General features: G+C 40.8%; 1 protein-coding gene across 1 annotated transcript; it reads right to left on the bottom strand.

Annotated features, from left to right (window-relative positions):
* Positions 1 to 38,487: 38,487 nt before the first annotated feature.
* On the bottom strand, positions 38,488 to 63,744 carry Bpnt2 (3'(2'), 5'-bisphosphate nucleotidase 2). Its single transcript, XM_028894311.2, has 5 exons — positions 63,251 to 63,744; positions 51,996 to 52,158; positions 50,762 to 50,857; positions 45,434 to 45,595; positions 38,488 to 44,128 (listed from the first exon to the last, which is right to left on the bottom strand). The coding sequence occupies exons 1-5, from the start codon at positions 63,629 to 63,631 to the stop codon at positions 43,857 to 43,859; spliced, it is 1,074 nt and encodes a 357-aa protein (XP_028750144.1). The 5' UTR covers positions 63,632 to 63,744; the 3' UTR covers positions 38,488 to 43,856.
* Between the last annotated feature and the right edge of the window lie 8,345 nt (positions 63,745 to 72,089).

Genomic DNA, 72,089 nt, shown 5'->3' with positions numbered 1-72,089 from the left:
TTATTTTAATGAAACTTTGAAGCTCTTTAGAAGTGAATAACATCTATATACTGTATTTAATGGGCTGAAGATGGCCCCCCTTTAACATTTCTTTATCTTTGGAACTACTAATGTGCACCATTTGTCACTATGAAGAAACAAATTAACACGATTAAGTACCTCTGAGATAGATGATGGAGAGCTTCCTCAGTTTTCAGGAATAAGTCTTATCTACATCACTACTTTTTCAGTAATAGTTTACAGATAGGAACAATTTACTCTGAAATGTTCATTTAGTTTGAGACACAATTCATTTCTCATTAAGAAAAGAGTAGGAGAGAAGGTCCATACTTGACACTGCCTGGATGGCCAGGAACCAGATGCTTGACAGCCCAGAGACCTAGAATAGAACCAAACATGACTGGCCAAAAATAAATACATCAGTGAAATGATTCCTAATGAAATTCTGTTGTGCTTATAAACTAGAGCCTACCTCAATTCTCATCAGAGAGCTTTCATCGAGAAACTCATGGGAGCAGATACAGAGACCCACCACCAAACATTAACAGGTGCTCAGGGAACCCCACAGAAGATGGAGCAGAAGGACTGTAGGAGCCAGAGGGGTAGAGAACTCCAAGAGAACACAGCCTGCAGAATCAACACAGGAGGGCTCACAGAGACTGAAAAGACAAACACTGACCCTGTATGGGTCTGAGCTAGGTCCTCTTCATATATATTGTGGTTGTACAGCTTGGTTGGGTTCTTGTGGGACTCCTAACAGTGAGAGTGAGGTTGTCTATAACTGGAAGTTTTCCTGTGTCCCACCCAGTCCATAGCCACTCAGACCCAAATAAACACACAGAGATTTATATTAATTATGAACTATATGGCCCAATGGCTCAGGGGCTAGCTAGCTCTTACATCTTAAATTAATCCTTTTCTATAAATCTATGCTTTGCCACATGGCTTGTGGCTTACTGGTACTTTACATCTTGCTTCTTCTGGTGGCAGCTAGCAGTGCCTCCTCTGCTCTGTCCTTTCTCCTTCCTCTCTAGTTAGAATGTCCCGCCTAACCTTATTCTGCCTCACCATTGGCCAAACAGCTTTATTTATCAACCAATCAGAGCAACACATATTCACAGCATACAGAATGACATCACTCATCAGTTGTCTGACTTTTGCTTGCTCTTGGAACCCTTTTCCTCCTATCAGGTTGACTTGTTCAACCTTGTTGTGAGGGTATGTGCCTAGTCTCATTGTAACTTGTTATGGTGTATTCAGTGGATATGCCTGGGAGGCCTGCCATTTTCTGAAGGGAAAGGGAGGAGGAGTGGATCTGGGGAAGAGGGGAGGAGCAGGGCAGGGCTGGGGTGAGGAATTAAGGAATATAGGGTGCGGAAACTGGAATCAGGAATGTAATATACAAGAAAAGAATAAATTTTTAAAAAAGAAAAGAGCAGGCATCTCATTTGAAATACCAGAATATAAAATAGTTATAACATGGCAAAAAGTTTAACCCTACTCTTGAAAAAGAGAAGGGGGAGCTGGCCAGTGGTGGTGCACACCTTTAATCTCAGCACTAGGGAGGCAGAGGCAGGTGGATCTCTATGAGTTTGAGACCAGCCTGGCCTACAGAGTGAGTTCCAGGACAGTCATGATTACACAAAGAAACCCTGTCTTGAAAAACTGACAAAGGGAGAAAGAAAGAAAGAAAAAGAGGGGGAGGGAGAAAGGAAAGGAGGAGGGGAGGAAGGAAGGAAAAGAGAGAGAGAGAGAGAGAGACAGAGAGAGAGAGAGACAGAGAGAGAGAGAGAGAGAGAGAGAGAGAGAGAGAGAAAGAGAGAGGAAGGAAGGAAGGAAGGAAGGAAGGAAGGAAGGAAGGAAGGAAGAAGGAAAGAAAAAGAAGGGGGGAGAATAAAGTCATCTTACCATCCTAGACATCAATTTAAATGGAAACTAGGCACTTATAGGAAACCAACTACTGCCATGAATCATGCTTCCCTTCCAGGCCCTTACAAGCAGTATTAGCTCTTTGTCCAAAACTAGAAAGAATGGAAAGTGACGCACAGAAACTACTTGTAAAGGTAAAGCCTGAGCTCAAGCCAGGGTCTGAGCTCACACAAGGAGCCCAGAAACTTGCCTTATGGGATATTAGTGTTCATACAGACATGCAAGGCCAGAAATTCCAGTCTAGGTCACTTCCAACAATATGGCCATCTATAGCTTCTTTCTGAGAGTTTTGTGAGGGGAGCTGAGGTGAAGGAGGAGGAGGATAAAAGGGAAGCCAAGGTCCTTCCCACCACCTTGGGCCTGCTGGCTCTTCTCACATGTAGAGAGATTCTACTGCTGGAGAATTAGCTTGAGATATTACCCTGAGATCCTGAAGCTGTGGCCTCAGAGAGAGCAGAGCTGAGTAAACTAGCACACACTGCAAGTAGAGAGGAAGCCTGTTATGATACAGCGCACGGGAGGCTTTGGAGGGTAGAGCCAAGGTGCCTCACAGCAGGTGAGACAGATGCCATGCAGACAGTGCTCAGTGAAGAGTTTTCCTTGGTGGGGGAAAGAGAGAGGGAAGAGAGATAGAAGGGAAGAGAGAAAAAGAGGGAAAGAGAGAGATAGGAAGAGTGAGAGACAGAGCACACTTCATGGGAATAGAGAGAAAGAGGGGGGGGAGGAGGAGTTTTCTCTTAAGGTCAACTTTATGTCAGGGCATGCAGGGTGGGTCCCCGAGGGGCAGGCCAGAATACTAACAAAGCCAAATTCTGAAAATCCTCAAGATTGTGCCCATGCAGACAGAAGCAGCTAGTTCCACTCTCTGGAGAGCCTAGGCTAGTTCCTACAGCACAGATAGGGAGAAGAGGCAGGGAAGAAACTTCTTATTTAATTCAGTGTTACACCCAAAGACTGAGCTTGCATTTACCATGACTGAATAATTGTAAAGGGGTAAAAGTCAAAGTTTGCCATCAGAAGACATGGGAGTATCTGAGCTCAGTTAAGTTCTGTTACAAACAAGAAAACTGGGGTCTTTTCCATGATGAGTGTTTTGGCTGTGAAAACACTGGAGGTGTGACAAGGGAGTGTTCACTACAAGAAACACAGCATATGCTTGTCCTAGTTTACTGAAACCACATTGTCACCCTCAGAAGTCTCCTCCACTCTCTTCTGAAACACGTTTGTGGAGAGACCACTGGATTTAAGTTTATAATCTAGAGAATTAGTAAAATGAGATTAGCAAAATAAATAGTAGGTGGTGGTAATTCCTACAGAAGCAGATAGGTCAGAGCACAGGGGTCTTGTTAGGTGGGGGTGCCACTCCGAGAAGCCCCTCCTCTCACTGAGTACCATTTGAATTCTTCAGTGTGGTGGGCTTACCTTGGTTTGGTACACAGGATGTTTTTAGGTTACTTTGTGAATAGCCTTGACAGGGACTGGGAAACTCCCTGTCTCCGGCTTTCCTCTTTGGTGATGTGAGTTCTCTATCTCTGGAAAGTCTCTGGTGTCCTCCCTGAGACTTTCACCAGGTAGAGCTGATAGTGCCTGATGCTTGAATCTCCAGAGTGATAAGTTATGTGAGCCTCTTTTTTTCTTTTTAAGAAAGCTAGTCTGACTCAGTTATTTTGTTATAGCAAACAAAAATGTAATGATAGAGCATCTAACAAGATGTGCTATTGTAGGACAAGAAAGAAAGAGAAAGGGAAGAAGACAGCCATGGCCAGAGTTAGCTGACAGTCTGGTCAGGAGACACAGGAAACAGGAAGGCTGGACATGAATGCATTGGGCATGAGGGTGTTGATAATAAAGACTTGGAACAGAGACTAAAACAACACAGTGACGCCTCAGAGAGATGGGACTATGGAAATAAGAAGACAGGGGAGAAAAGCTATAAGAGATAGGGTGAGTAAGCAGAGCCTAGATCATCCTTACAAGTCAGACTGAGGATTTTGGACCTTAACTAGGGATATGCAGTGATACCTTGCAGTGACCAGTATGAGGTTGGTGAGTTCTGCAAAGAAACATAAAGGTTAAAGATGGCAAGGAAGAAATCCACTTTCCCGTGTACTCTAATTCCCTTTGCCAACTTTTCCTGTTTGTTTCAGCCTATTCCATTTTGTTTAATCTTGTTTTTGTCTTATTTTATTGTATTATTACTTTTAGATGTCTATTTGTATTCTAACAAGAGAGAGAGGAAGAAAGGGTGAGGATTTGGGTGGGTGGTTCATTGAGGAAGGGGAACTGTAATTAGACACTTTTGTGTGTGGGGAACACTGTTCAAAACAAACAAACAAACAAAAAAAAAAAGATGGCAGGGAAGACTACCCAAGAGAGGCTGCTGCAGGAGAGAGTTCCCAGTAGTGAGGAAAGACAAGGCTCAACTCCAAACACAAGCAAGTGGGCATTTACAGCCAGAGCAGAGAGGATATACATCACTAAAGTGGCAGCTCAGTGGGAACTGGCTGAGCAGAAATCTTGTTGAAGGAAGGCCAGGGGAACTTCAGACACCACCTGGAAGACGATCTCAGATAAGGAATTGGAACAGAGATGGTAGCCATCAGATACGAAGGTAGAAGATTCTGGTTAAGCTGACTAAGTATGTTTTTGCCAGAAGAGAACCCTGTGAATACAGATGCAAGAACCCAAAATCAGGTTTAGCCAATGGTTCTCAAAGCTTGCTGGGAGTTTGGAAGAGGAGACTGCAGTTCAGCAAACTCACGGCCAATTGTGTTCTTGCTGTGGAGAAGGAAAGCACCTTGGAGACCTTAGTTCACTCCTTTGGCCTAGGTTGGCAGAAGTCCTTTGTAGATAGACCTGGCTATTTTTCTCTAGATGTGGTGACTTTTAAAGACCCTTTAGTCAATTTCCATTTATATTGATGATATTATGAAAGGCTTCTGTCTTGTTTTGTTTTGAGTTTTAGTGTCCTACTCTATTAAGAGTTGTAGCCTATTTCTTAGCCTTGGGAGACTTTTCTGATGCGTAACTTTGGCCTTCTTGTTTCCCACAGGGAAGAGATCCCAAACATTGGGATCACGATGATCAAAAGCGTCTAAAACAGAGAGCAGGCGGAACATTGCCAGCAACGCTGGTGGAGAGTCTGTGCTGTTCCCACATGTCATAAACAAACCCCTATGAACTGTGGCGAGCCTCAAGGTGCCTGCAGATGCTTGCTTAGGCTGTTGGGGCTCTTTTGTCCTTTGTATCTCTTGTCCTTGAAAATCTCAGCCAAGAGGAAAGCAGAGGAGATCCGAAAAGAAAAGTGCTTTCCCTACACACTCAAAGGAAGAATTGGCAGATGGAAGAAGAGGTATTTTCTAGCTTGCTTGACACAAAAATTCAAATAAGACTTCTTTATTTCTTTTCAATGTGACAGAGTTCTCACTAGTTTTGAACACTATTGTAAATCAGAATTTGAAATAACAGAGTAGCAGAGTCAAAGTGGACCTTTGCACTTCCTGTCAAAGGAACAGCTCAGAAAGCAATCTCAAAACACAAGCAAAGGAAAGGCCTAAGGCTCCTGCCGTCATAGGGAAATCTAGAACACCACTTTATATGCAAATTTTGTTCCTAAGCACTGAATATGCTCATAAATTAGCCATTTATTAAAGCATTTACTTGACATAGGAGTTCCCTTTCCTCTCTGTCAACAGCTGTCAGGGTGTACTTAAGTACCTTAAAATAATTAAATCAAATACTTCAACACCTACAACCAAAGCTTTTTTCTCTTATCACAGTGATGTCCAAATTTTGCTTCTTAGAGAAATTGTCAAAATTGAGAAATGGACTATAAGAAAATCAGCAAAGCCCTGTGTGTAAAGGAGAGCATAGGCTTTGCTACATGGGCCCACTTGTGATTCACAGCCTGTGACAGAGTACATGGGCTGCAGTGAAGTGTGGATCAGTAGAAAACCTAGATGGAACACAGGTGCAAGCTGCTGTTATGATTGAAACAAAGACTCATTGAACATGTGCTAAACAATCAAGGGTCTCATCCTATTGATCTGTTGGTAAATCACAAAATGTCAGGCCAAAATGGACTATGGATGAAGATTACCTGGTCTGAGTATCTACCAACCATTGAGAGCAGGTAGAATAGTAGAATACAAGGAAAAATTTCAATAATCTTTGTCCTAAAACCTGTATATGATAAAAGAGTAAACATTATCTTCTATGAAAAAAATATTATGGATTAAAGATTGTTGGAAGATTTTTAACCTGGGTTATCAGATTGGGCCCTAAATCCAAGCATGAGGATCCTTATAGGAGAGAGAGACGTAGGAAGATTGCCAAAGGAGAGAGCAGCAGGCGAGGGGACCAGAGAGGCTAAGCGGAGAGACTGAAAGATGTGCCAGCAGCCGGGCGGTGGTGGTGCACACCTTTAATCCCAGCACTCGGGAGGCAGAGGCAGGCAGATCTCTATGAATTTGAGGCCAGCCTGGGCTACCAAGTGAGTTCCAGGACAGGCGCAAAGCCTCACAGAGAAACCCTGTCTCGGAAAAACCAAAAAAAAAAAAAAAAAAAGAAAAAAGAAAGATGTGCCAGCTGCAAGGGCTAGATGATGCAGCAGACATTGGAGCATCCCGGAGAGCCTCCAGGGACACACTCCTGCAAACACCTTCATTGCTGACTTCTACAAGTTTGTCTTGATTTAAACTACCTAGTTTCTGATCATCTGTTATGGCAGTTGAAGAAAACATGTTTTTCTGGTCATATAGGAAAAAAGCCAGTGTTTCAAGTCAAACAAAATTGCTGGTGATGGAAAGTGACACATCAGCTTTCTTCTTCCCTAGAGTCCTAGCTCATCACCACAAGCCACCCTAGAACCTTCTCCTGTGGCCGTTAGTTTTTGCCACTGTAATAATACAAAGGAACAGTTTTAAGGAGGAAAATTTCCTCTTGGCTCATGGTTTTGGAGGCTTTCGCCCCCAGGCTGACTCATGCCCACCATGTGGGTCCACAGTGAGAAAGAACACCATGGTGATGGGCTCCTGCTGTGCAGCAAGCTTGTTTACCTTATAGAGGCCACGAAGCAGAGAGACAGGAAGAGACAAAGATGGCCCTGGTGACTTCCCTCTCCAGCAGAGTCTCATTCTCCAAATCAGTCACCTCCTGAAACAGTACCATCAGCTTAGGACCAAGCATTCAGTTTAGGAGTCTGGAGTGGGAAGGGTATTTCACATTCAAACAATTAACTGGCCTCAACTTATCTTGCCTTTTTGGCACATTCTACATTATTCGTCCTTCCTGCCTCTCTTAGCTACAATGACATGGAGCTCCTCAGATTTTCCTTCATCTCTGACCTCTTTTTGCCTCTCTTTATTTCTGTTTGCTTCTCTTTTTGTTTCCATGGTGATCTAATATTGTTTGCCCCCAAGCCTGCACTCAGCTTCATTTTCCTGTTCTTAGCATTTCCCTGAGGAACCTCATTCCTCATCTGATATCAAAAGCCTCAAAGATTGCCTGTAACTCAGTTTATGTTGCTACAGAAATGACCTGCCGCTTTCCCTCCCTGCTTCCATCACCTGCACCTGGTCCAGGGACTCCACAGTCCTTGCCCCTTTGCATCTGCAGACTATTTCCAGTACCTTTTGCCTCTCCTTCCATAAGCCACTGCTCCAACATAAAATCTCATTAATTTTGACCCAGAAAAACTGCAATAGCCCGTACCTTCTTCTTCTCTCCCCTTTTCACTGCATGTTTATTTACATTACTACTGTAGCACATCACTACAGACTTGTTTGCTTCAAACATGCATATTTGAGTATGAAGAGACAGATTGGTGATGAAGAGTGCTTGCTGCTCTTGCAGAGGACTGGAGTTTTGTCCCTAGACCCTACATCAAGCAGCTTACTTCTTGTAACTTCAGTTCCAGCAATCTGACACCATTTTCTGGCCTCTGTGGGCACTTTTCATATACCCCCCCTCCACACTCACACACTTAAAAAATAAATCTTCTTAAAAATCTGAAGCATGTTTGTTATGTTATATCTCCATGGTTTAAAAATGTGAAAGCCTTTCTGTTCTGACAAGTTCCACAGGGCTAGACTCAAGATATACCATGGGACCATTGTTGCTTTCTGAAGTTCTAGGGAATGATCCATTCCCTGGCCTCTCCCGGCTCCCAGAGGTGACCAGGTGGGTGGTCCTTTACTCATGGTCCCTTCTCCATCTCAAAGCCAGCAAGATGCAGCCATGTCCACATGCTGCCCGCCCCAGGGTCTCTCTTTTGTTTACATTTTTCCTTTTCTTTCTTTTTTCTTTTCTTTTCTTTTCTTTTCTTTTCTCTTCTCTTCCCTTCTCTTCTCTTCTCTTCTCTTTTCTTCTTCTTCTTCTCCTCCTCCTCCTCCTCCTTCTTCTTCTTCTTTTGCCTTCTCTTGTGTCTTAATGCTTTGTTGGGGCTGTGTTGCATCTACTCTGATAGAAACTTCTAGTTCCACATGTAATCTTAATTCTCTCTTCTCATATGACAAAAGAGTCTTTAGATTAAGGCTTCACAAAGTGATGTTTGGGGGAATCATTCTGTCTGCCATATCCTCCTCTATACTTGCTGTCTGGGTTGGCATGTGTGGACTTGTCAGAGGTCTCTGTGCAAGAAGCTTTGTTCTTAGTGCTACAGTGTTAAGGTGGTGGCCTCTCAAGAAGCAGGGCCTGGTAGGAGGTGATTGGAAGTATCCCCATTTTAGGGACTGGCACTCATCTCATTGAATGAGTCTGGGGTAGTAAAAGTGGGTTATTATGACATGAGGCTACACAGTGTATTTTGCCTTTCCATGGGTTTGTTTCTCTTCTTGTTTCTTTTTCTACCATGTCTTGTTGTATATGAGACCACATCAGGCAATACCCATGTACTTGCTAGATTTTGAACATTCATCCCCCGAAACTTAAGCTAAGTAAATGTTTTTCATTTTTATTTAAATTTATTTATTTGATTTTTTTGTGTATAAGTTTTTTTGGCTGCATGTATGTCTGTGCACCAAGTGTGTGCTTGATGCTTATAGAGATTAGAAAAGGACATCAGATCACCTGGAATTGAAGTTATGGATAATTGTGAGCTGTGTTGTGGGTGCTAAGAATTGCACCTGAGTTCTCTGCAATAACAAGTGCTCTTAGCCACTGAGCCATCTCTCCAGTCCTTAATAAATGTTTGTCCATTTCTCACACATGGTATTTCACTCTGACTTCTGTGCTATTTTTCTCGCTGGTTATGTTATATTTCCTGTCCTCTCATTTGCTTCACAAAAATACATTCTTCTTAAAATTCATAAAAATATTTTCTTCTCTCTTTGTTGCTGTTTTTGAATACCATTTATTTATTCTTTGACAATGTAATGCCTGTTTGTAATGTATCTCGATCGTATCCATCCCCAACTCCTTCCTTCTACTCCACGCAGACACCCTCCAACAAGTCCTTCTCCTCCCTTCGCGTCTTTTCTTTTTTGAGTTAGGATCCCACTTGGTCTGATTATTGCTGCCTGCTGGGATGCGACAGACACTGTTAGCTCGATCTTGTTTGGGTCTTATTCTGAAAACCATAGTTGCAGTGTTTGTGAGTATATCAGCCATGCCATGTTCAGAGAGAGCATTTCACAGCTCTCCTCCCCATCCTGTGGCTCTTGCATTCTTTCTATCTCCTCCTTTGCAATGTTCCCTGAGTCTTAGAGGAGGGAGGGGAGTTGATACAAGGTTCTTTTTAATGATGAGTCTCAACAATTAGACCAATCATTAGTCTCTGGATGACTGCCGACTGAAGACAGAGGCTTATCTGCCTGAATATGATAGCAGATATAAAATCTATAGGTGTAAATATAAATATTTTAAGGTAGTTTGGCAACATATCCATTTAGAAAAGCAATGATAGTAGCTTGCCCCCTAAAGCCTGTGACCAGCTTTAAAGCATCAGGCATGAATTCTCTTCTATATAGTGGGCCTCACATCCCTTCAGAAAGCTGTTGGCTACTAGCCTGTCAGTTTGTTTCCTGTTGCCATGATAAAACACTTTGACCAAAAGCAACTTAGGGAGGAAAGGACTCATTTGGCTTAAACTTACAAGTCGGAGTGCATCATTGGAGGAAGTTAAGGCAGGAATTCAAGCAGGAACTAGAAGTAGAAACCATGAAGGAATGCTGCTTTGTGGCTTACTGGTGGGCATATGCTCAACCAGCTTTCTCATACAGCTACTTAGAGATGGCAAAACTCACAGTGGGCTAGGATCTCAAACATAAATTTATAATTGCAATAGTCCTCCAACAGCATGTCCATAGGCAACATGAGCTGGGTGATTCTTCAATCAAGACTTTCCTCTCAGGTGACCCTAAGCTATGTCAGGCTGTCAATTAAAAGCAACCAAGACACCCTCATAATCTTCACGCTAGTTTTGAACTACTGGGTCCATCCTGCCTGACAGGTGAGTACTGTAGTATTAAACAACCCCAGTCCTCACCGTGGCTTACCTCCTGTGAGTTCTTAGTCAGTGAGGTTCCAGAGGCCTTTAAATGCAGGCTTTTCCCCTTGTGCTTGGCTGCCCACAGTAAGTAGATGGTAAGTCCCCAGTGCTGAAGACACAACACACTTTCGTTGCAGGACATAAGAAATCAAGCTGGAATTTACTTGAAAACTTCCTCCCTGTTGGCTACTTTCAAAATGGCAGAAGGTTCTCTACAGGCTGTTGGGGGAGATGAAGTATCAGTGGTCTTACTCAGCTCTGGATCTTGAATTCTGTCTCTTGCTGAGTTTTCCAAAACATGCACTCACACTAAATAATTAATTATTTTCTTATATATTGTGCATTCCATCATATTAGGTTCTCCATTTATTCATTCTCTGTTTATGCCAGATGGCAAATACATTGATCATTCCTGCAATCATCCACTCACCCATCCATTGCTTGTTGAGTACATACTCCTAGCTACATTTAAGCACAATGAAAATGCAGAAGATTGGGTCTTTTGTACTCAAAAATATAATTTCTTGGATGAACTAAGCCAATAATGATATATAGTTCACATTCCTATTTAAAACATAAAAAGACAATAATGGCCAAGAGAAATTTAAAGGCTGGATATGGCATACCTGCAATCTTAATACTCTAAAGGTTAAAACAGAAAGATCAAGAGTTAGCAATCAGCCAGGGTACACTGTCAAACTAGGTAGGGGAGTGTGGGGAGAGAGAGAGAAGAAATAAAAGAGAATTTGAAAATTCTGATGATTTCTGTTTGTAAAACCTCACTGAAAATGGAATTAATCAAACATAACAAGGAAGGAAAAGGGAAGGGGAGGAGGAAAGGACTAGAGAGGGAGGACAAAGAACATACAGTTGGTAGCAAAGAACACAGAATCATTCCGCAAAGGTATTTAAAGAAGGTTTCATAAAATTGTGGCATTTAAGCTAGTTCTGAGAAAATAAGCAGAAAATGTTAGATGTAATTGAGGTAAAAAGACATGTCTTTAATTTTTGCATTCCCATATCTAGGAGAAGTTTTCAGAAGGTTGAGTGAGAAGTTGGAGAACCAGGTGATATGCAAGGGTGACTAATTATTGAGTGGCAATGAACCCCCACATGGAATAGGCAGTACAAAGGGTGATGATGGCTTTTAAGGGTCAGGACTCAGCCCATCTCAAATGTATTCTACACACATCACCTCTGTGGTTTGTTAGAGGAGGGTGTTAGGGGCAAACTGGTCTCCTGCCCTCTGAAGCTCACATGTCAGACTCACAGAATCTGCCAAGTGACTACAGTGTTAGAGTCACTGAGTTGAAGCTGAGAATGTGTGATCTAATAGGCAAGTCCAGTGGTTTAACTGAAACTAATGGGAAGACATCTGAGTTCCCTGTGTTAGTCAGATTCACTCTATAAATATTCACTGAACAACACAATTCACACACATTGTTCTGGGCACACTTTAAATCAATGATCCTAAGCCTTCCTGATGCTGTGACCCTTTAAATATCAGATATGCAATATATCTGATAAGCGACCCTCAAAGGTGTCTCAACCCACAGGTCGAGAACTGATGGTTTAAATAAAAAAAGAAAAAAGTCAGGTCACATGAGTTGTGCTTTCTGAAGGAGAAAATTATAAATGCAGTGGTTTACATAGATAACAAGATCAGGGTGAGAGCCAAGGCTCTTTCCCAGCATGTACCAGGCCCTGGGTTCCATCTTGAGCTCAGAAAAAGAAGAACATACATGAAAGGTCCAGCTTGTTTGGTAGGAAGGTCAGAGCTTCATGGTGAAGTGCACCAAAATATGCCCCAACAAGTTTCACATGTGACAAAGGACACTAACATGTGAAGTTCTGGGGAGCAGAAATCATGGGAAGGAAAAGTTAATGGCAAAGATCTGAGCCTACCTACAGGATACAGTAGCAAAGGTCTGCTGAGTTCTAGGAAGTGAAGATCCAAAAGAAACAGAATGAAGTTTGGAAAATATGTCTGGTCAGGGGGTTGGGTGAGCTACTGTCCTGGACTGCTGTAGTGCAGGGATTTCTGGGACAGAAGGAGACTTTCAGTACTAAAGCCAGGAAAAACTTGAGTCAGTGGGATAAGTTGGCCACCTTAGGCCACAATGAAGAAAAGGGAAATGACATTTAAAGTATATTGAGAACGCCCCAAATATGACATAATTTCAGTTCTTCAGTATTGCCTGTATTTTGGGGAGAAAGATTGATGGGGTTGGAGACAGACAGAGAGGACACTCACAGGAAGGTGCTACTGTCTTATAGGCAAAGATGATGTTTTGTTGATCCAGGTGATAACAAAAAGCTGGAGTGAGGTAAAGAAGGTAAAGAGAGGTAAAGAGATGGAAGACTTTCATTAAAAATAGAGCCAAAAAGGTTTTGACAGTTAGCTGCAGTTACTGGGTCCCCGGGAATGAAGAAAGGGTAGAATCCTGGCTGGCTATGATGCTGCCCTTCCTTGGGTGAGTGACAGTCAGGGATCCATGGTGCTGAGGGAAAAGAAACACTTTAGTGAGGGCCTCAGATAGGCAGCTGTATAGATAGATCTGGAGCTCTGAAGCAAGGCAAGGGTAGACTAAAAGCACTAAAATGGAACTAAGAAATTCCCTGAATTGACTGCAGAACCACCAGGTCCTCTGCTGAGTTTACCCTGTTTCACATCACCTCAATGATCTGTCCCATAATTGTGGTAGATCACCTCTGTACTGGGCTGAATCTGAGGAAGGACCTTACCCAGCACCATTGTGTCTCTGTCTGGGCAGCCACCATGATACATTTCCCTGAGTTGATATGTAGATCCGCAGAGGGAAAACATCAATACAGGGATTTGGGAACCAGTATTTTCTCTGCTGAATCCATCCTTCTACATGTACATCCTTCCAGGTGTCAAGAAAAGAGGGATGGTTTGCAGCAAGGACTTAACCTCTCCTTTCACACTTCAGCCTTAATGATGAATGCTACAACATGTAGACGCTCTGGTGGCATATGTGTTTGATGGAACCTCAAGTCATCCTTATTGTGCCTAGTTTTCATTTGGAAAACACAAATAAGTGAGGTGGCTTTTCTTTTTTTCTATTGGCATAGAGACAAAATAAAAGTACATTCAAAATTGTATACCTGCTTAGGTTAACTTCATAGCATGGAGCCAAATATAAATTCTGTCACCGTCTACAGCAGCTGGTATTTTAGGTATGAATTCAAATAATCTTCCAGGTGATTATTTAACTTCCTCCTCCTTCTCTATCTCTCCCTCCTCCTCCTCTTCCTTCTCCTTCATCATCATTCAAGGCTGCATTCCACTTCATCTGTGGACATAGCTTTCTTTTCTCAAGGTCTCTTCAGATTATTCTCCCTGTTGTTTTTTCCTGTCCCCACCTTACCAGAATCGGGGACCCTTATGGTACCTTGAGCAGGAATCTATCCCCTCCCACAGGTGCTGCAGGTGAGCATCCCAATCTGCTCAGATGTATGGACGGAGTCTCATAGAGTAGAGGAAAGCTACCTCTCCTGAGGCTTCACTGATGACCCAACTCTCCAAACAAATTTTTAAACTGAAGTTTACACTGGTGGAATTTCAACCAACAGACCTTTCTTACTAGTGAGATCAGGTTCTGAAATTCTACCTAAATTTCAAAATATGGCTTTTCTAGTTCAATCTAGACAGAGCGATGCTTCCCCTGTGTGGTGGAGTTTGATATTTCACTCTGTAGAAATGAATTTACAAGCAGGATCAAGGGGAGAACTGGTGATGTTGAGACATTTGTATTTTTTTGTTTAATAACACAGGTGACAATCTCCATTGTTAGATAAAGAGAGAAGCAGAAACCAAAACAGATGAGCTAACTGATAATATCCTTGGCAAAAAAAAAAAAAAAAGAGTTGCTGTGAAATGTCAAAAGTTAGTATGTATCTTACTCAGTGAAAATAACTGCAGTATGTAAAGTTTTTGTTTTTAAGTAACACAATGCTCATATTGCTCAAGAGGAAGGCAATGATAAACTCATGTCTCTCAATATTGTGTACAAAAATAATAATAATAATTAAAATAACACCTATGTAAAAAGAGTGGTTTCCACTCACCAGAAAATGATGCACAGGTGCTCCTCAACTTCCAATATATCGCATCTCAATAAACTTATCACAAATACAAAATATCAGAGGATAAAGTATTGTATTGACCCCCTCCCCATCTACCAAGCATACTGGGTTAGTAGCACGCTGCAGAGCTGTGACTGTTGCCCCTCACAGATGACTAAAAGCTGAAGCTCATTGTCACTGCTGTGAACATGAGAGAATCAGACTGCATAATGCCTGCCTGGGAGCAATCTGGATTCCACCCCAAAAAGTACTGTCTCTATTAAGTATGTATCACATCCATACCATCATGAACTTGAAGTAGCATAAGTGGAACCATTTCATGTTGAAGTCTTCTGCATATGACATGCAGAAAACTGAAGCTAAGCAGTCCTGGCTGAGGACAGCATTGCCCATCTAGGAAGTTTTTCTTAGAGTCAGTCAAAAATGACAGCAACCTGGAGGATATCTCTTAGGTCCTAGTTCTAACCTAAGACATGTAGCAGGAACAAAGCATTGTGGGGGTTCCGAGAAACCACAAAGGCACATGATTGCCTCAAGTCTTGCTTCTCAGAACCCACTTTCTGGATAGGCAGCATATGAGTTGCCCCTGGAAGCTCCTCACAAGTGCAGTATCTGACCCCACAAACCCAGAATCCACAAGCAACAAGATAACTCATGCAACTCACATACTTCAATGTTGAGGAATTCCTGGGTAGGAAATTGAAACACCCAGGAAAGGATATGGTCAGATAAAACCACTGGAGTTGAAATGTAAGTCCCAGACTAAAAGGGGCAAAGACAGGCAGGTGATAGTCACATAGTTAGCTTCCCAGGGACAATGAGTAACATCCAAGCCTGTAACAACAACCACAATAGAGACACTAATGTGGGTAAACATCTAGTGGTCACTTGATTGTGGCACTCTAAACTCAGTTCACTGTGCATTATTTAATGGGACTTTTGAAACAATATTCCCATTTTACTCGGGAGGAAGAACTACCAGGAGGAGGAATTTTATTTATTTATTTGTTTATTTATTTGTGCATTTATTTTATTAGTTTTTGTGGCTCTGGAGAGTGAACACGTGGCCTCATGTCTGCCGGTAGATATTCTCCCACAAAACTGCCTTCCCAGCCCTTCTGATTTTGATACAGATACCCAGTCTTGTGAAGTTGTCTACACTGGCTTCACATTCACCTGTGTTCCTGGGTTGCTGTAATTATAGGCTGCTGCCACCTCTGTGCCTGACAAGAGCACAAAACCTGAAACTGGAAACTGGTTTAATTGGCTAAGGCAAATTGTAGCACGCATTTATTCAATCGACAAAGCAATTCTCAGACGTCAGAGGACATGCAACATATACTGGGGAATTTGTTAAAATGAGGAATCCAGCACCTGTGTCACCAGTGCTAAATATCCAAAGTGGAGGCTTTAATGACAGCCCGTGTGTTCTTAAATTATTTTATCCATGCTGTTTTGAGGCAAGGGACTTAAGGATAATTCAAAGAAATACTGCCTCAGTTTCAGTGGTCAGAAACTTCTCCCACAGAGCCCTCTGCCCACACCTTGTCTTTGAACCTGTGGCCTCCAGAACTATGATTCAAAACTTTCTCTATTATTTGCACCTCCTGGACTGTGGTACTTATGTGAGAGAACTAATTCAACTGACTTTAACCCAGAAAGGCCTGGGTTAAGTCCAACCAACTAGGCCATTAGGTAGTGATAGATAATTGATAATTGAGTCCATAGAACTAAATGAAACATTCACTATAAGAAACAGAGCATACAGAATTCTTGCCTGGAAGTTTGAATTATGGTTGTGAAACTCAATTAGAAACTGAATTTGAAAAAAGTTAGTCTTAAGATCAACGGATGCAGAAGCCAAACAAACTTGCAGCCATATATAAGTAGTTTTTAGTCCCTTAGAGAAATCTTAGCACATGGACAGTGTTAAGTGACTTGTTTAAATGACAAATTTACCAGTTTGAAAGCACCAAAACCTCCTTCTGTGTCTTTACTCCTTAATAACTCCAAGGAGTGTTCACCTTGTCCCTTTCAGTTTGTGGGTGGCTTCTGTCATGAGCATCATTTTGACATTCCCAAGAAGCCTTACCTGAATTCTAGCTCCCTGAAGAGGAGCTGTCTGAATTACTGGACTTTGTTACACATTCTTACCAATTTTTCCATGGTCTTATTTTTTTTAATTAAAATTCTCAAAATTTATTATGTCTGACAAATTAACAATTTTTTATTATAACCCCAATTTTCTAAAATAGTTCCACTTATTTTGAGTGGTATATCCTCCTTCGACAGTCAGACATAGCCCATAGGTTTACTCCTTGAGAGGCCAAGTCAGAGCCAGCTCAACCCAAATCATTGGTTTATTGGATTTATTGAAATAACATCATTTCCTCTCATCATGGATTAAGTCCACAATACTAACCAGTATGGAAGGGAACTTGTGGTCTCATATTCTGCTTTTTTCAGGGTGGAGCTAACACAAGGGATAAATGACAAAAACCTTGAACCTGGGCCTCTGGGCACCAGTAACCATTACATACAGACCCACGTGCTCTTGTTAAATTCGGGCAGTCAGCTAGGCACTACACAGCACTCAGAACTGTAAGCTATTGCTGTAGTTAATAGAGTTCCTTAGAAGGATCCAGAACCTCTTTGGTTCTATAGCCTGCAGTCTACTCTTGGGGGAAGGATTTCTTTGCCTACCCTAGCCCAAAGGGCCACAGAGCAGCAAGCTGCATGTAAGGAGCCTTTGTGGTCAAGGTAAAGGAGGACGAAATTGTGACAGGTTGGGAATGTGGCAGAGTCCCAGGATAAAAGCCTGGAGCAGGTAGTGGTCAGAAGTTTCTCACAGGTTGTCCCTGACCAGTGGTGAATTGGGTCCCTTTGTCGTCATGGATGGGCGATGGATTATTCAGCTTTCTATCTCTGTAAGGAATACCTGAGGTAGTCAGTTTTGCTTTGTCTCAAAGCTTCAGCCCACAGTAAATTGGCCAGGCTGTTTGGAGTCTCCAGTGGAGCACTGCACCATGGCAGGGGGCATATGCTGCAGCAAAGTGCATGCTGGACCAGAACTAAGAGGGAGGAAGGAAGGAATTCCACAATTCCTTCTGAAGCATGCCCTCAGAGATCAAACATTATCCCACTGTGCACCACACCCTGAAGGTTCCACTAAAGTCTGGAAGCCAAGCCTTTACCATGAGGTTTGGGTAACACGTTAGTTTTAAACCACAGCAGGCCCTGACTAGTGATGGATGGTGTCCTTCCAGTCATGCTTGGGTAAATCAGAGTATTGGCAGCTTTTCATCCCTCCAGCCAATGATTCCTGTTTTTCATCAACAGACCTTGCCTGCCCCCCTTTGGCAGTTTTGAGCAAGTGGCCTAAACAGACTGGAGTACTTTCTAGGACTTTTTCTTCATGCATGTGAAGTCATGAAAAGAATGTGGATCTGGATGCACTAAGAGATACGTTTGTCATAGAGTGAAGGGAAAACAAATTCTATAGAAAGTGTGAGGGTGATGGGGGAGATGGGTCAGTTGGTAAAGTGTTTACCAAACAAGCAAGACGACCTGAGCTTGGACTCCTAGCACCCATATAAAAAGCCAGCTGTGGTGGCACAAGCCTATAATCATAGCGTGGGGGAGGCAGAAGCAGATGGAGTCCTGCAGCTTGCTGGCCACGAGTCTAGCCAATCGATGAGCTCAGCTTCAGTGAAAGATCTTGTCTCAGAAGAACAGTGTGGGGAGAAGTTGAGGAAGGCAGTCATCGTCAAGCTCTGGCAGTCACACACATGGGCATACATCTGCACTCACCCCCCCAACACACACATTAACGAATCTGTAGGAAGAGAGAGTGAAAACGAAACAGCATTCAACTGAGAGAACCAAAAGACAGAGACAGGAGGAAAGGGTAACAAGGCCATTCTGAAGAAGTCATTCACTTTTTGCTGAAGCATTCACTTAAGTTCACTTCTGCCCTTACATATATGGGGGAACTACCTGACAGAGGAACATGTTGGCTAAGATGAGCATAAGCAAGGGGTCAGCAGGAAGCAAACACACATTTTTATGTCTGTGTGACTGTTTTAAGGTGGATGGACATTTAATTTCATGTTACCTTCACTGTAGGCCAAGGACCAGCGCTGCCTTCTCCCGTTTACAGCCGAGGAGCTTGCCTACTTAGACCCTCTAATAAGAGCAGACAGTGTGCTTGCGCCTGCCGCGCCTGCCACCCCTGCGTAGACCCCATTGCAGGTGGCTGCCTGTAACTTTTGCACTCAGAGACCTCTCATTGCTGGAGGCTTCTAACTCTTTTTTTTTTTTTTTTTTTTTTTTTTTTTTTGGTTTTTTGAGACAGGGTTTCTCTGTGTAGCTTTGCGCCTTTCCTGAAACTCACTTGGTAGTCCAGGCTGACCTCGAATTCACAGAGTTCCATGTGCCTCTGCCTCCCGAGTGCTGGGATTAAGGGCGTGCGCCACCACCGTCTAACTCTTAGAAACTTTCTTTGAAGGGTGGAACTCAGATCTTCAAGGGCCACAGCTTTCACAGCCGTTCCCATCGCTTGCGGGGTCCCAGGGCTGACCTTGCCCATCACTACTTTCTGTCATCGGCAGTACCGTTCTGTTGTCTGACAGAACTCAGTACTTTAAATATTTCCTTTTCTTGAGATACGTAATCCGCTGAGGTTTCCAGAATGTATTTGGCTCGAGGTCCCAAACAACTGTTTGACACACTGCAGAATGTTTTATCGCCCCTCCAGAGAATAAAAAGTGTATTCAGTAAAAACGATTTCCCTCCTGCTCTGTACCACCCCAACAGCTGCTTTAGGCAAAATTGCAGCCCCCTTTAAAAATATTTTCCATGACAATGTTCTCTTTGAAAAATTACATCTGGTCCTCTGCCAGCTGGAGATTTGATGTAACCAAAGATCTTAATCCAGCTAGAGAACTCAATTCACTGAAAACAGAGGGCGAAGCAGGGCCAAGAGTGCTGTTTGTATTCCTACTGTGAAATAAAGGCTGACCCCGCGTGGATGTGGACCTGCTCCCACCACAGCTGGAGAATTCTTGCTGCATGATAGGAAATCTGGTTTGAGAAAGAAAGTACTCTGCCTTTTGGCCTGACGATATGGAATCCTTCATTTCCGGGTGTGCTCGTGTTTAGCCCCAGAGCGGGATTGGCTGGCAGAGAATGCTGCTGGAGGAAGAGGCTGCAAACTCTGGGAGGAAATGGAGACCATGTGAGTTGCTGGCCTCATCAGTGAGTTCACTGTGAGTCATGCTTTGTCTCCACTGGCTCCAAACTCCAAACTGCTCCAACAAAACAAATTAAAGTTGGGGAAATTGCAAAAGATAGAGAGTCAGATACCATCTCCAAAATACCAGGTTCTATTAGGAGGACTTCTTTCAGTAAAGCTCGAATCCGTGTTGAAAATATGAAAGAGCCAATCTGCAGGCACTGTGCTTTCAAAGTACTAATCTTTGAGAAGTAATAGTGAAACCAACGGTCTGTGCCCTAATGCCTTATTAAAATGTAAAATTACCTATTATTTATTTATTTATTTGAAAAATTAGAACAATTTTTAAAATATGGTAATTTTTAAATATCCTTGACTTCTGCATCTGTGGTTCCTACTCACATGTCAGTCACATGTAGCTCTCCACACATGAGCACCCAGAGTCGAGTCAACAGGACCCTAATGGCCACAATAAAGAATTCCTCAAACAAGCACCAGATTAAATACTATATGTTCCATTTGTCTATTTTGGTGGCATTACTATTAGCATTCAAATTGGCCTACAAATCCTAAATCTTGTAGGGGACAATAGTCATCTAATTGGAAGCTTCATGCTATTCCTTTTGGTCTTGGAAAATAACTCAGGTCACAAACAACTAACACGATGGATACTTCATACAAAAAAAAAGAATATTAACTCTATAGAATTTAATTTAAAACCAAATGAGTAAATACATGTATATCAACCAACGCATGTTCTATAACCACAGAATGAAATCTTGTTTGTGCAGAAAGATATTTATGGTAGAATGCGGATAGATCATGAAACATCTTACTAGGAAGAAAAGTCTAGTCACAAAGGGTCACATATATAATGCCATTTATATGAAATACTCAGAGTAGGGAAACATACAAATAAAGTAGACAGATTAGGAATTGTCCAGAACTGGGGGAGGGGGTACAGTCTGGGAAGAAATGGAGTGATTGTTATTGGGTATAGAGCCTCTAAAATACTGACCATGTTTTAGAGGCAGGTGTGGAAATAGTTGTACAATTTTGTAATATTTTAACATCTATGGAACTGTTCACTTTAATACAGTATTTTCTCTGGCATGTGAATTGCAGCTCAATAAAGCTTCTATGTTGGAACAAATAAGCAGACACCTGGGAATTTATAATTAACTTTGGCTTAAAGCAGTGGTCCTCAAAGCAGAGTGAGTCTCTGAACCACCTGGACATGTGCAAATGAAGCTTGCTGGACCTCCTCTTCTCGTTTCTTTGTTTCCCAGCCAGGCATTCTAGGGTGGGGCTGAGGATTTATATACTGAATGCAGCCACACTTTCTAACTACTACTATAAAGGAATCTCTCTCTCTCCCTCTCATCCCATACCCACCACGTGTGTGTGTGTGTGTGTGTGTGTGTGTGTGTGTGTGTGTGTGTGTGTGCGTGCGCGCATATGTGTAAGCATGGATGGAGGGATCTTGATTCCTCAGCAACCATCTAACTTGTGTTTTAAGACAAGGACTCTGTTTGGATGGGGTTCATCAAAACGGTGAGGCAGACTGGTCAATGACCTCCAGGGATAAGCGTGTCTCCCCTACTCCACCACTGGGATTATAAGTATGCATTGTAAGCAATGCCAGGCCTTTTACAATAGTGTTAGGGATTGAACTCGGGTCTTCATGCTTGTGCAGCAGGCATTTTACCAGCTGAGCAATCTCCCCAGCCCCTAAAAAGCAAACTTTTAAACAAGAATGTCACTTGTCATAAACCAAGCCCTGACTCCTCTTTCATACACTATGTGTGAAGTAAGCTAACACTTGCTGGGCTCTATGAACTTGACCAGCAACAGGACTCAAGCCCCTCTCTAGGTCACATACACTTATCCATCACTCAGTGTAAGTTTTGCTGCACAACACCGGGGGTAAGGTGTGGCTGTTTATGATGAACAGTTGTGGACAGAACTTTGTAATCACCAGTTTGAAGAACAAACTAAGTTTAGTGGAAGACTAAATCCTCCTGTGGCTGTGACTCAGCTTGATTTATTATGTTTTTTCAGGTTCATGACAGAGCATATTGGCCTTGCAGTCCTATGAGAACAGGTTTAATTAGCATGTTACTCCTACTAGAAAGGGATATTCTTAGCTAAAATGGTGAGGATACGGTTCTACTTCTGAGGATTGTTGAGAAGATTGGATAAGTCAGGGTATGTCTTGAGCTTAAAATGGCACCAGCCATACAGCAAGCACTCATGGGCTTTCCTCCAGGTATACCACAACCCCGAATGCATGTCAAAATGTCCAGTACATAGTTCTGAGCATCGGAAGAGGTCACATGTGCTCTCCAAGTCTTTTCTGGTGGTCATGCACTATTGCTGCTCCAGCCCCAAAACTGCTTCAGTCAACTGCCAGTATCTCTGGATTAAGGAGCCAGTCTCCTTAGGGAGCTAGAGGATTATTCCTCCATGCTGTGGCCTGTTTATTGGAGTCACAGGATCCCTCAATGACAGATGAGCACTGAGAATGTATTTTTTAATAGGGCTTTTATTTACAACAATTGAAGCCACCTTGACTTGAATCAACTTGAAATCATTTACTCATAAAGGGGACTGCAGGGATCTTAGGAAGGTCAGAGAATGAAAGCTAGGAATGAAACTCTAACTATAGTGTGGTTTAAAAACCCAAAGCCACTTGTGCTGGGTTTGGGTCATGAAATGCATAGTACCACAGATGCTGTCTTTCAAAGTCTCAGCCAGACTTGCTCTGCTGATGGATTACTGATTATCTCACTGTTACCCTTGTGTTCAGTTTTCCTCACCCTCAATTAACCCTGACATTGCTTTCCAGGATGAAGTCACATGTGAGGCTGAGGCATCTGAGCCACAAGCTGCTGGGGAGGAGGCAGAAACAGACTAAGAGTTTCAGCTTCTTCTTCATGAAGATGAAGCCGTAAACAAAGAAGGTATGGCCCAAAGTTCTGGGTGTCTGGGAAGAGAACAGTATCTGTTCTTCATGACAGCCTCTCATTACAGAGAAACAAGGTTAGGAAGAACCATGTGGATACAGAAGGACACCAATCCCTGATGGATCCAAAGGTCTAGTCAAAGCCAGCGAAGACAGAGACCAGACCCTGGCAACCAAATTCCACAGTGGGTGATCAGGATGCTTCAGGCATGGCCAAAGGGAGAACAAAGACCATGAGCTGCCTCAACAGAAGGGGGCAGAGAATGGAATGGGCATCTGGCACTGTCATAGTATTCTATTTTTGTGAAGAGGCACCATGACCATGGCAACTCTTATAAAGGAAAGCATTTAATTGGGGGTTGCTTATAGTTTTAGAGGTTTAGTCCATTTTCATCATGGTGGGAAGTATGGTAGCACATTGATGCTGGAGGAGGAGCTGAGAGGCAGCTGGAAGAGAAAGAGACACTGGGCCTGGCTTGAGCATTTGAGATCTCAAAGCCCTCTCCCAATGACGAATTTCCTCAAACAAGGCCACATCTTCTAATAATGCCACTCATATGGGGGCCATTCTTATTCAAACCACCACAGGCACCAAACCAGATTTCTTTCTCCAATAGCAAGATGGTCACAGATGTCTCTAGGAATTTGAATCACCCCAAGGTAACAAGGAAAGCAGGTGGAAAGGGTGTGCTGAGTGTGAAAGCATGTAGACCCCACCAAGCCTGGGTCCTTTATCCTAAATCATAGTTTTATTACCTTGAATTGACAAATGTGGAAATAAATATTAACTAAATGAGAATAGCAAAGTCTGTTCTTCCTCAGCTGTCACAGTGAGGCAGTCAGCTACCGTGCCCTCAGATGTGGCAAAGATTCAAAGGCAAAAGAGAAGTGGGAACAACTTTTAGTGGGGAAAAAACGGAAGGCTATAGATGTGCTGAGTGGAGGCTCTTGGCCTGGGGGAACTAAAAAGAATCAGGGAATCCTTATATGATAGCTAAGAATGAATGATTTGGCTTGCTCTGGCTTGTATTGAGTTGGAAGAGAAAACAAAAATGGAGAAATTTGCCACTTATTGACCAAATGGTAGCCACTTTGGGCTGATGGTTAGCAGAAATTACTATACAGCACCAGAGATTTTCACAGGAGAAAGCCTGTCAATTTGACTTAGAAGAGACCTCCTTGTTTGTTATAGATAAAGGCTCGGTTTTTTTTTGGGCAAAGGACTACAGCTTGAGATACAAGTTGTTTTCATTTTTGGTCTGACCATTGCCTATAATTCAGTCCCTCACAAGTTTAACTTTGTTTTTATTAACTAGAAAGTAATGTGCTAAGTTGAACTCAGATATAAGTAAATCTGCATTTTTATATATCAGACTTATGGTTACAAATTCTGTTGCTGTAAAGCTTCTCTCCAGGTTCTACCAAGCTCCGCAGTCCCACAATCCACATATAACCACTCAGACGCTTATATTACTTATAAACTGTATGGCCATGGCAGGCTTTTTGCTAACTGTTCTTATATCTTAAATTAATCCATTTCTATAAATCTATACCTTGCCACATGGCTGGTGGCTTACCGACGTCTTTACATGCTGCTTGTCCTGGCCGTGGCTGCAGTGTCTCTCCCTCTTTCTTCCTGTTTCCCCAATTCTCTCTCTTTGTCCCGCCTATACTTGCTGCCTGGTCACTGGCCATCAGTGTTTTATTTATACAGAGTGATATCCACAGCAAATTCTGTGTCTACTGGTTGATATTATTGATAATCTCTGTCATTTCCCAGTATGTGAAGTGTCTTCCAGGTCTAAAGAGCTCAGAGCTCCTTATATTGGATAATCAATTAGAACTGCCTAATTGGTTATCTAATTCAGTAGATTAGCCCTGAAACCATAGACACACAAACAAAAAAACAGTCAGTTATTTGTATTTATATATTTGTGAATATATATGCATATAATAATTAAAGAAAGAAAAGGTATCAATTTGAGAGTGTAAGGACATGGGAGAGGGGGGAAAAGGGAGGGGGGAGTGATATGATTATATGTTTGTTTAAAATGAGTTTTTTTTTTTTAAAAAGAGCTCAGAGCTCTTTGTAGGATGGGATCTACACAGAAAAGAAGACAACTGAAAGGCTTCCTAACTTAAACTGCATCAGTTCCTGCTGGTATCTGTGGTCCCCCCTTAAAGACTCCAGCTTTTAAAATAACATTGTTACAATATCCCTAAAGTGTGTACTCTACTCGACTCTTAATTCCCAAGAAATAAAAATGAAAAGTCTGTTGAATAACCTCCATTTAAGGTTTCTTTATTCTTTAAATAGTTTTGTTGTTGTTACACAGTTATCTCTGTCCTTGTCTCTGGAGGGAGGGAGTTTTCTTTCCTTGAATCAACAACCACTTCATCTTGCTCCTGGCAGCAACTTCTGCCTCCTCCATCTTAATTCTACCACTGTTTCTTATTTTCTGTGCACATTGCTCTTCTCTCATAATGTTGTTTTAGGTCAGACACCAGTGGTCACTGGTGTTTTCTGTGTCAGACACCAGTGGTCACTGGGAATACACAGAACAGCTATGAGCATTCTTGTTCTTGGTGACCAGGTGGCCTTTGCAAGAAAGGATGGTGTACTGGGTGGTTTTGTGTGTCAACTTGACACAAGCTAGAGCCATCAGAGGAAGGAGCCTCAGTTGAGGAAATACCTCCATGAGATCCAGCTATCAGGCACTTTCTCATTTAGTAATCAATGGGGAGGGCCCAGCCCATTGTGGGTGGTGCCATCAGTGGGCTGTTTGTCCTGGGATCTATAAGAAAGTGGGCTGAGTAAGCCATGGGAAGCAAACCAGTAAGAATCATCCCTCCATGGTCTCTGCTTCAGCTCCTGCCTCTGGAATCCTGCCCTGCTTAAATTCCTGTCCCTACTTCCTTCAGTGATAAACATCAATGTGAAAGTGTAGGACAAATGAATCCTTTCCTCCCTAACTTGCTTTTTGGTTATGGTGTTTTGTCGCAGCAATAGAAACCCTAACTAAGATAAATGGAAAAGCTTCAAATATGCAGGAGAGAGTGTTAGGTTCTGCAGAACACCCCACAAAACAAAGACCATCGCTCACATATGCAATCAAGAGCATTGTTTATTCCTGCATGCTGGACTCTGCCAGTCAACTAACAAAATGGTTGCAACCTCTAGAGAAGCTTGCAGGCTTCTTTTATAGAGTCAGGAGGGGATTAGGTCATCTTAAACATGACTGGCCAAGCAAGCAGCAGCCATATTAATATGCTTCTGATTGGCTAGGGCTGTAAGTGCTGAATCACACCTGGAATTAAATATCTCTTCCACCTGTCTTATTAGAAACTGAAACAGGCTGGGCAGTGGCGGTGCACGCCTTTAATCCCAGTACTCAGGAGGCAGAGCCAGGCGGATCTCTGTGAGTTTGAGGCCAGTCTGGTCTACAGAGTGAGTTCTAGGACAGCTAGTGCTATGCAGAGAAACCCTGTCTCAAAAGCAAACAAAGAAACAGAAACAGAAACTGAGACCTAAACAGGCACTGAAACTTAACTAAAACTCAGGCTAGTGGAGGCTAGGGCCAGGAGACGCCTAACCATGGAGCTGCTGTGGCCCCTTGAGTGACTTTTTCATTGTGGCCCCTGCATGCTCTTGTCGCCATAGTAGTCAGTCATATCCAGATTGGCCAAGCAATGGCTACACATTCAGAAAAACAGTGCTTCCCTATCACAGAACCCTCTCTGACAACCATTTTCCAAATTCCCTCTACTCCCTGGAGCCTTCCTGTTTTGATCCTGTAAAATAGTCCTCCATCTTAACCCACCCACTATACACTCAGTGCCTTCTCCTCTGTGAGATTTTTGGATAAAGCACTATGCTAATTTTTTTCAGGGTTTGGCAAAATGACTTTGATAGGGAAATCCCATCACTCAACATCAAGATAAAAACAATCACTTAACAAAAATTGTTTGATCAACATCCAGATATGAATGGTCAAGTTCCTTTGGAAGTACTTTCTAGAAACATTGCATACATGTTCATTCATGGCTGAAGTTAGGTTTGTTCAGAATGTGATACCAAGAGTAGTTTCAGAGGGACAGCATCTTGAGGATGAATCAGTGGATAGGTTTTAAATTGTATGGAATTGGTGTTCCAATTTTACTGAATTTAAAAGCACTAATAGACCCACCCCCAGTGATAACAGAGCCAATTGGAAGAACATGGCAAAACATTATGAAAGTTACACAAATTGCCACCATAATGTACCTTTGGAAGGGAAGTCTCTGAATGATAAAGTATTTGTTTCTCTAGAATATTTTAATAAAAGTAAATAAAACAAGGTAGACTGGATACTTCTAAGTATACTACAAGACTTACATGATTAAATTAAAGTTTCTCCAGCTTAAAATTTCCAGGTTAGAGTCTTCATAATAGGCCTGAAAAACATCATGACTACCTTAGAAAACACAAGGCAATATGGAACACAGATTTCTATTTCCTGTGACTTATAACTGAGCTTCTGAACCATGAATGCCAAGTTCAGTCTTGCTGATAGCCAACTACTGCAAGGCAAGCTTTACTCTCTGTGGTACTCACCCAGGGGTGTCCTTGGAGCTGGTGCAGGGACTGGCCTATCTGGAGGGTCCCCTGTGGGTTGGCCTTGGCACGAGGAGAGGAGTGGACCTGTGCAAGAACCTGCAGGTGTCTGTAAAACAAGTAGAACAGATTTACATCTTGGTATCATAGCAAAACGCTATGGCTTTGGGTTAAAAGGTATGAACATTTTTTCCTAGGGCCAGGTTTCAGCCCAATGAAACCCACCTTTAAGTCTATGCTTTGAGGACAACCACAGGAAATTTATTGAACAGAAGAGGTTGAGTGAAAGACAAGGAGGGAGGGAAGGAGGCTGAGGAACTAGGGAGGAACAGAGTTGAGCATACCTACAGGTTTCTATACTCTCTCTAATGCTAACCTGGTCACTAAAAGCTGGGGCTAGTAAAATCCACAGAAATTTAAGAATTTCTGAAAACTGTTTGTAGTCAGTGCTACCACAAAGCCTGCAAATGAATAAGGCACATCTGTCTTTACTTTTAACAGGAAACTTAACAAATGAACTAATGAGCTACCAAGCTGGTTGGAGCCTTGGGTGGGGGTGGTAGTGGTGGGGGAGAGCTGTTAAACTGGCGAAGCTACCAGTATCCTGGTCGTCAAACCCCATCAGATCTGAGGATAAGTAAATGAGCAGAAGCAAGACCTTATCCCAGGTTTCTCCATGGGCACTGGGGGACAGATGTCCCACAAGCAGTAACTGTCTTCAGCTGCCAAGCCTAGATCTGTCAGACTTTCCCGTGGGGTGGGAATTTGGGAAGAGTAACCTACCGAGACTTGGCAAAACTAGGCAATCAATCCCCTAGTGTCCTGTTGTTCAGTCCAGGCAAGGTCTAGGCAGTGGTTTGAAGTGCAAAGCAGTTTCTTGCTGTGTGGCTGGCTTTGCCACATTTAAAGCAACCTTCCAGGTGGAAATTCTTCCATGTTCCTTAGAGGAGGCACAGAATACTGCTAAGAGCTGGTATGTCTCTATTTTTATTAAAATGTCATATTCTCAGGTCCCTGAAGTGTTTGAAGATTAGGGTATAATTATCTGTTAGGTATATCTGACTCAGACAAATGTTGTTTAGGCTTAACTTTGAGAGCATATGTAAGTTAAATCTGGACATACAGTTTACAGTTACAGCTTACCAATGTTAGTAAAAAGCAAGAAGGTTAGAAGCAATATTTCAGTCTCTAGCTTTCAGCTGTAGTCATTAGATATAATCATAAGGCAAAAGAGAGTTTTAGAATTGCAGACAGTTTAGTGTTTTGTTTTTGTTTTTGTTTTGTTTTTTTTTTAAATCAGTATCAAGAGGTTTATTCTTAAGTTACAAAATCTGGCTGCCAGCAAGATATATCCCTGTACATGAATGCATGGAGGTTCAGCTTTAATACCTCAGCAAAACAGCATTACTTTAAATCTTCTTTCATAAACCTTGTTTTTAGGATGGGACAGGAATTATCATACAGAAATCTATCCTAATCCAAAATAATTTGGAGACCTAATGTCTCCTGGTGGACCCATTTTGGTGGCTGCCCACATGGCTGGCTATACTTAGTTAGGGTAGTGGCAGACTACGTGTTGTTTTCCAGAGCAGTTTTAATATGGAGTTACAAGTTTTACAGATTTTAAACCATACCCAATTTCTTAGCTGTTTTCTTTATAACAAGGTAGAACAGCATAAAATAACTTTCTCTGTCATCATATCAGAGTCAGCAAAACCCAGAGCAAATCCTGATTCCGGACAGCAAGTTGTGAGCATAGATGAGCTGTTACCAAGACAAACGGTACAGGTAAGCTCAAGCCTTCAAAACCAATCAGAAACAAATATACTGTGGCTACATTTCCATCCAGACACACAAAGTAGATGGGACTCTTTAACAGAGACAAACAATTTTTTTTTTTTTTTTGTGGGGATAGACGCTCCCAGGTTGGGAGAAGATCCAGCTGCGAGACATGATAAGCCATAGCTATGGTGAGAGGTGGCGGGAGACCAAAGTGGCGGTGTCCGCAGTGGTGGTGGGGAGGGGGAAAGGGAGTGAACAGAAACAAAGCGGCAGGTTGGAGAAACTGGGGGATCTGTTGATCATAAGTATGAGATGCAGGCAGGCAGAGAAGCAGAAACAAGATAGGGGTGGGAATGTAATGCTCACAAACCTGGATGAGGGAGCTAATTTGGATTATTTTGTAGCAATTGGGAATCAGACATAACCTGCAAGGAACCATTCACAAGCCTTTTTCAAGACACGAAGTCTAGAGTGCTAAGTCCATTGCAATAGACTTTGGGGTGATGTAGAGGAAAATCCAAGGCCTAGATGTCCCAGCATCCCAGGCATTCAGGGAGAATTGGATTGAGTAGGAACAGGTTGGAGTGCCCTAGGCACAGCCGCATCTTGGCAAGTCTACCTCAAAATCGGGGTGTGGAGGGGTGTAACGGTCCTGGACCCATAACAGCAGTGACGTGGAAGGGGCAACTCACTGGGCCCAGAACTGATCTAGTCTAGTGGAGACTGAGTAAGTAGTGGAGTGGTTTTCCCATGTGACCAGGGGCGAACAGGAAAAAGCTGAGCTCCACCTGGCAAATGATACTGAGTTTCTCCACTGATACAGTAAATCATATCAGGCCAAATTAATAAATCCAGGTTTAATCTGGCCAAACGTTCTCAGTTGGTCCCAGGAAAGAGGAGAAGCCATGAAGGGAACCACGAGGGGAAGTCTATGGGCTGGACTTTAAATATTCTCCGGGGCGGAGCCCCTGCTTGGTGGGCGTTCTCACAGGCGGGAGCAGGGAGAGAGAGAGAGAGATAGGGCTGAGGTGGATCTTCCATCTAAACAGGAAAACTGCAGCCAAACTAACAACAAGAGAGAGAGAGAGAGAGAGAGAGAGAGAGAAGAGAGAGAGAGAGAGAGAGAGAGAGAGAGAGAGAGAGAGAGAGAGAGAGAGAGAGAGAGAGAGAGAGAGAGAGAGATCCAAATTTAATATAACAAGAATTGAAAGAGGAGCTAGTCTACCAGTGAAATCCAGAGCATCATTAAGGAATACTTTGAAAACATCCCTTTAAACTGGATAAACTAGAAGAAATTGATTGATAAAGACTCCCAAAATAGTATTTAGTATTTTCTAAAACTTGCTTTGTTACACTGAATGTGGCCTATTTTAGAAATGGTTCCATAGGCCAACAAAAAGAATGTCTGTCGGATGGAATTATTCTGTAGATACATGTTAAGTCCATTTGAACTACAGGATAGTTTAACCCTGTGGGTTACTTGATTTTTAGTTTGATTGTCTTTGAATAGATTAATGGAGTATTGAAACTTCCCACTGTAGTATCTGGGTCTATCTGACCTACTAGTGTTTATTTTGTAAAATTGAGAAAGCATTGTTTTCCTGAATTGTTTCTTTTATTAATACATGGAGGCATTTGCTATTGCTTCTATTTTTGGTTTGAAATCTACTTTATTCAATGTCCATACAGCTGTACCAGCTTGTAACTGGCTTCTGTTTGCTTAATAAATTGACTCTATCCTTTTGCTTGGGCTGGATCATTGCCAATGAGGTATTTCTTGGAGACAACATATAGTTGAGTCTTGTTTTTCACTCCAGTCAGCTATTCTGAATTTTTTAATTGAAGTGTTGAAGTCATTTATGTTTAAGGATATTACTGACATCTAAGGATAATTTTGTTAAGTTCTGTAGTTTTGTTGGTTGTGTTTTTAGTAGGATTATTGTTCTTTTTTTCTCTCTTTCATTGGTATTAAGGTTTTGCTGGTCTGTGTGTTGTAAGTGGAGGATCCTTTCCTACTTCTCCTTTGTTAATCTAGTCCTTTCATGAAATTTTATCCTGTGTGTGCTCTTATAGATAAGACTGTCTTCCTTCCTCCTCCGTGTTTGAGATTCCAGTATCTTCTGAGGACCTGGCTGGGTGCTCATGAATGGTATCGAACTGTGCGTATTTTAAAATCCCTTTGTTTCTGTTGATTTGAAAAGATTGCTTTGCCAGATATAGAATTTCTATTGGTAGAAATAAACTTTCCTATGTTGAAACAAATCATTCTTCTTCCTAGTTTTTAGTTTCTGATAAGAGGTATGCAGTTATTCCTGTGTTTGCCCTAATAGACAAATTGGCGTTTTTCTCTTCTAGCTTTTAATATTCTTTGATTTGCAGTTTTGAAGCCTTTACTATATCATAGAAGAGTTATTCTCTATGCACACCTACTTAGGATTCCAAACACCTCTTACGTTTGCTCTCTCTTTCTCTAAAAGTGAGGCTTTTACCTGGCTCTAATTTCATTGAGAGGCTAGCCCTTGCTTTTAGTTGTTAATGAGCCTGTCTTCAGGTTTGGTCTCTTGTCATATCCCACAGTTCTTGATATTGTGGTAAGACTCTCTATTTTTCCCTCACTGATGTCTGTAGGTAGCACTGCTCTAATGCTGTCCTCCATCCCCAGGAGTCTTTCTTCTCCTTGATCTTCTTTATTGATGATGTTTTTTACAGTTGTTGAGGAGTTGTGAACATGTGGAGGTGCCTTGTACTCTCAGCACTTCCAGGGGCCTAGACAGGATGATTGTGAGTTCCTGGCCAGTTTAAACTAAAAGAGATGTCTTGCTCCAAAACAAAACAAACAAATAAAAAATAGAAATAGTGATTATCTTTGAAAGGTAGGGTTAGGGTAGATTTTAATTTTTATATTTTACTTTCCTTGATTTTATTTGCTGATAATTAGGAAGAACACTTTATTAAAGCAAAAAACTATTCTCAGTTATGCTTATTAACTAAAATCCAAATCTCTTTAATTAATGACAGAGTCTAGAACTGTTCAGTCAAATGGAAAGAGAGTTTTAATATCCATTTGACAAATACTAGAAGTTCCAGGTTAGAAAGTAAAAACAGGCAGGCAACTAAAGAAAATTGATTTTAAAGGGTTTGTGGGCTTGGGAAGATGGCTTGGTGGACAAGACCCTTGTCACACACCTGAGCACCAGAATTGCGTCAGCAGAGCCTGATGTACTTAGTGGGCATGAGTGGGTCACTCATATTCCAGCACTTAGAAGGTAGAGACAAGAAATCCCCAGAGCAAACTTGCAAGCCAGACTATTAGTATCAGAGTTCTCTGGGTTCAATTGAGACCCCCCTTGCCTCCATATATAAGATGGAGGCTAACTGAGACATCAGTTAATGTTAGATCTCCCCATGTACTCACACACATATAGCCATGCACACCATACACACATACACATGCAAAAAGAAAAACAACTTTTTTAGTTTGAGAGTATTATAAACAGACTTCTTTAGCTGAGGAGACTATAGAGGTTGTGTTTGAAATGAAATTACTTTAGGTCTGAGCAAGCTTAAGTTGAGAGGCATTATAGTATAGTCAATTAAATATACCTGTTTTGAAATATGGGTTTAATGCATAGGAAAAATTTACAGTGTCTGGGAGTAATACAAATGTGGGATCATTGACATGGAGGTGATAGCTGAAAATAGTCCTGAGAGAATAAAATTGAAATGATGACTAGAAGCCTATAAACAGACCTCTAAAAGTAAATTGAAAGAATGGTGTGTTAATTTAAATGAGATTGGTCCCCACATGCTTATCTATTTGAATGATTAGTCCTAAGCTGATGCAACTATTTGGGAAGAATAAAGAGACATGGCCTTATTAGAGGAGATATCACTTGGGGTAGGCTTTGAAGTTTCAAAAGCCCATGCCATCACCAGTTGTCAGAGGCTGGAGCTGCAGTTGGCAATGGAGATTATGGAGTACAGATCGCAGGTTAGCACAGTTATGATGAGTGTATCCCAGAGAGGCAAAGCCTCCTACACCCCCAGGGGAGTTGTTTCAAGAATGCCTCTTGCTTCTGTTATCATGTTCTTACTGTATTTGGCCTGGTGTGACTGTTGAATCCCACAGAATCTATGATAGTGTGATTGTTTCATGGAAAATTCCCACTCCTCACTGGGCAATTTACTTGGAGATCACAATGAAAAGACTTTTAAAAGGCAATCTTGCTTAGTTGGATCAATGATTTAAAGGTATAGATTGTTAAGACAGTGAAGATGATTAGGGAAATGGTTTAGGTTGCTTTGCCAATTGCTCCAAAGAGAGATACAAAAAAGACAGAAATAAGATTAGAAGATCCCCCTCCTTTTTGCTAGATGTGACACTTGCAGAGGATGAAAAATGAAAACTAGGAAGTTTCACACATTAGAGACACATGAATTTTGCCTGTGGAAAAACAGCTGATGATCAAAGGCGGCAATTGTGTCCCTACACCTACCATTAAATCTGAGTTCCTTGGTCATGTAGTTTCCAGATTTAATCACAGGTTTCAGTGTGCACTTTGTAAAAACAAAGCTGTGAAGGGAAATTAATGACCCTATTATGTCTAAAGAAAAAAGAAGAGATGGTTAGCTAGATCAATTAGTAAGGTTTTGTAGAGTAGAATAAGGATAAGAATTTGCTAGAATGTAACCACAAACTGCTGTCAACCTATACAAAGCAACTGGCTGAAATATCCTTGGCTTTCTTAAAACTTTGTTAATCAATAATAAAATAATTACTGCTTTGAGGCAAAGATGCTATGGTGGAAAAAATGCAAAGGAAAATGTTTAACTATATGCAAGCTTCTAAGAAAAATATGTAACTTGTAATTAGTGTGATTTCTTATTGTGTAAAGATTTTGATTTGTTTTTGGAAAATATATAAGTTGTGATTGTCAAGTGGTTTTATCTTGCATAGATACTTTTGCCTTAGGTGGTATAAAAGGAATAAGAGAAAAACAAAAACACAGAATTAAGTTTTTCTCTCTCAGATGAGTATTTGTGTGTGGTGTGTAGTGGCCAACTCTACATCATCTCTTCAGTTTCTCTGACTTCCTGGGGCTGGACTCTAGCAACCAGTGTGACACCCCCCCACCCCCACCCGTCTTCTTATTCTCTCTCTCTCTCTCTCTGTCTTCCTCCTGGTTGTGGGTCAAGATGTGAACTCTTAGCTGTTCCTTTTCCCTGCCATTATGATTTGTAATGCAAATTAAATGTGTTTTTAAATGAGTTGCCTTGGTCATGGTGTTTTATCAGCAACAGAAAGATAACTGAGACACCTGGATAGCAGCAGAGTACCCTAAAATGAAACGAAATGGAACGAAAGTCAGAATGAGATCACTGAAATAAAGGATGGAAAGATAATCATACACACCTTTAATCCAGATCTTGAGGTTGAAGGCACACCTTTAATCTGGACCACACTTTCTGCTGGAAGCCTCTATAAGAACAAGGGAAGAAGGAAGGATTTGTTTGCTCTTCACCTGCTTGTCCTTGCCTTGCTGTCACATCCATTCCTTCACTGGCACTGAAGTCTACTTCTTCAGGATTCCAGCATATTCAGAAGACCAGCTGAGACACCTGGCCTCGTGAAACTGAGCAGCTGCTAGATTCTTTGGACTTTCCATTCACAGCCAGTGATTGTTGAATTGCAGCCTGTAAGCCATTCCATTATTGAATCTACTTTTAAACTAAAAAAGCAACTACTAGTCTTAAATATTTTACATTGGTATGGATTTTTGTATATTGATATAACTTTAAAGTCATTTTTGTTATACTGTATATACGTTTCTACTCTGTGTATTGATACAAATTTAAGGTTATTTTTGTTAGAACATACTATACATACATTTCTACTCTTTTAAGGTATTGTACCTATGCAGCTCATTAAACAATGTAATGTAAATTTCAAGTCCTTAAAAGTTATTATTACAAATTATTTAGGATATAAAGAAATGCAGGTTAGTAGTTAGTCACCTACAACAATCAAACTTGTAGTCAGGTATGTTTTCAAGGTCAAACAGATATATTTTATATAGATAGGTGGTCTTCAAATACTTGAGAGATTTATAGACTATGTCATTGAAGATGTTTTAATAACAAGACTTTACATGACAGTAAGACATATCTACTCCTGGTGGCACCAACTTACTTCAAAAAAGAATGATGGGCATCAAATAACCTCCCTATGGAGTTTGCTTTCTTTGTGGTGAAAGCTAGCCATTTAGGCAAGAAACTGCCATTGCCTTGACTGCTGACAGTATACTGTCCAAATTGAACAAGCAGGACCAGAAAGAAGGCAACTCCAAAATTTGCCATGAAAACGAAGGGCAGTCCTTCAAATTTCTTGCTTCACAAGAAAGTCTGTCAGATAGTCTAGGCCTGTAGGATGAAGACGAATGTCCCAATGTTACAGAGGAACCCTGATTGACTGTCCAGGCAGCCAGATGTCTTTGTCATTTCTTAGTTTTAGAAGTTGTTTGCTTTGCACTTCCAGTTTACTCAAGTAAACAGGTCTCTGATGGAGTTGAAGATGACATAGTTATAGTTACAGTTTCCTTTGTTGCCAAATTTAGAAAAGAAACTTACAAAAGAGATGTAAAATGTGTAAGATTGAGAAACATAAAAGCTTAGGTTAGTTATTTTTCTAAAAAGATATTTTAAGGCCTAAAAAAGATATTTTTAGGATGATAATACAAGTTATGACAAAAATAGTTTAGGTATAAAGCTTTGAACACACATGCAGGTAGAGGGGTAGCAGCCATGAGTCATGTGACAACATGTAGATGAATAGAAATGAGTTAAAGTATAAGAACTAGTGGGACAAGCTTAAGCTATAGGCAAAGCTTTCACAATTAATCCTAAATCTCTATGGTTTTTTGTTTGTTTGTTGTTTTGTTCTTGGTGTGCTGGCAGCCCAAAGAAAAATCTATCTAATGTTTTCTATGCATAGGATACTACTTAGTGTCTCAGTCAGCTTCCTATTGCCTGCAAGATGTACGACACTCCAGCCCCATTTGCCCAAGGGCAGATAAACCTGAAAGCCTCACTTGAACAACTAGAATGATGGGGCTGTTCAGGTAAAATAATGTCTTGTGTTTTCCCTTTGATAAACAAGGTTGGTTGCCCCAACTGCACAAAATGTGCTTGATCACACATAGGTGGAGGTATGTTGGTAGAAAGTACATCAGGATGTAAGATTGCCCCTGATTGGACAAAGCCATAAGTTTCTAGCCTTGTATGGCCCCCATGGACTAAGTTTTTGAATACTTGGCCCATAGGCACTATTAGGAGGGGTGACCTTGTTGGAAGAAGTGTGTCACTATGGGAGTGAGCTTTGAGATCTCCTATGTTCAAGCTACATCCACTATGGGACAGTCCTCCTTCTGCTGCCTGCTCATCAAGATGTACAACTCTCAGCTCCTTCTCCAGCACCATGTCTGCCTGCACATGTCATGCTTCTCTCCATATTGGACTAAACCTCTGAAACTGTAAGCCAGCCCCAATTAATTGTTTTCCTTTGTAAGAGTTGCCATGGTCATGGTGTCTCTTCACAGCATAGAAACCCTAAGACAAGAACCTAGTGTAACTCACAGCCATTCTCTTAGAATTCTGGGTATGGATCTGGTCAGTGTCCATCATCCTAGCTAGTATTTAATAAAGCTAGCTTCAAATTTGGCTCAAAAAATTGTAGTAGTGGTCTTATTCTTGCCTGGTGGGATCAACACACAGGTACATTTGGTTTCACATATTCCACAACAAAAACTGTCCCAATCCCAAGAGGCCAGCTCTCCTCACATGTTGTGACAGACAGTCAAAGCTAATGAGGCTGTCAAGAAACAACAAAAAAAATTCATACCATTATGTATCACTGTGGTAGTCAGAGAGGTGAGTTGTGACAATCCAAGAGACTACACTACTCAGAAAGCTCACCAGTACCCACTGTCAACACATAAGATTTTCTGGGTGAATAACAGATCTCAAATGAATGCCAAATATTTAAATTACCCCATCCCAGCAATGGTTTACTTCTCTTTCTTGTCCTGACCCCACTTCTAGTGTTGAGGATTCAACCTAGAGCCTCAAATATGCTACAGCTTGTCGGGTAAGTACTCTATCACCATAGTATGTATCCCCAGCATCCTTGTCACTTCTTTAAAAATGTCTGAGGCACTATCTCAAAAAATTGCCCAGGCTGGTCTTGAACTTGTGCTCTTCTTGCCCCACACCTTCTAAGCAACTGGGATTAGATGCCTGTGCTAATGGACCGGGCTGAAAACTCCATCATACACTACCTGCTATACTTGGAGGCATTTGTCTCTCTCAGTGTTCATGTAATAGACTTAGTTTTCAATGTAATTATATTCCAGGCTATGCATGCAAGAGATGGAGTCTAGCAAACCATTGGTGGTGTTGCCCTTGCTCTCAAGATTAAGTTATCCTGTAACCTCACCAGAGCTCTAGAGAATGAATTAGAAAAGCCTTCCTGTCTTGCAATATGACCTCTTGGCCCTAACACACTTCCACAATACCATCTACTATAATGTCTTCACCACAGTCAAGCAAAATCAGTACTGTGGTTTGAACCTCCAGAAAGCTAAACTAAATAAATCAAGTTCCAAACTCATACATTTCATTACAGGAACAAAAAGCTAACAAATGTAATGCATTTCTACAAGTGTGTGTGTTACCTGTGGGAAGCCAGACTGACCCAAGACTTTCTTGATGCCCTGATGAAAGGACAAAAGGGACTTTGGTTGTGCTCTTGTCCAGTTATAGACCTAACGAGGTCACTGGAATGAGTGCCTTGGAGGAGTCAAGGTTGGAGTCCTAAGAACCCCTCTTTACTCTGGGCTGTGGTACCTACCCTGTGTCCTTTGTCAACAATGCCTGACTTAGCTCCTGTCCCAGCTATTGCTTTTGTCTTCTTTCTCATCCCTAGTACTCCCTCTCAACATCTCATCATTTGGGATCCTGATGGCTCAGGTCATGTATTTATTTCCTCCCTCACGTGGTTCAAAATCTAACAAAATCCAACTGAAAGAGGTTTTTGTTGTTGGGTTGTTTGTTTTTGGCTGCCCATTCCTACTCACTCTTAAATACATTCCATTTTGTATATGTAGTATGAACAGAGAATGCCACAGAGTTCCCAAGCAGATATATTCAGAGACAAAAAAGTTGTCAGTGACTGTCTGGACAAGCTACTATTTAGTATCATTTAATGTGTACCAGGTTCTGGAAATGGATGCTGAAGATTGCAGGATATTGTAGATGCTCTTAATACTACAGAAATATACATTAAAAAAAAAGAGGTAAAATGATAATAGAAAAACAATGACACAGCATACCAACTTTTCAGACATGACCAATTTATTTGAGGAATTCAAATTTCACTTGTCAAAGTATATCCAGGGGCAAGGTTTGGGATAATTATGTCACCAGAAGCAATCACATTTTATACAGTTAATTGACCATGGGGTAGTATCTAGAGGAAAGGCAAAATTTAAAAACAAAACAAAACAAAAACAAAACAAAAATTAGTGTGTGTGGAGCAGTAATTACAAGTATCAGCAAAGGAAACAACTAGCTTATACTACTGAGGCATGAAGCATGCTAACACTAGTAGTGACCCTTTAGTTCAATTCAACACACAATCTGGACTAATTTGTGCAAGACTAGGTATTGCGAATATGGTAAAACACACACACACACACACACACACACACACACACACACACACACACGCAAATCAAAGACACACATTCTATCTCTTTATCAAGTAAACTAACAGCCTTTACAAAAGTGGTGTGTGGAAGCACAAAGCAGTCTGCAAAGGCCATGGGAGGAGATTTCTTCCCAATGAAGTTCAGTTGACAATGGCCTCCACTTCAGTCTGGTGGAGTGGGTTGGAAGATCAGAGCCTGCTAAAAAAATGTGGCATCTCTGCATCAAGAAACGGCTTATTTCCTCCATGGCTTTAAATGTGTGAAAAGTATTCAGAGGTAAAATATTTTAATTCCTCTTACTGTTGACCCATTTTCAGAAATGGATTAACAGAAAGTGAGGAGAAGTTTAGAAGATCAGGGAAACCACAGTCCTGGTGATGCAGGCACGGCTACTCCAGGCAACACTGTGGATGTATGTTAAGTCTTAGCAGTGCTGCAGTCCATCGCTACAGACCCTGTTGAGACGACCAAGGCTGGTTCTGGCTACTGCAAGTACAGGACAAGAAGGGTACCTCTCCAGAATACTCCACATAATGAAGGCTGAGGCCACATTTGGGGTCATGAGATTGTTTTCAGATTAAGTATCCCACGTTAACTTATTGTGTTTCTTTCCTAGTTTAAAAAAAAAATGGAGGAACATGCCTCTCCAGAATGACAAAGGTACCACTTGTTTTACACCTTAAAATAATTTAATTAAATATATTGACAAAACACCACAACCTCTTCTTTTGCACTTTACACAGACACATTATATAATACTTTAGGGAATGATCACAGACATGGTATATAATCAGCTGTTTTAGCATTATTAATCATTATTAACTTCAGTTTGACTTGTATTATCTCAAAGAAAAACATCTCATTTCTTGCATTAAATTAATTTACCACCCATCTCAAAAAATAATTAAAAAACCCCACAAAAATCTTTTGTCAATTTTTGCCAATGCTAAGTCAGAATACCTGTAACTGCCAGGCTTTTATAAAAAGGAACAAAGTACACCTATCAGTACCTCACTGAATCGTGTCATTGCAGAACTTCACTACTGTGAAGCAGCCCTCACAACTGTGGCTCGTCAGGGTTAGAATCCTTTCCTCATTAGGAACTCTATTGTGTCACAACACACAGTTTATTTAACTAACAGACCACCATAACTCTACCACTAACAGCTATTTTTTTTTTTAAACCAAAATTACCCCAGAGGACTAGAAAAGATAAAGTAGTCCCAAATGATTTACTTAAAAGTAAAATTTGCAAAATGTTATCTATCCTGGTCTTACATTTAATTAAGAACCAAATGATGAAACATCATTTCAGACTTATATACATCATGATCCAGTTCTTAGAAAAATGTACAACTGTAAAGGCTACATTATGCAAAAATAATTTATCAGTTTTATTTAATTTTAATGACTTTCCCCAACTCCGATATAAAAAACATTAAAAGAACTTAAAGTTTAATGGGAAAAAGCTATTTCCCCATATATTAAAAAAAAGTGTTTTGTATTAGTAACATACAATGCCCTATTTAAGGCACAATTTTTTTTTCTTAAGGAAAAACCCCACAGACTAGGGTTTTTTGGTTTTTTTTTTTTGTTGTTCTTTTTTTGTTTGTTTTTTTCCTCTACACAGTTATAGGACTGGGCCACTTTGCAGGTATATCATTAAAAACATCTTAATCCAGAACCAAAATGAAAAACTACTTCTGTTTCTACACATCAACCATCTACACAGCCAAGACAGGTAGTTGCAGCTAGAATAATCCCAATAGTTCTTGCTTTAACCTCCTGGGTTGTCCCAGGAAGGTCACCTTCAGCTATCACCAAGCTAAAATGGGCACTTTCTGTTCAACACTGGCCTTCCACCGAATTTTTGTCTGGGTGATCACAGCACTACCACCTCCACAGCCAGAGTAATGTTAGGTACTTGAACTTAGGATCTAAGAGCAGGGTAGGGCAGGCAGGGTGAATGCTAGCCTCTCACCCTATTGATATCTCTCCTGAGCTTCTGCACCTTCCTTCTCTTCTCCACCCTGGCCCTACCTACCAACACAGTCTTCAGAACAGTACAAAGCAGGCCCAGGAAACAGAATCCACATAACTGTCAGATAAACATAAATCTAGATGTTCTTGTCAGTTCACTATACAACGCTAATACCTCATTTGAGTGTTCCAGTCAAAAACAAAATAAAACTGGGGAAAGGAGAAAACTCACAAAGACGAATCTGACTGTCTTGTAGGGCCTTGTAAACTGAACTGAAATAGCGAGAGACATAAGAATGAAAACCAACAGTAAAAGCAGGTTTCTTTAAGCGGGCTTACCCATCCAATTCTCTGGCATATTGCAGGCTTGTATAGAGATTATATATAGAGATGGGTAGGAAGATGTGTTTTGTAAAAACATTAGTATTGATACACATGACATGAAGTTTATGGTATTGAAAGTGATTTTCTTTACTTTTCAGTGAGACTCAAAAATAATGGTTAACCAGATCTCTTCCAGGACTGATCACTTTCACTGTGACCTTTACCAGAGTCTCAATTCAATGTTCAGTGGCCAACATAAAGAGGAATGAGTTTATAAAAGAATTTTGGGTTTAGCATGGGGCAAGGTGGCATATCAGCTAAGAAAGAGGGCCAAAAGGAAAGATGGGGCAGGGCAGCAAAGCGTTACAAGGGTGGCTGAGGAGATGACACTGAGGGTCTGGATGTCTGTTTCTACTAAAGGGAAAGCAGGTAAGTTTCCAAATGTAAACGTGCTTAGTTTGTTATGTTTAGAAAGAAAACAATTTAATGTTAATTCTGAGAGATATTACATACTCGACGGCTAGTACATTCTGGCACAATAATACCTCATAAATAAATATAAATACCATTTTCCTTGTAATGTGTATTGGCTCTTAAGCAAAATTTTTAAAAAATGAACTGTCTATAAAAGTATGTAAAAATCATTAGTAACTAGACAACACTAACAAATTATAAAATAATACTTTCAACTTTCAGCCAACACCTTAACTTTTGAGCTTAACACAGAAATCATTCATATCAGTTATACAAATTAATGAAATTAGAAAATAAAGCAATCATGCTTGCTAATATGAACTAGTTTTGCTTCTACTCAATGATAAAAGTTTCTGAACATTAAAACATTTTTAATTATATTCCATTTCCTGTTTTGATGTATTACAATGAAAACAAATGTCTATATTACAGGACTCTGGTGAGTATCTGCTTCTGCCATCTCCCTGGAAAAAGCAGGGTTTCATTTATCTTGTTATATTGTTTGGTAATTAGATTATGTGCCTGAAACAGTTTTCAAAATTCACAAGTCCTGTTAAATAAATACCAAGTTTCCAACTTTCAAAACTTAGAATTTTCACTGCATGAAGGCTAATTTGTTACTAGTTGCTAAGTATAAGGTACAGCACTTGTAGTGTGCTAAGATCCATTCCACTACTAAAGAATGATGGACCCTATGACATGCAAACCTACAGTGTGCATGTCCAACAGGCTAGCAAGTCCCTCCTGCTCAATTTTACCTCTAAAATAGGAAAATAAATAGAAAATTGCTTTAGGGTTACTTTTTTAAGAAAAGAAAATATGAGAAATTCCTCATTAAAGTTTATAAGGGTATCAAAGCCACATGAAAAACATGATTATTTACATTGATTTTCTAGATCACACTAGGAAAAACCACTCGCACTAACAAATACAGCCCAGAAAACAAGTTCCTAGAGCAACACAACAAATCCAGGTAAGAAAACAAGCTCTTGTTATAACAACATGAAAAATGCCATCATCTTTTTCTAACCATATTCTGCCAACTGAGCAAAAACACATCTTCATCAATTTTCATGACAGTAATCTGAGAGGAAACTACAGGCTTGTGTCAAAAGTGATTCCTTTGAGAATCTGGTTATTGAGTCTCCTAACAGCTAAAAAGGAGCTGTGCTCATTCTTGATAATAAGAGAATCTCTACTGATAAACCTGGTAAGGTTTTAAAAATCTACTAAAACAAAATTCCTGAAAAATAACTAAAACTAGTCAGTCCGTCTAATGTGAAGTAACTTTCAATTATGACAGAATCATTTATATTCTTATAGTGTCTTACAGCATATTTTATCTCTAATGAGAAAATACAGCAAACCATGATGGTAACATTGAAACAAAACCAACTTTACAGGTAAAGACTAAATGCTGGTCAATAGAGAAAGGATGAATGAATGCACCTTCCAAAGGGAAATGAAAATCAACAGTAACATGGCAGAAATGTTGAAACCATAGATACACTTTGATCAAAACAAAACACACATTCACAATAAATTCCAATTATAATGCAGTTCATCATTTGTCTATATTTTCTATCAGCTGGTGAATCTGTTAGTAAAATTCCAAAGAAAATAATCTACTTAAGCCTTTTCTACTAAATCCATAGAAATGGTAGATGAACAGAGCACTTGTTGCATATTAATGAATATGAGACTTTTTGTGCTTTCCATCTGAGGAGTAAAAATCACCAATGACTTTATTTTCTATAAGATACAACCTCAAAGTTACACTAAACATCTACATAAAACCAAGCCTTCCTCAAACCCAATTCTATATGAAAGTATCAATAGTACAGACTCATCATTTGTTGAGTGAAAATGGTGACTCATAACAGTATAGACTCAGCTCTAGATTTTAATCCACAAATATATATATATATATATACACACACATATATATACATACATATATATATGTGGCTTGTGTATGACAACTGTATGAAAATAGTCTCAAAAATAAAGACAATACTTGAGAAATGAAGCAACCTAATTTCCCTGATTTTGCATCCTATTACAGGGAAAGTAAGTCTCTGATGCTTCATAAGTACTTCCTAAGTTCAGGATGGCCTTAACCATGCATAGTCTCCACCAGTCCTTTGAAGCTTCCAACAGTTCAGGCTGAACAATTCACCCCTGGAAGAGTTGCACCCTGTGGTCAGGAATGCTTATTGATGTCCTGACTTTTCTAAATCTGGGAGTTTTCTGACCAGAGCTTGGTGGTTCATTTTGATGCTAGCAAGGAGTCCCCCTTCAATACCATCAGACCCAGTATAACTGATCTCTTCACCATTCAGAGTGGTCATATGCCCTCCAAGGGCTTTTAGGATGGCATTGCCAGCACATATATCCCACTTTTTGATGTACGTCACGTGAATATATAGATCTGCTTTTTCTTGACTCATATCAGGCACATCCAAGAGTGCTAAAACTTTATAACCTAGAAGAGAAAGAAAAATTTAGGTTATCACTCAAATGACTTAATAAAAAGTGTGCAAACTTTTCAAGTACACAGTTGAAGGGAACAGGATGAGATCTTTATGAGCATTCCATACTGCCTTTGCTTAAATCTAAGAACATAATCATGCTTACAAGTCACAACCCCAATATAGGCTCAGTATAGCAACAGTACCGTCAAAATAAGCTTACTAATATAGTTAAGCTAGTCTCAATTAGAGGAAGCTGGTCTATGACACATATTTTAAAAGAGCACTACTCCACTGTCTTTTACTAATGAGGTACAAAATAAAAAAAAAAAAAAAAGGAGGAGGAGGACATCACATCTAGAATCCAGTTCATCTCAACCCTCCTAGCTATTCTGGACATTTACTTTTCCTAACTAACCTAACAGGCATCCTCTACGGAAAAATCTAGGAAAGCAGTATACACAACTGGCAAATTAAACATATCAGGTTGCAAAGTGTCATTTTTCTCCCTTCCAACTACTTCTATCTTAGCACTGCTGAAAATGGACTGGAACACAAATGTTTTCTGATTTTAATTTATTTACTTGAATTAAAAAAATTTCTGACATGATAAACATTCATCAAATGGCCTTTTCAAGCCAAATCCAGGTTACTGTCTACTCTTGTACAGATCTCATAGTAATTTATTAAACATTTTTAAAGGTGGTTTAATTAAATAATAATATGCCAAAAACTACACATGGCTCACACTATCTGAGTATTTACTACTGTCCATTTTCAGAACTGTGGGCTCTGATTTATAATCAGGTAGTAAAGAACAGGAGATATATGTTAAAATGGGTGAGCATAATACTTTCTTGCTCATCCTAGATGTACAAGTTGAAGAGTTTAGTGATCTAAGGATTAGCCATTCTAGCAATCCCTAGGATGATGCCTGACAGCTTTCTGCCATAAAAACATCTCAAGTCTTCCATCTTTCCTCCTGACAGGCCCACCATTAAACACATAGGACAATTATTTTACAGTCAGGTCATATTTAGAGCAGCCCTGCTGGTGTACAGATGTACACTGAGGGCAGTATGCTTTTGTGGTAATTTATGAAGAGCTACCATGAAGTAAGACTTGGTTTCTGACACAGGTAATGGTAATGCAGTCCTACCCTAGAGATGCCCCATAGGAGTCTGAGCCTGTCTCCAAAGTACACTGCCTCCTTATTCTGTGCCTATGTAAGGGACAAACAATTTGGTCTCCTGAGAAATCTGTGCCCATGCTGGAACATACTATGGAACCACAAGATGGGGAGAAGCAGGGGAACATACCAGCACCACCAGCTGGGATGATTGATGTCTGGTTTCCAAAGGTCTGCAGAGCAACCTGTTTGACCATCCCTGCATGAGAGCGAGACACAATGATCTTTGGAGTCTTCTCATTGTAGGAAGAACGGGCTTTCACATTTGAACCACCATCTACCATTGCCCAAGCTGAAAAGCAAACGGGATGCCCATTAACAGCCCTGAAGGTTTATAATTCCAAAGCATTATACAAATTACAATCTTCAGAGCCAAGTGACTGAAAAAAGAAAAAGTCATTTTCTACAGACTTAATCATTTATTTCCCTCAAACAGATTTTTTTTGTTAAGTACAAAAATTACTTAATTTTTTAAATTAATAAAATAGGCAATCATTGAAACAAAGCTTCCAAGTGCCCTGTGTCCTTCACAATTAGAACAACTATCAAATATTTGGCATAAGAATTCTGGTACCCTCCCCATTACCAAATGGCCTCTATTGAGACCACCTTGTAACTCAATTCCTAGCTATACTTAGCCCATTTTCTTCCCTCCCTTCAAAAATTTCACCTCAGTACAACAGTCCTTAACAAACATCTTAACATTGAGCTCACACCAAAGTCAGATTCAGGAAGCATAACCTGTGACAAGAACATAACTGTTTGGATAATTCAAATTTCAAACTTGATTTTCTTCTATCTCTACTTCTGATACAGTCATGGTTTTATATACTTGCATACTGCTCATTTTCCCAAATGGCTTTAAACACACAAAATAGTTAATGAAGTGAGTTAGGTTTACACACTGTCATACCAAGGAGCATGTCCTGGTGAGTCGTTGTCTTGACATACTTGTGAGAAGGAACCTCAACTGAAGAATTGTTTCTATGAAACTGGCCCATGAACATGTCTGTAGGGTATTTTCTTGACTGCTACTTAATGTAGGAGGGTCCAGCCTATGTGGCAGCACTATCCCTAGGCCAGTGGGCCTGGGCTGTATAAGGTAGCTGAGCAGCTAAAGAGATGGTCCAGCATTTAAGAGGACTTGCTGCTCTTCCAGAGAACCTGAGTTCTGTTCCCAGCACAATGTGAGGTATCTCACAATTGCCTTTAACTCCATCCCAAAGGATCCAATTGTCTCTCCTAGCTGCAGTGGGCACCCTTACGTGTGGCATACACTCACTAAGACACATTCAGATACATAAATAACACTTTAAGTAGTTGCCTGTGGGAGCCTGGGAACAAGCCAGAAAACAGCATTCCTCTGTAGATTTTGCTTCAAGTTCCTGCCTTGGCTTTCCTTGATAATGGACTGTACTTTCCAAGATGAAATCAACCCTTTCCTTCCTACGTTACTTCTGGTCATGGTGTTTATCCCAGCAACAGAAAGCAAAGTAGGAGAGAGCATAAAAATACAAAGTCAATTGAGTGTGGAAGCTCATACCTAGAATTCCAGCATTAGAGAGGCTGAAGCAGGAGGGCTGCTATGAGTACAAGGCCACTGCAGAATGCATAGTTCCAAGCCACCCTGGTACGGAGTGTGAGACCCCCATCTCAAAAAGACTGAGTCAAAGAAACAAACTACAGAACTGGTGGTGGTGGTAGAAGGAGGTTTCAAAGGAGGGAGGGGCTTCCAGAGATAGCTTAAAGTGCATGCTGGGGTTTAAGTTTTCCTCACTCTGGGGCAAACAATGCAAGAAAGCAAATTCAGTCAAAAGTAAACCAGTTATATTGCTATTCTAACATTCACTCACTATGGGATACCATGGTTAGCAATGAATGTAGTTTATAAAAAAAAAAAAAGAAAGAGAAGAAGGTCTGGGTTTCTGAGTCACCATGGATGATGGCAGCCATCCATCTAAAAGCTATACATAACCACAAGGGAAGTGAATATAAAGCCTTTTCATCTGTATCTCCAGAGTAAGTAGGAAACAGAAAGACAAATCCAAACAGATGAGAAAGCAATAAAACAAACACTGCAAACCAGCAGAACAACTGCCAAATACAATCTCTGTGTGTCCACCACAGCAGGAGCTTCAGAGAAGTACCAAGAGGTTGGCCAATTCTCACTATGGGAGGACTCGGCTAATAGGAGCCAAGGTTCCTTCTTGACCCAAAATTAGTCAATAAAACACTTAGAAAAGATAGGGAAATTGGGGAAGTGAGAGGAAGAAGACATCTTTGACATTTGGAAAGGCAACTACAGCTGTAAGGAGGCAGTGGCCTCCCAGGAACAAGACAAAAGAAATAAAGCAGGCGCCTAATAAGAAGCCTCCCATCTCTCAGGGGAGAAAGCTCCTGGAGAAGGAGCATCCAGTGGCATCTGATCAAAATGCCCAATGTCCTACGGGAGAAGTGGCCTGCTCTCCAAAACAAGGAAAGACATGGGGCTAAGAAGTGTTGGAAGCTGTTCCCCATGAAAAGTACATAAGGCAACAGCTTTGTGGCTAGAAGAAATCCACCTCACTTGACAGGACCTTGTTTTAAGGAAGCAGCTATATAAATCCACTCCAGGAACATGCAGAGAAATGAAAATACTGAATGCCACGGGGAATAATGGTTTGCTGAGGCAAAATACAGTATCTGTAACTTTAAAATACACTGGAGGAAAAAGCTCATGAGTACTTACCATAATTTTGTGTCTGTATTTACAAAAAGTTTCAAAAGGTGAAAAAAAATCTTTAAATTCTTTTCTAATTATCCTTCACTAACTATCCTGTATATTAAGAAGTGAATTTACAATGCTCTAGCTCTAGGGGTCAGTATTGTGTAGGATACTAGCAATTACTAATTCAGTATTAAAAAGGCACTTCATGTTAAATATGCAATACACTAAAATATAGCAGTTACATGGATAAATATTTTTTAGTTTTACTTTTAAATTATGGGTAAGTCTGTGTGTAGGTCTGTAAACATGAGTGCAGATGCTAGGAAGTCAGAATAGGGTGCAGAACCCCTGGAGCAGGAGTTTCAACAGGGAAGCTGAGAACTGAAACTTGGGCCCTCTGCAAGAGTAAATAGGTACCCTTAACTATAGAACCACCTCTCTAGCTTCAATGAACATATTTAAATTAGATTTAGGTGACAAGGTAAAAGAGCAGCTACATAATGTGTTTATTTTGTGATAAATAAAGAAAAGCTCTACCTGTAATCTCCTGATACCTAGCACATGAAGTCCAGTGCAGCACAATGTCTCTTTCTCCTCTGACTGCATTAGTTACATTTAGCAACACAGAATGTAAATCTGATTATTGTGGCTCTGCAAGTAAGCCTAAAAAGCAGGTGTGGTTCAGTGGTTCAAAAACTTAATGTTTGTTTTTGCTTTTTTCATTTTATAAGGTATACTGTGATATATATGCATATGTAGCCCCAAAAATATAATCTTGAACTTTTTTATTTTTAATATATTTTTATTATTTCAGTGTTTCATACATGCATAGAATGTTTTTATTTTTAATTTTAACAGCTGTAAGAAACTAACATATAAATTTGAGGATGACACTAATATTACCCATAATACATGGTCATAGTTTTCAATACTGGCAATGTGGACATTGTCATCTTGGAGAATGGTGGTGCCAAAGCTCATAATATTTGTCCTATGAGTTGAGGGGAATTAACCAATAAAAAGCACCACAAATCCTTGCAGCAGTCAGCAATAGTATTTATACTAACTATTCTTCCCCCACAACAGTAATAACTTATGTTGCCATGGTGAACATGAGACTACTGCCCACACCTTAGAAAACCAGAACACAGGCAGCCTTGCTGAATGAGGAACTGTACTGTAATATCTTCCCCACTGAACGGACTCTAGCCAGTCAAAGCATGGCAAACATGGCTCTGGCAAGCCTTGCCCTTCTCCCCTATTCCCTCTGCTTTGCTAAAAAACTGTTAGATTGCATTCCTAAAGCTGGCCATCAAGGTCTATTCCCTTATTTGGCCACTTCCTCCTCCTGAGGCTGACTACCAAGGTCCAGCTAACAAAGAATTGAAGTCCAGTAATCAAAAAACCCCTTTGGCTCACCTAATTACTATGCCCATTAAAATTAAACACCTCATCCTAACACAGGGTTTCTCCTTTCATCTTTATAAACCACCATTTGCTTATGGTCCCTATCTGTCTCTGCTCTAACCAGAGGCAACCAACAAATACCCGTTTCCCCTTTCCCTTCTTTCCTTCCCTTCCTCCCTCATCCTCTATTGTGGTGGTATTCTAATTGTACTGAAATGTGATTTTGATTGTATGTTAATAAATAAAGTTGCCCGGGGGTCAGAGCTATTAGAGCCATAGAAAGAGTGTGGCAGTGGTGGCACACGCCTTTAATCCCATAGATCTCTGTGTGTTCAGGGATACAGACAGCATTGGAGACATATGCCTTTAAGACCTGGGGGGCTGTACATACAGACAGTGACGAGGCAGTCACGTGTTTGGGTTTACAACCAATGAGAAGGCAGAACAAAATACTTAAGAAGATGAACAGACAGGATATAGCTCTCTTTTTCGGGAAGCTGGGACACCGCAGGAGGAAGGGTGAGATTTTAGCTCTGAGCTCTGACCTCTCGGCTTTCTCTTTTACATTGTTTCTGTGTTTCTTATTTAATAAGACTGTTGGATACATCTACACTCTATCTTTTGTCTTTGTCTCTTATTCCTTGTCCTTTGTCCCTCTGCAGCAAATAAATCTCCTTTATGTTGAGAACTTGGTCTTAGGGTGTTTTCAGACGACTTCAGGGTTCCCCGCACCTGCATCCACTGACTTTGGCAGGGCTATAAGCAAAGGTCATAGCCTAACTGAAGAAGAAGTTCCTTGACATGGTCATCCATGTCTTCTTACAACACAGCCATCAGTGACCTGACCTGCATTTTGTAGGAAACTAACAAACACGATCATATGAAGAAAGGACCCTAAGGTTCTCTAAAAGATGTGTGCTGTAGCTACAAATGGGACAGCTACTCTCCCACTTCCGATGTGTAAGTATCACTCTTCTTTATCACAATATGGAGCTCTGCATAATACAACAGATTTGGCTAGAACAACTATACAGCTTTACAAAAGAATCCAGTGTAAGAATCCTATACCTCACTTCCAAGAACACCATGAAAAAAATAAAAGACACCTTGCTGGAGAATGTTTCTACCTAATAGTATTTCCAACAGATTATTATTATTTTTTTTTAGAAAGCTGTATTTTTTCACATACTATCAGTGTCAACCATAAAATCCTCACCGTAGTTAGTAGTGTACATGGGTGGAAGACAGACATCAATTACTAAAATCCTAGAATAATGGTTAAGTACTATAGACAAACAGTTCAAGTACCACTGCCTCTCAAAGGTGCTCACATATACTTCATACCTGTATATTCAGAAAATGGCTTATGAATAACTCCTAGCACAGGTTTGCCATTCACAGCTACACACACCATGGTAGTGACATACTTTCGAAGATCCTCTAGGAGAAAACACAAAGGCATGGCTGTTAAAGTATTGTGTTTGATTTCAGTACACAACAGGATACTTACTTCATCAGAATTCAGACGTGTGAAATACCTTTCACAAGCAAAACTGCCCTAAGCAGGAGATCTGCTAAGTAGTTATGAGATCTGGTTACCGGGGTTAATCACTCAGTCCATCATTTTAGTAACTTCAGTTCCTGGGCAAATTAAACTTAGTTTCCTAACCTATATAATACTGATAATTATTTATCAAAAATCAAGTTAGAAATTTAAAATAGTCTTGTACACAGGGATATGAACACTAATTATGATGATGTACTCAGGCCAGTTAATTTAAAAAACAACTTTTTGCCAACAAGCTCAATAGTCTATGTTTCTACTATTTACTCATAAAAATCAGTTTTGCAACTTTAGTCATTAAATATATATATATATGTATACACACACACACCCGTGCCTTCTCTTCTTAATAGTAATAATCTATGGAGTACATATTATGGTTCAAATTTAGAATACAGAATGCCAAGGTGTAAAGGTACAAATTCACATATTCTGGGGGTCTTACTTTATAGAGGGACAAATTAATTTTAACATATACCAGAAAAGAGTAAAGCAGGAATTAGATACTGCTGTGTAACAAAGAACCTGAGAAAAGACCACAGAGATGAAACTTGAGCTGGGCAAGAATAACATGAATGTGTATGTGTTTGGGGGTTGATGGTGATAATCTTATTTTGCTACTTTTCACTTTCTGGCTCCATAAAATTAAGCATTTTGAATTCTTATGTCAGATGTATATATAATAAAACCTGAATTCTCAATACCCAAAGTAAATATTATATTCTGGCTAATACTTTTCCTCAGTACTAGCTGTCTAGTAGTATGCTGGTGCCACTGTATGAGCTAATATTATCAGAGGAATATGCTATGGTATGGGAAACAAGAATGAGAATCACCCATCCAGTCTAAAGGGTTCATAAAATACCTTAATAACCTAACCTGTTTGTCTGGAAATCTAATTGGATTCTTAAAATCTAACTGGAAAATTTGTAAAGTATTTGCCCTCATGCACACACTATCTGCCCTGGTCCATGTTCTCTAATATAAACTGACAATATACTATTTGAGATTCACCTGTGTATTCCTGTGTAGCATCAAGCGGGTCAATCCAGACAGTCACACTTTCTGCGGGTACCTCCTTAGGAGCAGCTATTTCCTTTAGGATGTCTTCAGGAATCTTACGATTCCATACAATGACCTCCTTGTCAGATGCATCCACGTGTTCCTCGGTATTTATCTACAGTGGAAATAGTTGGTGTGACAAAGGAGAAAATCATTATTACTTAATAAATCTCAAAAAAATGCATCCCACATAATTCACATAAATTCTTATTAATGAAAACCTTAAAATATTTCAAGGAATTCAATGCAAAATTTAAAAAAAAAGCATCATATAAAAGCACTGGAGTGACATTTTATCTTCAAATACTTTCGAATCTAATCTTCAAGTTTAGTGTTTTGGTTAATGTTGACTGAGACTCCGAGTAGAGACAGGGTCCTAATACAAAATGAGAAACATTATCAAAGAAGTGAGTTAGTCAAGGCTGAATCAAGAATAAAAGTCCTGAGGGGTCTGAGGTTGTGGCATGTCTACAGTCCAGTGCAAGGGAGGGTGAGGGAGGAGGAGGAGGGTGCCTCAGGCCACCCTTAGGCTATATATATCATGGAACTCATTTTTAAAAAACAGTAAAAAAAATTCTAAAGTCTGAAAAGAGATATTTTCTAGAACACTGGATATAAGCAACTACAGTGAGAAGCAAACAGAACAATAAAAATGCAGTTATACAAAGGATTTGCCTTAAAAACAGAATTTGAATGCTAAAGGATAAAATGGCTGAGGGAATTAGTTGTCTAAAATGAACCATTTAAGCAGTAAGGAAAAGAAATCCTGGATCACTAAATAGATAAGCTAGCATATTACAAAATCTAAATAAATTGAAATAAGCAATCAAAAAGGACACAAAAATGAATGCCTAGCTGTCTTTTAACTATACATTAAAGATGTATTGAAGGGTAAGAAGGTAAAGTAAAAATTTCTGTCTTTTCATTCATATAAGAAAAAAATTAAAACATAAATCTGATTTATCATAAATACATAAAACTGTGAAGTGAGGAGAGAATACATATAAATATATTTTTATTTCATGTATAGGAATGTTTTGTCTGCACGAACGTCTATGTTATCACATATGCCTAGTGCCCTGGTGGCCAGAAGATGGTATAGAACCCCTATGAACTAGACTTACAGATGCTTTGTGAGCTGCCACGTAAATGCTAGAAACTCAACCTGGATTCTTTCTAAGAATAGCAAATACTCTTAACTGCTGAGCCATCTCTCCAGTCCCCAACACACACAGTTTTTAGAGCTGGTACTTTCCATAAACCATCATAAATATGGATACATGCAGTACCATGTATAGTAAGAATTCTGTTGAGAAAAGGATACTGCACATTTCTTTAAATTGGCATTTTCCACCATGGCACCCCAATTACTTTGAGTGAATAAACTTGTTATGAAGCTACCCATCTCGTGCATTGTAGGCTGCTTTGAGCAGCCCTGGCTAGATGCCTATAAAACCTCTCAAGGCATATCCATCAGTTTTGAGAATTAAAAATGTCTCCAGATGTTGCCAAAAAATAGACCTCCATCCTGCCCCACATAGAACCACTGCTTTACATATTGAACTTATTATTGTAAACATTGTCAAAGCCCACTGCTAGGGAACCTGTAAGCCTGAAGAAGAACTCATTGATGTTATCTTTTTGAATATTGTCTTCTAAATATTTATGTTTTGGTGTTCATCCATGTATATAAGTGTACCACATGTATGCCCAGGGAGGCCAAAAGGAATTCAATTCCCTGGAACTGGAGTTAGACAGTTGTGAGCAGCCACGTGGGTCCTGGGACGTGAATCTCATTCCTGTGCAATAGGATCAACTGCTCAGGATTAACCAATGAAACATTTTGCTAAACCCTAAATATTTTTATTTATATTCATAGATTTGTGCTGCTCCAACCTTGGTCAGAGAAACTTTTTACTGCAGTGCAGCAGATAGTGGTTAATGCAGGGACACCATGCTGTTCAGACTGCACAGAGTGATATGATATGAGTGCTCACAGTCACAGATGAGACATCAGCTCTGTCCCCACCAAGGCTCAGGGAACTTCTACAAAGAGGAGGTAGAAAGACTGCAAGAACTGCAGGAGGGAGGGGATGCTGTGAAACACTATCCTGTAACACGGCTGTTTCACACATGAACTCACAGCAGCCATGGTCATTCACATAAGCCATGATTTGCAACTGATGACTAAGCAATGAGACAACACAAAAGAACTTGAAGAAAAATTCCCTATCATCAAGTATAAAATACCATCAACTGCATTTTGATATATTAGTAACAAATATTTTATTTTCTTTGCTTAATACTGACTCTATTCGAATCAAGGATCCCAGCTCCACCTAAGTAGAGGTCTCTGAAAATAATTTCTCGGGCTACCATAGGCTATAGCCTCGGGCCTTTCCTCCCATTGTCACTGACAGTGGGAGTCAGTGAGTCTTCAAGATTCTACCTCCCAATTTTGCACCACCAAGTATATCAAGAAAATACTTGTTTAAGCCATTAGGGTCATTTTCTCACTGGATTCCTATAATAGCCTTTACATTTTTCCTATGTTCTGTATCATATTCACTTAATTTATTCAACAAGTATTTAGCTACTGAACTAGAATGATGCATAAATCAGACAAAAATAATTTCCTCTACATAGCTTTCCTTATTTATTTACGTACGTACGTACGTATGTATGTATGTCTCTCATACATTACATCCCAATTGCAGTTTCTCTTCCCTCCACTCCTCTTGCTCTTTCCCAACCCCATCCCCCAAATCCGCTGTTCCTTCATGTCCCTTCAGAAATGATCAGGCTTCTCAGGGATATAAACAGAACATGGTATACAAGATATAATAAGGCTTGACATAAACCCTTATATCAAGGCCAATGAGGCAACCCAGTAGGAGGTAAAGGGTCCCAAGAGGAGGCAAAGGAGTCAGAGACAGGGCTGGAGAGATGGCTCAGTGGTTTAGAGTACTGGCTGCTCTTCCAGAGGTCCTAAGTTCAATTCCCAGCAACCACATAGTAGCTCACAACTATCTATAATGGGATCTGAAACCCTCTTCTATTGTAAAGTCATACATGCAGATAGAGCACTCAACTCATACATGAAATAAAATAAATAAGTCCCCACTCCTACTGTTAGGAGTTACATAAGAACACCAATCTACACAACCACAACATATATGCAGAGGACCTAGCTCAGATCCATACAGACTCCGTGATTGTCACTTCGGTCTCCGTGAGCCCTATGAACTTAGCTGATTCTGTGGGCATGTTCTCCTGGTGTCCTCAACCCCTCTACAATCCTTCCTTTCTGCAGGGTTCCCCAAGCTCCACCCAATGTTTAGCTGTGGGTCTCTGCATCTGCTCCCATGAGTTGCTAGATGAAGATTCTCTGATAACAACTGGGCTAGGCACTGATCTATGAGTATAGCAGAATATATTTAGGAATCATTTCATTGATATATATATATATACATATATACACATTCAGTTGTATTTGATTCTATCCTAGGTCTCTGGGCTATCCAGCCTCTGAGTCCTGGCCCTCCAGGCAGTGTCAGGAGACATACTTAGCCATTAGGTAAATATAAGTCAAAACAACTTTGAGATTCCATCTTATACCTGTCAGAATTGCTAAGATCAAAAACAAGTGACAGCTCATGCTGGCAAGAATGTGGCGCAAAGGAGCACTCATCCATTGCTGGCGGGACTACAAACTTGTACAGCCACTATGGAAATCAACTGGGAATCAATTGATCTACCTCAAGACTCAGCTATACTATTTCTGGGTATATACCCAAAGGATGCTTCATCCTACCACAAGGACACTTGATCAAATCTGTTCATAGCAGCCTTATTCAAAATAGCCCAAAACTACAAACAGCTTCCCTTCTTCTTAACAACTGCCATTATGTTAAATGAGATCATGCCATTCCCAATTTAAACAACACCAACACCACTATCAACAACAAAACTCCCAATAACTTTCAGCATGTAGAGATTAAATCCAGAGTTGTCACATCTACAAGGTAAATCATAGATGATCTAATGCTAACAAACACTATGCAGGATGTCTCTCAGTTTGCATATTTATGTATGGACTCCAAAACTTACCATCTTCTTACATGGGTCTTTATACGTGCTGTACTCTTCTGCGAAATCACTCTCTCCAGTTACTTACAATAGTCTACAGAACTGAATTCAAATGAAACTATCTCAGTCTGACCTTTCTGTACTACCATAAAGATCCCTATATACTCTCCTCACAAAACAAGACTTTGTCCTCTTCAAAGCCCTTATAAATTCCCAAAATGACCATGTTTGTTTGCATGTTAACTTACTCATCTTGAATAGACAAGGCATACATTCTCTTGCAAAACACCTATGAATATCTGCACAGTCTAAACCAAACATAAATGTTCATTCCCTATTTGAAGATACTATTCTTAGGCTATGGTGGTTTGCTTTTTTTCCTCCCTCATTTATTCTCCCACACTCCCCTCCTGTGTTAGCAATTATGCCTCCTTCATGCTCAATGTCTCTGTCCATGGACTTCAACAGTGAACTAAGTAAGCATAACAAAATCACAAAAGCTTAGGACTTCCTACAGACAACAGTTTTCACCAATCACTAACCATCCCTTCTTATCCCAACCTGGCTGCCCTCAGAGAAGTCATTTATGATAGGAATGGAAAATGAAGTTTTCAAAGAACCTATAATTTGAGTGGGTGATGTCAAATGTTTCTTAAAACCAGAAAATTGTACACTGACCATAGGTTATTCCTGTAAGTGATGCCTAGTCTTGCAATTCCCACTCATTCTTGGCAACTGTTTATCTGACATCGTTGTTTATTAGCCTTAAGTATTATTAAGGACACATTTCTTTTGGCCAGCTGTTTCTCTTTATAAGTCTGCCTAGTGCTCACAAAATCTAGTTCTCATTTCCTTCCCAGGCATATAAAAGTTCATAGCTGCAATCTCCCTTGCAGTTAGAAAACACATTAGATGTTCTAGCAAATGAAATACGGACAAAAATGTGACACATCTAACTTTTTGGCTCATGAAAAGAAAAAGTTTTTCACGTTTCTCTGCCATGTTGCCATGGCAGAACTACACATTAACAACACCAACCGGGTCAGAGTCACAATATGAAGGATAGCTTTGCTGGACAATGTTTCTACAGAATTGCCTACTCAGTCTTTCATGATCAATGTATTTCTCCTTTCATATCTAATACTCTAAGTTTAAGAGGCAGAATAAATTCTTACATGTATGATTCAATTTAATTTGATTCTCTTCCTCTAAACCTCAACATGGAAGAGGAACAGAAGGGAAAAATTGTAAGTGGTTTGAGAGGTAGAATATAAGATACATTTTAAAAAAACAGTAAAAAGCAAGATGCAGATGTAAGAGATAAAAATCTTAAGGGAAGTATAAATCATTATAGATTATGGTTTTAGATACAACATCCCATATCCACTATAATGGATGATAGGGTACCCAGATTTTTGTGATCTACGTGTGGCAGCTATAACATAGTAGATGTGATTTATAACTTTTAAAATGGAAAATGTTAATTTGTGCAGCCACAGGAGGGATCAGCAATCATATATTTATTGAATATAAAGGTTGTTACATTAGTACCCTATATGTACTTATATGTATATATAGTACTGTGGTGGTATTGAGTTCCCCAAAATATTGTGCACGCTAATAAACTTATCTGGGGTCAGAGAACAGGACAGCCATAATATTAAACATAGAGGATAAGCAGTGCTAGCACACGCCTTTAATCCTAGCATTCCAGAGGCAGAAATCCCTCCTGGATCTCTGTGAGTTCAAGGCCACATTGGAAACAGCCATGCATGGTGACACACGCCTTTAATCCCAAGAAGTGAGCCTTTAATCCCAGGGAGTGATGGCAGAAAGCAAAAAGATTTTTATATATATGGTGTGAAGACCAGAAACTAGAAGCATTTGGCTGGTTATGCTTTTAGGCTTTTGAGCAGCACAGTTCAGCTGAGACCCATTCTGATGAGAACACAGATGCTTCCAGTCTGAGGAAACAGGATCAGCTGAGGAACTGGTGAGGTGAGGTAGCTGTGGCTTGTTCTGCTTCTCTGATCTTCCAGCATTCATCCCAATAACTGGCTTCAGGTTTGATTTTATTAATAAGACTCTTTAAGATTCCTGCTACATAGTACATATATATAGATATTCAGGCTAGTCTTGTAACTTGGGACTCCAGAGAGGTGAAACAAACCATTCTTCCTCAGTATTATGAAAGCTCAAGGCCCTAAACACAGTTAATTTGGGGTTGAAGGGGCTTTTGGACTTTAGAAGAATCAACCATCTAGTGCATTTATCTATAAACAATTATATAATTAGCCAGGTGGTGGTGGCACACATCTTTAATCCCAGCACTTGGGAGGATCTCTGTGAGTTCGAGGCCAGCCTGGTCTACAGAGCAAGATCCAGGACAGGCACCAAAACTACACAGAGAAACCTGTCTCGAAAAAACAAAAACAAATAAAAACCAATTTCATAATTAATATGGTTTTAGATGTAATATCTCACACATAATTTTGTATATGCACTATAATGGACGATAGGGTACCCAGATTTTTGACTGAACTTCTTATTTCTGGTTGTGGCTTGAGTGTTTCATGATAAATTATTGTTTAAAAGAGCAAATGCAGTAAAGCAGTTCTTCAGCCTTATGTTAATGGACCTTACTCAAGCCTGTGAAAACCTGAAGAAACAAAAGGGAAAGGAAAAGGGAATGTGCCCCTTCAACATGATTGCTGGAATGGAGACAGAAATCTTTCCTCTCCTCTGACAAAGACTTACACTATTGGGTCCATGGTTCTTATGCCTTTGGGTTTTAGCTGAACCATACCACCAACTTTCCTGGGTCTCCAGTGTGCAGGCTGAAGACTGACTTCTCAGCCTCCTAAAGAGCCAGGTCCTCCTACTAAATATCCATCAGCTATTTCTCTGGAGAATGGCTACTTTCAAAAATTATATATAGGCTGCCATCCATACCTGTCCTATTCTATTTTCACCTTCAAAAGACGTTTTCTTACCACCTGCCTCTCAAATACAACTTTGTAACAGTTAGAAACCTTCTTCTGTTTTAAATGTTAAAAACAAATACCACAAAAACTAAAACCAAACAAACAAAACTAGACTCTTCTCCTAGCTCCATGTAACAGGAACTAATTCCTGAGGGGCCCAACTTTTTATTCTTAAGACTTACTATTATTCACTGCCTCTACTTGCTTACCAGCTTACCAATTTGGCTTCTTCTACATCATGCTACAAGACATGTTCACACAAAGGTAACTAACTAGCTCCACAGAGGACTGCCATTAAGACCTTGTTAAGGGATGGGAATATAGCTGAGTATTTGAGTAGTTGCCTACCATGTGTAAGGCTCTAAGTTCAATTCCCAGCACTGCAAAAAGAAAATAAATAAATAAAATAAACAAACAAATAAATAAAAAAAATTGAAGAGGTCAGTTTCCAGCACCAAGTCCAGCAGCTCACAAATGCCTCTGATCTCTGAGGGAATTTGTGCTCATGTATACACACCAACAGTCACACACAATCAAAAATCTTCTGTAACATGCTTCTTTTAAAAGAAAAGGCATTCCTCTTCATTCATTTTTTCTTGTAGGACCAGGAATTGAACACAGAGTTTTCCATGGTTGTAGATGCTCTACCACAAGCCACAAGTCTGGTTTAGTCATTTTTATGTGTCCCTGAAGACTCATTATCCTTATCTATCTCCCTCATCTACAACCACAACACACTTAAAAACCCTCCAGATTTTCTTGTAACACTTTGCTTCCTAAATCTCTGAGCATCTACTCTGTGTTCTTTTATTCATCCAAAACACTGTAGCTAAGATTAAAGTTTGTTCTATCACCTCTATTGCTTTTACTTAGAACTAGGCTAGGCAGGTAGTTGCAAGATGGCTGTCAATTACCACTGCTTTGAAGCAGTGAAATTAAGCATTGCCAAACTGCTTAGGGGTAAAGCAGCTGCCCTGAAGACAGAGAATAACTGATGACAAAAGGAAACACAGCAATCAGAGATGAAACTTGTGTTTCACTAGGCAGCATGCACTTCTGGGGAGTGCTGTCCATCTAAGCATGAGCTCACAAACTAAGCCGACACTCATTTCCTAAGCAGGGCTGTTTGGGGGCATTATAGGATGAGCTCTATTCACTTGATGTTAGTTATCATTCTACCCCTGGGTGTGATATCCTAGTGTCACTGGCCTCAGGGAGGAACACTGCTCCCCACCACACAAGTGCTCTAGAGAGACTCCCATTATAGTCAAGTAAGGTGAGAACATCAAACAGGCAATTTCATGCTTCAGACTCCAGACAAGAGAAGTAGTGGGGAAAAAGGAAAACATACCCCTCTCATTTTGAAAGGCAATAAGATTTAAAAGGAAAGGGGAAAGTTGTGTCTTTTAAATGGTTACTTTGCACTAGGAAATGAATTGGATGGAGAATATCAAGTAAGCTTCATAAAATAAATAAATATATAAATACATTGAGGTGAGGCTTCAAAAATGAGCAGCATTGAGGACAGTGCTATTGGACATTGAAGGAGAGGGGAAAAGGAAAAAAAAAACAAATCGAACATCTAAGGCTAGGCCTTTACTTAAATGGCTCCATTTGTTTTCTAGTCTAATAAATTGTAGTAAAAGGACATCCTACGTCCACTGATGTACATAAATGAATACAACATTCTATCAATCAATACCTAACCTGAACCCCCAAGGCAGCCAAAGATTCAGCCAAAAGAAAAGTTATTTTCTATTAAGGCACTGTGTTAACACCTCGAATCCAAAAGCTTAGTGTTATTTTAATGAAACATCATGCTACCCTTGGTAGTTATTCTGTTTTCTAATGTGCAAAAATTTGAGCACTTATATGTACACATACACACACACACACACACACACACACAGACGTTTAAAAACTTACCATGTAGGTGACTTTATCTTAATTTAATAAAGCAGCTTTGCTTGCTACATTTCTGTTATGGAATATTAGTTGAAGATGTGTTACATTTGCTTATGCTGTGGATACAAAGATGCGTTGTATTCTTTTATGATGCATTTGTTTAACTCTGTGAAGCTGTGTTACTTTGCCTCTCTGAAATACTTAATTGATCTAATAAAGAGCTGAATGGCCAATAGCTAGGCCAGGAGAGAGGATAGGCTGGGCTAGCAGGAAGAGAGAATAAATAGAAGAAGAAATTTGGGGAGGGGAACAGAGAAGAAAGAGAGAGGACGCCAGGGGCCAGCCACCCAGCTACACAATAAACCATAGAGTAAGAAGTAAAGAAAGGTATATATAGAATAAAGAAAGATAAAAGCCCAGAGGCAAAAGGCAAACAGGATAATTTGTTAAGAAAAGCTGGTTAGAAACAAGACAAGCTAAAGCGAGGCATTCATAACTAAGAAAAAGTCTCTATTTACTTGGGAGCTGGGTGGCAGGGCCCCAAAGAGCGAAGAGTAAAAACAACAACGAAAACTCACATTTCACTATCACTACCTTAATAGTTGCATGTTTTTTCCTCCAAGAGGAGCTCACATAAGCTGTGGAGTGTTATGAACCTGACTACCCATTTGCAAAATAGGCACAAATGAAATATACTTTCAAAAATTGCTATGAAGTTCAATTAAAGTCCTATGTGACCATTATGTGAGCCACCAGCTATATTACAATAATGTATTCATTGCAGTACTATATAACTATCATATATCAATAGCTCCCAAACTCCCATTTTTTTCCACAAACTTTTAAGGAAATTCATGTGTTTTGAGAAGACAACAGCATTTCTCAAGTATATCTCACATCTAGATGCAAATTATTTGCCATGGTAATAAATAAAAGGGTAAGGTACAAGAAAAAGTGGGAATAATTAGTGTTTTGTTTGGGAAGCCATTAAAAAAAATCCACTAATGTCAATGGCATCTGATATCCAGCAGCTTAACAGTTGAAATCCAATGTTTCATGGGGGAAAACGGGGGAGATAATGACACAAACAACAGGAATGAAAGAAACCCAAAACAGTAATGTAAGAAGGGGAGAGCATTACATCAGATAGGAGATTCTTCAATGATGATATTCTAATTCTTTGAAAATCAGGAGGTCAGGAAACTCCCAAAGAAACCTGAGTTTAATTTTTACTGTTTATCTAATCAATAAAACTCTTGGATGCAACTTTTCTTTCCAGAAGCCAAAATCTATTGTTAGGTAATACATTTAAAAGATTCTGTTACATTAGGCTGAACCTTTTCCCCTGAACTACAATAAACTGGAAATGGCCCATTGAAAAGTCAGAGGTTGTTGAAGATACAGCATTCAAGAAGCTGAGGTTAAGTGGATCCTGAATTCAAGTCTGAGCTTAGTGAGTTCCAACTCTGCCTGTACTACTTAACCCTGCAAGAAACCAAGCATATGCGCGCGCGCGCGCGCGCGCGCACACACACACACACACACAGAGAAAGCAGCCTCAATGAAACGATTAATTCCAAGAGAAAAAAATAATAATGACGTCTAGATTAAGAAAATGTCAACTCTTATCCAAGAAACCTACCACAGAGATGGTAGATGGTTACTTAACTCTGACATAAATAAGAATCTTGAGTGCTAGGATTACACCTAAGTGAAACTTCAAGAAAGCCTATCTCCAAACGTTTCCTTGAAAAGCAGCACAAGCTACAAGTTTATAAATACAGTTTATAGTATTTATAAACTACTATACAGCTTTTGGCAATTCATGAGCACGTCCCCTTCCTCCCGATGGTCTCTCTGCACACTAAACATATCTACAGGCCTTGGCCTAACTGCCCGGGTTATCTGCCCAGAAAACACGGACTCAAGAGCCACGACCTCCTCTAGGCATAAAATCCTAGGAGAACACAAAAGCCCAAAGGGTTCAACCCCTTTTCTTAGAAAGCAGCCTGTTACAGACGTGTGGTTCACTTCGCCAGCATCCCGGCATCAAAGCCCAGCTCTCCAGTGAGGACACACCCGCCACCCACAACCAGGGAGAGGAGGAAAGCTACAAGTTCCGCCAGCTCCACTTGAGTGACCTTGCACGCGTTACCTCGGTGTCTCCAAGTCTGCAGGTCCGAGCGCACTCCCGGCCCGCGAGAAGGCAGGCTGGGGCCCAGCACCCACCTGCACGTTCGGGAAGGCCGTCTTGAGCAGGTAAAACATCTTGCGGTTGGACAGCACGTCGCCGCTGGTCATCTTGTCCTCGGCGCCCTCGCGCGTCTTCCCCTTGGACTTCTCGTGGAGGACGTTGCTTTCGCGGACCCGCCTCACCTCGTCGCCGCCGCGCTCGGCCGCCAGCACCGCCACGGCCAGCATCTCGCGCAGGTCCACCGCGCCCCCGTCGGCTGCCGACTCGGCCGCCCCGCCCGCCGGCTCGCCGCCCAGGCCGAAGAGGCTGAAGCGGCCGGCCAAGAAGCCCGAGTAGAGGTGGTAGAGCACCCCGAGCCCCAGCAGGAAGAACACGGCCACCCCCAGCGGGGACAGGCGGATGCCCATGGGGGCCATGGCGCGCGATGGGCGCTAGGGCCGCCCCAGGCCCGCCGCTGAGTCCGCTACAACGGCGCCCGCCTCCCGGCGCCCGCGCGCGCCATCACCGCCCGGGGAAGCCGCCCCGCGCCCCGCGCCTCGCGCCCCGCGCCCGCGCCCCGCGCCCCGAGCGCCTGTCTAGCAGCAGCCGGCCGCTCGCCCTTCCGCCTAGGCCAACGGCCGACCGCGAGGTGAAAGGGGAGCAAGAGTGTATATCCGGGTTACGTGGGGGGGAGGGGGCGGGGAATATCCGAACTGGCCCCGCCCCGGGGCGGGCCCACAATTGGGGGCGGAGCCTGGGCGAGAACGTGGCTGTTGAAGGCAGGTCCATGGCTCCTGTGCCACTCTAAGCGTTTGATGTAGAGCCATGGTGACAGTGGCTGCCTATCGCTCTTGATTATTCAAAAGAGGACGACAAGGCATTTTAGAACGAGCCTACCTGAGCCTCCCCCGTGGCGCGTGTATGTGGGCCTGAAGCTTTAAATCGCCTGCCCTGGGGCTTCCAAGCTGGGCGGGGCTGATGCAGAGGGAGGAATGTCATTTAATTCGTTTTGCTGGCCTTGTGATAGTTTAAACCAGAGCTTCTCACACTGTGGGTCTCACCCCCTTGGGGTTGGAATGACCCTTTCACAGGGATTGCATATCAGATAGCTTGCATATCAAATATTTACATTACCATTCATAACAGTAGCAAAATTAGATATGACGTAGCAACAAAAATAATTTCATGGTTGGGGGTCCCCACAGCATGAGGAACTGTATTAAAGGGTTACAGCATTAGGAAGGTTGAAAAACACTGGTCTAAACGGTTATGTGTTGATGTGTAGATTATTTTTTGCTCTATTTGCCATCCTCTGTGAAGCTGTGAATCAGCATTACCTGATCTGGAGTTTTACTAGGGAAAACACTGAAAGATTCTCTCCTTTCCAAGGAGATTTTAGCACCACCTTCTGTACAGAGGTTAAGGGGGAAGAATTGCTGGACCAGGACCATTTGGTTTAAAGTACATCTAGATTACATCATTATGAGCCAATCAATGTCCACCAAATGTGGTATAATACAGATGTATTTAAGAGAAATAACTGCCTACTACAATAACACCAATTATTGATAATAACAAATTCTCAATTTTAGTATTTAATATTCGGAAGTTTCTCTTCATTTTTAAAAGCACATATTATGATATACTAACTAGCCAGGCATAGTGGCTCATACCTATAAAACCACCATTCAGGAAACCAGGGCAGAAGGAATGCTGTGAATCTGAGGCTAGCCTGAGCTACATAAAAGTTACAGGCCAGCCCTGGTTAAAGAATGAAATTTGTCTCAAAAACAAACCAGTACATAAAAAGTACAACTCCTATATGCTGAAATATTTATATAAAAATCAAAATCCAACCCATTTTGCTCCTCAGTTAAAAATCATGGGTGTAAACTGGATTTTAATATTGATCACTTTAAACTACAAGTATCCAAACTGGTGAGTATCCATTATTTGTTGATAAGTCCTATGGAGTTTGACCTTTATGTTTCTGTACTGATCAGGCACTTCTAGAATTTACCCATAATTAGTTTGCATGATTTTTCCTTCCTGATAACTAGCTTAAAAGTAAGGCCATCTGAAAACTAACCACCCAGCTGACTCAGTAAAAGGACAGTCCCTCAAGCACTGACAGCCAGAGAGCCTAAGGAACCAGCATGATGCCACACAGCCATCTGCTTTTAAAACAGATCTGGAAGTGAGGTCATAGAATAGCTGTGGGTCCCCACTCCAGCATGAAGATAAAGGCTGAGCTCAACTCTATAAGCTAGGCTACCTCAAGCTGACATTCACCAACCAACCAAACAAACAAACAAAAAACTGAGATGGGTAGTATGCAGGAAAAGCTCAAGAGTCTGGGAAGTCTAGTGACATTTATCAGAATAAGTTGAACAGTGCTTTGCAGGGATTTTAGAAAGAATTTAGGGGTGTATTCACTGGGGCACTCTACATTGCATCAGTGGGGTCACTAGGGGAGACAATAATAGGTACTTGAGCATTTCTGCCAAAGCAAAGGTATCTAAGACCAGAGGAAGAAAGGGCCAAGGCACAGAAAAGGAGTTTAAAAACCATTGCTCTAAGAGATACTTCAGTATTTGGTGATAAGTGATGTTAGATAATGATAGAATCATAAGAGAATGTATGAGCTGAAGAAAACATTTATTTAAATACATTCCGAATGTTATGGGAGGGGTGTTGCTAAGGATTGAACTCAAGATTCCCTCATTCCTCAAGAGTTCCTGGGGTAAATAAGTGTGGGGGCTGGTCTTCTACAAGAGACCATGGAGGAGTGCTGCCTACTGGCTTGCTCTTCATGGCTTGCTCAGCCTGCTTTCTTTCCTTTTTTGTTTTAATTACTTTTTTTTCATTTATTTTACATACCATCCACAGTTTCCCTTCCCTCCTCTCTTCCTGTTCCCTCCACACACCTCTGGTCTACTCCCCCCCCCCCCCCCCCCCCACATCCACTCCTCTGTTCAGAAAGGGGCAGACCTCCCATGGGAGTCAACAAAGCATGGCACATGGAATTAAGGCAGGACCAAGCTCCTACCCCTGCATCAAGGCTCGGAGAGGCATCCCAGCATGGGAAATAGGTTTCAAGAAGCCAGCTCATGAGCCTTCTTGAAAGGTCCTGGGCCCACAGCGAGGGTTCTCACAAACAGACCAAGCTACACAACTGTCACCCACATGCAGAGGACCTAGGTTGGTTTCATGCAGTCAGCCTGCTTTCTTATAGAACCCAGGACCAACAGAACAAGGATGGCCCCACCCACAGTGGGCTGGGTAATCCAGTGACCATTAGAATGACTGACAGACAGCTGGTCAGGTCTGTGGGCAGGCTGCCCCTGCTTCCCTTCTTCATAACCTCTCATTTCCTCAGGCTCTTGCCACTGACCTCTGGGCCATGTAGTGTGGAACGCTGAGCATACTCTGTGACATCATTTTCCTGCACATGTAAGAACACTGGCCTTTAGGGAACAGGGCGCACATCCCTGTTTTTCATGGCTTCACTAGCGTTAGGCTATTCCACCTGGAATGTATGCTGTGGGCTTAATGTGTTTAAATAAAAGCCAGTTATTTAGTTTATCACAATGCTGAATTCTTGAGGGCAATAGTCTCGTTTTCCTTTGTAACTTCCTTGCTATCTGACACATAACTCACTAGATGATATTGTTCACTGAGTACATGATGCCATGATGCTTTGTGATTGGAAAAAAGAGAGAGAATCCACATGGATTACCACACATAGCAAGACATTTCATATGGTTTTTTTCTGCTGTCTTAAAATTTTAACTGGTATTCACAAGTTGATAACAGTGGCCCAGGAGTGCCTATATTCTCAAGAAAACATATAGCTACCATATATTACCATGCCAAAAAAGCTGACCAATCACTCTTGCAGACATGGAGAAGAGAAAGGTGATGAGAGGAGATGGATGAGTATGCTTTTCTTTAAACAGTAACTAGATGCTGTGTTTACTGTTACCAAAGCCTTGCTCTTGCGACCATCTTTACCTCTTCCTGAATGAGAGGAGTTTGAATTAAGAAAATAATATCTCAAGGACAGGGAAGTAGAAAAGTGAGATGAGAACTGGGAATGGTGGAGGCCGAGGCAGGGAAGCACAATGAGTTCCAGGCTAGTCTGAGCTACATAGTAAGTTCAAGGCCAGACAGGATTGCACAGTAAAATCTTGTCAAAAGGAGGAGAAGGAGGAGGAGGAGGAGGAAGAAAGAAAGGAAGGAAGGAAGGAAGGAAGGAAGGAAGGAAAAGAAAGAAGGAAGGAAGGAAGAAAGGAAAAGAAAGAAAGAAAAGAAAGAGAGAGAGAACAAAAGAAAGAAAGAAAGAAAGAAAGAAAGAAAGAAAGAAAGAAAGAAAGAAAGAAAGAAAGAAAGAAACCTGAGATGGTATTGAAAAGGGAAAGGAGAGGAAAGTGGGGTCTTGACAAAGCTAATCCAAGGGAAAGGATCCTTAGAGCAGCATCAGCTCTCAGAGTCAGGAGCGGAGGGTGAATCAGTTTGTGAAATCTCTGTACTGTCCTCCTAAGTTTACACTGAACATAAGCAGCACAAAATAAAGTCATATTATCATAGCTGCTCTGGGTGTCAGCATAAGCCTAGAATCCCCTTTAGAGGGGAACCTCAATTGAGGAGTTGCCTCCATCAGATTGGCCTGTGGGCATGTCTGAGAGGCATTTTTAAAAGTTGCTAATTGATGTGGGAGGGTCCATCCCACTGTTCATAGGGCTATCCCTAGCTAGGCAGGGCTTGGCAGGATAAGAAAGCTAACTGATCAAGCCCCTAGAAAACAAGTCAGTAAGCAATGTGCCTATGCGGTTGCCGCTTCAGCTTCTGACTCCAGTGTCTTGTACTTGAGCCTTCACTGGCTTCCCTTGATAGTGGGTGGTAACCTACACCAACTGACAGGGCTTGGGTCATGGAACCCTGACGAGGGGCAGCAAGGGAATGAAGAAAGGACAGACACACAGACACACCTCCAGGAAAGCTTGGGCCAGGTGGTGTGGTGATGCAATATTATGAAAGCATCTATTACATTCTAAGAGATTGGAACTTTTGTTAGGCCTAACAGCCAGAGTTAGTTAATAACACACCTTGAGATCATTTAAGGTTTAAGATGGCTATCCTACTGCATACTTAGTCTGTTTAACCTCTCTTTAAGAGAATATTCTAACAACCTTGCTTGCCTTGGATTTCCCATGTAATCAACTTTCACAACATAAGCCAATGCATAGGGGGGCAGTCTTAAGTTGTATGTCTGTGGTGGTTTGAATGAGAATGGCCCCCAAAGGCTCATATGTTTAAACATTTGGTCACTGGTTAGTGGAATTGTTTAGTAACTATTAAGAGGTGTGGCCTTGTTGGAGGAGGTATGTCACTGGAGGTTGGCTTTGAAGTGTCAAAAGCCCATGCCAGGCCCAGTTTCCAGTCTCTCTCTTTCCACTCTCCTACCTGCCTGTGGATCAGGATGCAATCTCTTAGGTATATCACAGGGGGAAGCGTTAGCTAACTTTGGTAGGAAGTCTCTGTAGGCAAATAGTCTCAGCTGTTCAGCTGTAAATATCCAGAAGGAGAAGGATTATATGTATGTGTGTGTGTGTGTGTGTGTGTGTGTGTGTGTGTGTATTATACACATTTATTGATTATCATAAACACGTTTATATTTGAACCAGAGGAAAATATGTGATACATTGCCTTTCCAAGCCTGACAGATAGATCCAGCTTTGCGGATTTCCTATGGGTCCAAGACCTTAGAGTCTTCAACATGGCAGTCCCTATGTTGACAATACACAGTCACTCAGTCATCTTTGGTGTTCATTACAGCAACAAAAAGCAAGCCAGGACAGAAATTGTTACTTGGAGTGTGGCATGGCTGTGACAGACCAGACTGTGTTGTTTTGGGGAGCTGGAAAACCTGTTGAGTGCCCAGAGCTTTGTGGGTTGTTCTGTGGGAGCTTGGAAGATAAGAATGCTGAGAGAGGGCTGTAGTGATGGCTCAGTGGTTAAGAGCACTGACTGCTCTTCCAGAGGTCCTGAGTTCAATTCCCAGCACCCACATGGTGACTGACAACCATCTGTAATGAGATCTGGTGCCCTCTTCTGGCCTACAGACATACATGCAGACAGAACACTGTATACATAATGAATAAATAAATCTTAAAAAAAAAAAAAGAATGCTGAGAGAAGTGCAGACAGTGGAGGCTTGGCTTGTGAGGTTTCAGAGAAAAGCACACACCAGTGGGGCTGTTGGTGTGACATTTTCACGAGTCTGTGGAAGTGAAATATTCTGCGCTGGACTGGGACAATGAATGAAGAGTTCTCTGTGACTAAGGGACCAGAATCATTGAGGTAAAATCTTCAGGAAAGTACTTCCTCAGGGTCATCCCACATAAGCTGTGGGCCAGTGGAGGACAGGGCTTCAGTTCAGGGTGGCAGCTGAACTTGACAACGTATCAGTCTCCCACCTGGTACTGGATTTACTGGCATTAAAGCTTGTAAGATTGAAGGAGTCATGGAGTCTTTGAAAAGAAGCCAGGAGCCTCCAGGATGCTGGAGATGCCAGGGCCATGGGAAAACCACCCATGACAGTAGCAGCTGTGGAGTGGAGCCAGCCTGAGCCTACAAGACCAGCTGTGCTCATCGTGGATTACAGAGCCGGAGGAGCAGGAATGTCTATGTCGCTTGGCACCCAGCAGATCACGAATGAATTCCAGACATTGAACCCTGAGCTACAGGATTAATTTGTACTATTTAATTTTGTTTTTGCTTTAATTTGATTAGAACTAACTTTAATTTGATTAGGAATAACCTAGTTCTTCCCTCTTAGAAGAAGAAAAGTATGTAACATTTTGGATTTTATAGGAGCCTATGGTTATGAGAGTTCAGATTTTTAAAGATTTAAAAAAAAATTAAAAAGTATTAACTTTTAAGTTGTAGTAGATTAAAATACAATGTAATACTAACGAGCTCTTAGAAACAACCAATAAAGGAAATTATATATATACATATATATATATATATATATATATATATATATATATATATATATATAGTGTGTGTGTGTGTGTGTGTGTGTGTGTGTGTGTGTGTGTGTGTTTTGATACAGGGTTTCTCTGTGTAGCTTTGCACCTGTCCTGGATCTCACTCTGTAGACCAGGCTGGCCTCAAACTCACAAAGATCCACCTGCCTCTGCCTCCCAAGTTTCCCAAGTGCTGGGATTAAAGTTGTGTGCCACCACTGCTGGGCGAAAGGTTATATTTTAAAGTGAAGTGTTTATGTCAAAGTTAGCAAGGCATGGAATATATTATATCTATGTATGTATACATGTATGTGTATGTACATATATATGCATGCATGTGTGTACTATATGTTAATAACATTTATATAGAATCTGTGGAGGGTGGTAGGCAAAGCAAAGTGGAAATAGAGAAAATTGTAGGAAAGCAAAAGTTGTGTCAAATGGTTGTGAGTTGAGCTGCTGCTAGAGTCTCAATATTCATCAGAACCACCCTTCCCAGTAGACCAGTTTAGCAGTTACAATAGAAGGTAGGGACGATTTACACAACCTTTACCAAAGGAGTCATTATTTGGAAACTGTGGGCTTGCAATGTTTGAATATAACTTTGTCAGTGTATCTAAATATTTCTTCTCAGCAATTACCTTAAATATTTCTCCTTAAGACAAATTGATGGCAAACTAAACACTGACCTGTGCTACAAGGACTCTGTGAGAGAAATGGGAGGCTCCTTGGTTATGAGGAGATGGAGAAGCAAAAAGTGGCAAGGAGACACACAGGGCTAGGTCATCAGCAGGAAAGGATTTTATCTTTCAAAAGTAGTGCAGAAATGTTTCTTGGCCAAGGCCAAATATACACGTGTAAAAACAAAGTAGAAGTCCCGGGACTTTTCCTTTGTAATAGTTCACTATTAGTCTTAATGGCAAATGACAATAAAAAAAAATGGTAAATATATGAGCATGACTGTAGTAAGATTTGTGCTGGGCTCTGCTCCCCATGGAAGACCTCGATTTGGGGGATGTGGGGATGCGGGGTGGCTTGGGAAAGAGGGCTGGGGGATGGGAAAAGGGAGGAGGGGGATCTGTGGATAGTATGTGGAGTGAGTAGAAAATTTCTTAATAAAGAAAAATGAAAGACAAAATATAAAGATTTCCAGTACTGATAATAAAAAAGAAGAGGAGTCGGGGAGTAGGGGGTGGGGGGTGGGGGGAGATGAGAGGAGGCAAGCAGCTGAGGTAAAGCACCCAACGAGTGAACAGGCTCCCTCTGCATAAACTACAATGTATCTGCCCCATCTCACACACAAAGCTGACTTCCACATTGTTCATTTTGATTTTCTTTACTGTGAGAGCATTTGATTGATGCCATTGTCCTGGTAAATGCCTTCTTTCTTGAATGTAAGTACTTTGTGGGCTTTAAGAAGGCAGAGGATCCTTAGAAATAAATCAACATTAAAACAAGCCAGAACTCTGAGGCTGGGGACATGAAGTCAGACAGTGTCCTTCATACAAACACATTGTTTGAGCACAAAGTTATCAGCTTTAGGAACCAGAGTTTATGCTCAAGCTTCTGGGTTTGGGGTGGTAGTCTCTGGGGCAGCTGGTGTGGAAAATTCTACAGCTCTACACTGTGGACTCACAGATCCTAACACACTGTGGCCTTCTAGAACTCATCTTGCCCTCTGCTAAGAATATGCTCCTTTACCTTTTCCACTATTGGCCAATCATTCAGAGATTCTCACTACTCAAGAGTTCATTAAAAATATAAAGACTTCCTCTTTTTTACATTTATTCAGTGTGTGTGTGTGTGTGTATGTACATGTCATAGTATACATGAGAAGGTCAGAGGGCAATTTGGAAGAAAG

Source organism: Peromyscus leucopus, chromosome 2, assembly GCF_004664715.2.
Source record: "Peromyscus leucopus breed LL Stock chromosome 2, UCI_PerLeu_2.1, whole genome shotgun sequence".
In the NCBI taxonomy this organism is placed as follows: Eukaryota; Metazoa; Chordata; class Mammalia; order Rodentia; family Cricetidae; genus Peromyscus; species Peromyscus leucopus.
The sequence above is the reverse complement of the archived record's forward strand: the minus strand, read 5'-3'. Positions and strand labels throughout refer to the sequence as shown.

Bases quoted from the DNA above. Each gene is read 5' to 3' on its own strand.
- Bpnt2 (XM_028894311.2), bottom strand. From the start codon at position 63,631: ATGGCCCCCATGGGCATCCGCCTGTCCCCGCTGGGGGTGGCCGTGTTC. The intron at 52,159-63,250 runs GTGGGTGCTGGG...TTTCCACTGTAG, and splicing joins CGGCCTTCCCGAACGTGCAG to ATAAATACCGAGGAACACGT. The intron at 50,858-51,995 runs GTGAATCTCAAA...GTTTTCTCCTAG, and splicing joins TGCTACACAGGAATACACAG to AGGATCTTCGAAAGTATGTC.